This window comes from Syngnathoides biaculeatus, chromosome 18 (assembly GCF_019802595.1).
Source record: "Syngnathoides biaculeatus isolate LvHL_M chromosome 18, ASM1980259v1, whole genome shotgun sequence".
In the NCBI taxonomy this organism is placed as follows: Eukaryota; Metazoa; Chordata; class Actinopteri; order Syngnathiformes; family Syngnathidae; genus Syngnathoides; species Syngnathoides biaculeatus.
The window spans coordinates 12,319,118-12,391,206 of NC_084657.1; the positions used below are offsets into that span (position 1 = coordinate 12,319,118).

The 72,089-nt window shown below is 43.7% G+C and overlaps 1 protein-coding gene across 1 annotated transcript; it reads right to left on the bottom strand.

Moving 5' to 3' along the window:
• Positions 1–242: 242 nt before the first annotated feature.
• Positions 243–46,888, bottom strand: LOC133491916 (polypeptide N-acetylgalactosaminyltransferase 10-like). Its single transcript, XM_061803645.1, has 12 exons — positions 46,123–46,888; positions 26,724–26,826; positions 26,453–26,591; positions 24,560–24,726; positions 12,131–12,316; positions 11,864–12,047; positions 9,993–10,110; positions 8,089–8,196; positions 5,843–6,064; positions 5,408–5,524; positions 3,031–3,180; positions 243–2,834 (listed from the first exon to the last, which is right to left on the bottom strand). Exons 1-12 carry the CDS (start codon positions 46,288–46,290, stop codon positions 2,667–2,669), a joined length of 1,830 nt encoding a protein of 609 aa, XP_061659629.1. The 5' UTR covers positions 46,291–46,888; the 3' UTR covers positions 243–2,666.
• Positions 46,889–72,089: the final 25,201 nt, after the last annotated feature.

Here is a 72,089-nt window from a genome sequence, read left to right on the forward strand (position 1 = left end):
GGTCCTCACAACTGTGAGGCCAACGCTTTACCAGCTGCTCCACCGTGCCTCTTACATTAAGATATTAAAAAAAAAAAAAAAAAAACAGCATTTTTCCCTCCCATTTTTCAAATTAAGACGGGGCTGCGTTTTGTTCATTTCCCCGGGTAAACAATATTTTGTGAATTACGTTTTTGTAAATCTATGATAATGAGACATTTATTTAAAAAAAAAAAATAATCACCATACGACAACAAATATTTTCTTCTGTTTTTCATTCAATATAGAAACCTTTTATTTTTTTTCAACTTCAGCAAAAATATCATTCAACTCCAGCTTCATTGTACAGTTTTGTTAAATATCTAAATAAACTTTTTTTTTTAACCACTTTTCTCAAGATCAGTAGAAAATAATCATCCACATTTCATTATTCACACTGTACAAAAAGTACATTTGGCTACACACAAATTGGTCATGTGACAAACCCACAAAATAACATTCATTCCTTTGCTGAATTGTTTTGATCGCACATTGAAAAAGGTGGAAAAATAAGACCCCCATCCCCGCAAAAAATAGATATGATCACACATTTGCATAATATCAATTCAAGCACAGTTTTTAGACTTTATGCAGTAATGAAAATGATGAAAAAGCACTGGTCTCCCAAAATCTTGCACTCATCAGTTTTTTGATTTCATCACATTTTTCAGGCTCTCAACATGCCAATAAATGAAATAATTTTTAGACGCATGTATATCCTGCTGAAAATATGTACTGTAATAGGTTATGTACTTTAACGGGACCCGATTACCAAGAAACTATCAGAAAGGTTTGAAAAAAAAAATTGGCTTCGGACACAGACCACAGTCAAGAGTTTTGTGAAATAAATTCACAAACACAGACGATGACCCAAAGCACACCTAAAAATATCAATAAAATCAAATGATAATAAAGAGCAATGTTTAGCTTGATTTTAAGTGAAGTTAACCGAAAGCCAACCGCTTACTGCCTCAGATGTACATATTTGTCACGTACATTTTCCGACGGGTTACTGCGGAAGAAGGTCTTCTCCGCTGTTTGGTCAGAATATTAATATTTTTGGTGACTTTGGTGACACTGCCCCCGTGTTCTACTAACGAATGGAATAAGGAGGCTATTGACCGAAACTGCCTTGCATTGAGCACCACTGCTCTCGAACTTCGGTCTCCTCGAGACTGCCACGCTTTCAGTCGGTCTCCACAACGGTATTTTCCCCGTCCTACTGGTTTCAGAGACTGTTCTTGCGAACGTCGATGACATCGTGAAAAAATAAGTCCGCCTCCCAGTCCGTATGAAAGTGATACGTTTTTGTTTTCTTCTTCACGCCGGGCGTCCATACTCGCGTTTGATAAGATTTCTTAAGCGAGGGGTGAACTCTGTGTTTTCGTCGTCGTTTGGACATGCGTGGTGAGCTAAAGGTCGGAAAAATACGGCTGTCTTTTTTTTTTTTTTAACCTGCACGCCGTCGCGATCGACTGGTCGATCGCCATCGACGCATTGAGCACCGTGGTTCTACTCTCTCTCTCTCGGTACGTCACACAACACAATATTCTGTGGGTCTTCAAAATGCTCTCAAATGGCTGCCAATAACTGCTTCCTTAATTTGCACATTATTTTTGTATTCAAATGATTTTAATCACGCGACGCGCATTGAACTACCCCCGCGTATGAAATGAAAACCAATCAATTTGCTTTGAACGAATCGGAACCAGTCGAGCAATGTGCAAAATGCAAACTCCACCCCTTACCTTATGTGAGCTTACTAATGAGTGCAAGTTATAAAACGGGACCCCAATAATGTATTCCCAAAACCTCCCTACACACACACACACACACACACACACAAAAACGTCAAAAGAAATATGCTTTTCTAGAGACAAACTTTGGACCAAGAGACGTGAATGGAACATTCTTATTTCAGTTCAGTCTGTGGATGAGTCTTGCTGTTGTGAACATGTACTCGCAATACACACACACACACACACACACACACACACACACACACACACACACAGACACACACATTTGCATGCCTAAAATGTTCAACAAGGCACTAACATTTCATTCAAGTTTATCACAAGTGCATTAAAGTCGGACCCCCGGAGCCCCACCCGCCACCCCGGTCACCCCCGTCCCACCTGCCAATCACCGGGGAAACTGGGCGGGACGAAGCGACCCCAAGCTCATCCAGCTATGACGGAGGGGGGGAGGGGGGCTTCTCCAGCCAGCGACGACAGCGAGAAAGTCGAGAAACGGGAGGGGGGATGGGGGGAGGAAAAATAGGAAAGCGAGGTCAGGGAGGGAGGGGGGGGTGAAGGGTGAAAGTGGGGTGCATTCATTCGTTCAGCAGGTGATTTTCTGAGCGGTTTTGCCTGGCTTCACCAGAACTTTAGCGATATGGGCCGGGGGGTGGGGTGGGGTGGGGGGCTGGGGCGAGATAAGGAACTCGGCGGTGATGGAAAGGTGGGGAAAAATAAGGCGGCGAAAGGGTTGAAAATCAGGCAGGACGACAAGCTCATCTGTCCGACGCAGCGTCAAAAGCCCGTCAGTCAAAAGGCGGGCCCACGAGGGCGGCGGCCCGCCCGAGCCCCCCCGCGCCGGACGGATAGTGAACAAGCAGCGGCGGGCGGTACCGGGTAAGGTCGGGTTCACTCGGCCGAGTGGCGGTTGAAGCCGTCCAGCACGGTGGCGTTTGTCTTCTCGAAGACCCAACGTTGGCTGGGCGACGAGGGGTCGCAGGTGCTCATGAAGAGGCGGCGCTCGGACGGGTTGCTGTCCACGCAGCTGTTGCTGATCGGGTGGTACAAGCTCTTATCCTGGTGTGGGCGGGCACACAACAGAGAGAGGATTTAGTGCCGTGTTGCGCACATAAACGTTGGACTTTGTAGTTGAGCCCTCATGAGAAAGTGGAGAAATTTCATAGGGCAGATGAAGGACTGCAGTAGATTACCGTGGAAGACGGCAAAATGACAAACGTGCAATTGTCGAGCAGGACCAGGTGCGCGTGTGTACCTTGCGGTAGCGCCACAGCTGGTTCCCCTTCATGCCGTGGCAATCGTACAGCGCGACGGGGCTGCTGTGCGAGACGGCGTCGAAGCAGACCTTCTTGGTGTGCATGGGGTCGCCCACGCGGATGTCCTCGCGCCAGCCCAACGTGAACACCTGCGGAGTCAGCGGCACGGGGAAGGGTGGGGGCTCAACGACTACCTGTGGCGGTGTGCGGATCTGCGAGTATTCATTGCTCAAAAGATGCCTGAAATCGGCCAAAATGAGAACTAACCCCTGGCCATTCCCAGGTGTCAAGTTCAAGGCCCGGGGGCCAGATCTGGCCCGCCACACGATTTTCAGTGGCCCCCGAAGGCGAACCGAGTTTGTCAACTTCCGTGATTCTTGTCAAAATCTGTACCAATATTTTAAATTGTCATGTATCATAAATGGGCGGCACGGTGGCTCAGCTGGTAAAGCGTTGGCCTCACAGTTCTGAGGTCCTGGGTTCAAGACAGGCGTGTCGAGGATCGCAAAATGTCGACCGCTTGAGGGCTCAATTGAGCCAATTGCGGAGCAGACGTACCAAGCACTAACCCGGAAAACTTTGTTCCAAAATAGATCCAAACTAAAATAAATAAGTTCATGTTAAATGTTGTGAATGGGGCCTTGAAACTTTTTCGTGCATCTTGTGATTGACACGCACACCCAATTTTGTGTCAATTGGTGTTAAGCTAATTACCGTAATTTCCGGCCACGGCTTTTTTTACACGCTTTCAACCCTGTGGCTTATGCATTAGTGCTGTGCTAGCGTGTTGCTGTATCTCAGTAATTTTTTACCAGTATGCTTTTTAGACCAGCCCTTTTAGTGCTGCGCTAGCGTTATTCCTGTGCTAGCGTGTTGCTATGTCTCAGTGATTTTTACTGGTATGCCTTTATTTTTTATTAACCGAACCTGCCGCGCTAACATCTTGCTGCTGTGTGACTGCTATGCCGCAGTGATGTTTACTGGTATGGTTTTTTTTAACCAGCCCTTTTAGTGCAGCGCTAGCGTTAGTCCTGTGCTAGCGTGTTGCTGTGTCTCAGTGATTTTTACTGGTATGCCTTTATTTTTTTTTAAACCGGACCTGTTTGCACCACACGAGCGTCTTACTGCTGTGCCTCAGTGTTTTTTTTTTTTATATATAAACTGGCCCTGTTAGCGCCGCGCTAGGGTGTTGTTCCTGTGTTACTGCCGTGTCTCTGTGATTTAGGCATGTTTTTTTTTTTTAAACCAGCCCTGTTAGTGCTGTGCTACCATGTTGCTACTGTGTAGCTGTTTTTTTTTCTTAACCGGTATGTTTGTTTTTTTTCCTACCTGCCCTGTTTGTGCTACCGTGTTGTTCCTATGTTAAGATAAACTAAGGTATTAAAACTCTGAAAACTCTGTGTACCGTCTTTCTTTGTAAATATCTCGCGTTTCAATGTGGGCAATTGCGGCTTTTACGCGGCTGTGGCTTATGTATGTGCCAAATGGTATTTCCTTTACAGATGTACTGGGTGAGTCTTATAATCCAGTGCGCTCTGTCGGCCGGAAATTGCGGTATATCAGCCTTTATCGGGTTGTGTTTGTGACCACTTACTACATAAATGTTCACACGTTTATAAAAACTGGTGACTTTTTATAACGGGGAATAAAAAAAAAAAAAAAAGAGAAAAAGGAGGGCTTCCCGACGTTCCTGCTATGATTTGGGGCGAGCTGCATTCCTCGCTGAACAAAGACGACGGGCGCTTTGACGTAGATGAAACAACAATGCGACGGCGCTTTAAACCAATTAAAGTGTCAGAGAAGCCGCGGCGTGCCGGGAAACAAAAGCGGACGCGCAATCCATTAGGGCAGTTCTATAAACTGAGATTACACATCTGGCAACAAACACACTCCACCGGGAGCGTGTAAAGTTAATAACGTTCAAAGTGTGTGTCGAGACGTAGAAGCACAATTACCTGAGGAACAATTTAGCGCGTCAACGGCGAGGCGACGTATCGGGAATTCCACTGTGCCTTTCCCGGAGCAATATGCGGGTTGTCAAAGTAATTAAACTCGTGCCAGCGCGTCATTTGACCACGTCGATCACAAAACATTTGCCTTTCCTATTTTGATTGAAATTTGGGTTCGATTTGACGTCACGGGTTTGGATTTTGCATTAGCAAATTGCTTACGATTCATAAAATATTCACAGGTAACTTTTCATTTGTAAATTTGGGGCTATGAATTCAACTTTTCGGACAATTCTTCGAGTTGTTATTTCGGAACAACCAATCGCATAGGGAAAAGTCTCGGGTCAACTTTTCCTTACTGTAATTCAGAACTACAACGTTAACTTTTCAGAATTTTTGGTGTTTGTGGTTAATTTGTTGTCCTCACCTGGCCGTGGCTCAAGCTGACCTCGCCCCGCTGCTTGGCGCATGTTTCCAGGACGATGGGACTTCCCGACACCGCGTGCTTTGTTTCCATGCACAAGTTGCTCGCCTCGTTCCGTATCTGTGACGCACGCGCCAAAGCCGTGCGACAGTAAGAAAATAGCATCATATCACATATATTCCGTTCCCATCACACTATAATTTCAGCTAATTTCCTGTTAGCTTGTCCATGGCATTTTAGAGTATAAATTAGCTATAAGACAGCAGACTTTCGTCAGCCTATGTTTTGATTTGTGTGTCATTTATCATATATTTATACAGTCACTAAAAGGCTATTTGAAAAAAAAAGTTTTCTATATTTGCTCTAAATGGTTTCACATTATGCAGCCTGACAAACGGCCAAAAACGGGATAGTCGAGCGGCGCCAAGACCGGCATACCTCGCCCCAGGCGCCGGCGGCGGGCTCCACGGGCGGGTAGTGCTGCGGCAGATCCCAGGCCACTTCGCTCATGAACCACTTGAAGCTCTTACAGCCGAGGCGGCTCCGCACCTCCTTCTGCGCCGTTATGTCGCCCGCAGACAGGTGGCGGTACTCAGGCCGCCGCTGGTAGATGTACTCTGCATACTCGTCCATCCACACCTCGGCTACGCGTTTCAAGTTCTGGAAGAAGATGAACGGAGACTAAGACTTGAAATAATTTTGCAAGCGATCAAAAGAGCTACACAAATTACACATCAATATTTGTTATCTATCTATCTATCTATCTATCTATCTATCTATCTATCTATCTATCTATCTATCTATCTATCTATCTATCTATCTATCTAATCTTAATATTATCATAAAAACAACTTCCTAACAATTGATATTGAATTCTAAATTTAAAGATTGTCACAACAAAAAAAAGTCGAGGTCATTTTTAAAAATGCAAATCTAATTTCAAAACATTTTAAGTGTAAAGCTGTTGTAATCATATCAAAAACCACTTCAAAAATCAATAAAATCTCATTCTAAAACATGTAATAAAATTAAATTGTATGTGTAAAGGGGGTCAAAAATCACAACCATGAAAAATATATCTCAAATTAAAAAAATCTGAATACATTTAATTGTGTTCTAAGTGTAAAATATTAAATGATCCCCCCAACAAAGTAAAAACACATTCACTTCTAAGTGTAAGGGGTATTTAATTACAGCGATTACACAATACAAAAATTCCCAAACTAATTAAAAAAAATCAAAATTGAAATAAATTCAATTTTAATTCCATTTTTTCAAACAAAAACAATGAAATAATCCTATAAAAATCAGAAGCAAATCTAAAAATAAATAAATGAAATCCACCGCATACGCACCAAAAAAAAAATCTGACTACATTTAATTGTAGTGTAAAACATTAAACGAGCCCCCCCAACAAACTAAAACACACATTCAATTAAATTCCAAGAGTAAGGGGTATTTAATTACAGCGATTATGCAATACGAAAATTCCCAAACTGAAATAAATTCAATTTTAATTTTTTTTTTTTTTTTTTTTTTTTTACAAAAACAGAATGAAATAATCCTGTAAAAATCTGAAGCAAATCTAATTAAAAATAAATAAATTAAATCCACCCCACACGCACCAAGCAAACGCGGATGTGCTAATCCACACCTCGGAAAACAAGCCTTTAAGCGCTTCATAATCCAAACAAAACCTTTCAGGTGTTACCTCAACTTCTCAAGTCAAGCAAGGGGATAAAACGCGACGCGGGCTTCTTTCGACAGACTCGCTTTTAAGATCAGACAAGTGCCGGCATTAAAGACTCCAGAGCAACGAAGAGCAAAGCGTTGCATCCCAGGATACTCGGGTACAATAGCACACACGAAAAAAAAAAATAATAATTAAAAAAAAAAAAAAACCCACAAGGAAAGTCGGCCTCGGCTGCATGAGCGGACATACTGATGCCGCGGCAGCCTTGGCGGGATATGAGGGAGAATGAATACAAATCCTCCGGCCTTGGAAGATTTTTGCGTGCGCGCACGTCCACACGGCTCTATAGTATGCTTCATTGCCCCGCGGCTCGACTCCAGGTGAAGCGACCCTTGTCCGCGTCTTCCCGTGTTCGCCGCGGTGATTTGATTCCAGGAGGTGGCAAGGTGGATTCCTTGACCCGCACTAATGTCGGATTATCTGACTGGAGACCGGCATAAAGCGCGGAGAGGGATGCATCTCGCCTTCAGGTGCTCCAACTGGCGTAATGGCCGCTTTAGAGCGCCTCATTGTAAGCCGTGGCATGTGCGCTTCAGATGATTTTGAAGTTTCATTTTATATAATTATTATTCATCTTCTTTTAATCGTTCAAATTTGGCACTTTAGAGTTTAGACTTTAAATGAAAATCATCCAAGATCAAATTGACTTTTTTATACTTGAAAACTATTTTGTGGTTTTTTTCATGCCAAGTCATCAAAAATGTAACATACTGTAATTCGTAATTCATAAAAACAAGGAAATGTACTTCATTCCATTTTAGAATTTGTATATTTTTTAAATGTTGACTTAACGAGTTGAATAAGTACGACCTTTACCGGTTTTGTTACACATGTATCTGTTCCTACTTACTGTAAGTACAGAATATGAGTACTTTTTCCACCTGCACACACTGTTAAGTTAGTCACGCGGATAAAAATTGACGACACTCACCCTCGCCAGGCTGACCCCTCCGGGGACCTTGTAGGGGACGTACTTCCTATAGATGTGTCCCACCCTGGAGCACGGGATGTCTTCCATGCGACCGCCGCACATCCACACCTGGGTGAAGAAACCCTGCATCAGTCGTCAGTCGTCGAGCGGATGGAAAATCCCCCCCCCCCAACTTGAAAACAAGTCGTCTATGGGGCGGGCGATGACGTAAAATTTTCCCATGCCAAATACAGTGATGCCTCGGTTCTCGAAAACGGTTCGAAAAGTGAATTGTTCGAAAACTGAATCGATGTTTCCCGTTACAATGAATGGAAAAAGACATAATGCGTTCTAAGCCTAAAAAATTGGGCTTTTTAAAGCATTTTTCAAGCTTTTCCTGATAATAAACTGCATAGTAGAAATACATGTGTAGTTTAAATACTTTGTATAATAAAATAATTTAAGAAATATATGCATTTCTTGGGCGGCACGGTGGCACAGCTGGAAAGCGTTGTCCTCACAGTTCTGAGGTCCCCTGTTCAATCCCGGACCCGACTATGTGGAGTTTGCATGTCCTTCCCGTGCCTGCGTGGGTTTTCTCCGGGCACTCCGGTTTTGTCCCACATCCCAAAAACATGCAACATTAATTGGACACTCTAAATTGCTCTGAGGTGTGATTGTGAGTATGGCTGTTGTCTGTGTCCACGTGCCCTGCGATTGGCTTGCAACCAGTTCAGGGCGTACCCCGCCTCATGCCTGTTGACAGCTGGGATAGGCTATAGCACTCTCGCGACCCTCATGAGGATAAGCAGCGAAGAAAATGGAGTGCATTGCCTTATCTGTAGTGACTTGGCCCCCACCCTTGTTAAAAAAAAAATTAATAACAAAAGTGCAGAATAACTTTAAACAATAATGATTTTGATAATCATTTTTACATAAAGTAACACACAAAAACATTCATAAAAATAATTGCAGAAATGCTTCAACAAGTGTACGTATCAAATGTCTTCGGGGGTGGTGACTCGCCCCCTTTTTAACAAAAAACGAATCTAATGTCATTTGCTTCTGCGGTCTCCAAAAAAGGGACAGTGGGCCGCATGAGGCCCATCGGCCCAAATTTGAAAACTTAAATATGATAAATGAGTGAATAAATCGAGTTCCAAACTTGGTCACGGAACAAATGAAATTCCTCGTCAAGGTACCACTTGCGGGCGAATGCCCCCCCCCCCTTTTCTCAGCAGGGCTCGGTCGCCATCCCCGCGGACGGTTTCATATAAAGAGACAGTTCCAAATGGAGCAGATTTGACAGTTCAATTCATATTCACAACAAAGCCGCTACGGCGCCGACAAACAACATTTGCTCTCGTGCCGCGGCGTCCGTACTGTCGCACCAGCCTCCCCCGAGGGCAGCGGGTGGGGGCGGCGAGGGGAGAGGAGGCCCTTTGTGCTTGATTAAGTGAGACGACAAAAGCAAGGCGCTCGTTCAAAGCGCAATTCGATTACAGAGCGACACGACGCCGTCAGCTCGCTGGACCGACCGGAAGAGCGGCGGGACGGCTTCTTATCATGCTGACCGAGTCGCCGCCGCTTAAACAGAATAATTCATGTTGAAACGGCAAACAAAAGCTCAATCTAATAATAAGGCGCTGCGAGCGTGACTGATGTGGAGTTGCTTGGCAGTGACTCTAATGAGAAGCGAAACCTGAACGTAGACCACTCGCAGGGATCCTTTTTCTCCTCTCAGCTTTAATATTGTTGCCATTATTACACATTACGGGCGACTTGTTTCCCGCCTAGACGGGCGGCGACACGGAGATTTCACTTGCGATTTTGAGGTGTACGAGTGATTCGGGGACATGCCACTGAGCAGTTTATTTCAGGCCCGAATAGTTTGCTGCCGAGAGGAATCTTTTTCCCCGTTTTACCTTGAAGGAGATCTCGTACTGCTCTCCTCCCCAGATCTCCAGACCAGTGTCGTACCCTCCCAGCTCCCAGAACCACTTCCTGTCCATGGCGAACAGCCCTCCCGCCATGACTGGAGACCTAAACCATCGAAAAAAAAAACAAACAAACAAACAAAAAAAAAAACATTCAGGTTGACATTGACACCGGCACCGATTCCCAGAGTCTGATTCCGCTGTGTTAGCGTCCTGCGCTAGCCGCCCGTTATTTTGATAAACGGTCCCCATCCGGAAAAACAATAGCGTCTGACACATCGAAGAGTCCGTGTCAGTTCCTTCAGCGGGACGCTTCCTCGGTATCAAGTGTCATCACAGTTCAGGGGGGGGAAGGGATTTAACTCAATGGCCCGTGAATATTCAAACCCGGAGTGTAGATTTAATTAGAAACGGCTGACTTGATGCTTTCTATTTCTGGTCATTTGACATTGAGGTGGGGGGGGGCATGATGGATATTTCTTTTCTAGTTTTTTTTTTCCAATCCCCCCCCAAGCTCAGACCGCTATTGCTTCAATGTCAATCACAATGAAAATGAAAATCTCGGCGACTCCAATTGGATTTGCACTGATGAAGGTCATCTCGTCGGGCAAGAAGAGACAACTAATTCCAAGAAATGAGGATTGATTCTATCCGTTATGCAGCTCCATTTTTTTATTATTATTATTATTATCATCATCATCCTGCACCACCTTCGTGTATTTCCCGCTGAATATTCCTCGATAGTACCTTTCACATTGTCCTTCTGAGCCTGATTCCGATGTAGCATCAAAGGCAAAGCGGGCAGAATGGCGCCAGTGGGAAAGGGGCTGCATAGGCATGGTATGATAACCATGAGCAAAAAAAACTGTGATATGACTGGATTGCAATTCCAGCTCTAAAATCAATTATTTTGTCATGTTTGGATAAATAACTTTTTCCATTGAGCAGGCTTTGTTGGTACATTAGCAAATGTAAAAAGAAAAGCAATTGAATTGTTATGAATAAAATCAAAACGAATACAAAAAAATATTTATGTTTATTTGAAAATGAGTCACTGACAGTGTAGTGGTACACCCGCATGACTTTAGTGCGGGCAGAGTGGGATTGATTCCCACTTAGTGACGGTGTTCATATCTGCCCTGCGACTAACTGGCGACCAGTTCAGGGTGTGGTCCGCCTTTCGCCTGAAGCTGGCTGGCTCTCCCGTGACCCTGGTGAGGATAAGCGGCTTGGAAATTGATGTATATTTGAAAATGCGGACCTATTACTCTCCTGTTGGCTTGTTTGTAACGTCAGAGCGGAAACAAGCCAATGTTAACCGTGGTAGTTAGCTAGTTAGCTACCTCGGTCATGCGTCTACTTTTAGCTATTTGCAAATGTTTGTTTCAAGAAAGCGATAAAGGAACATTCACATACGTGACATATTCACATTCCTTCGAATTTGTCAACGACTGATGTGTGAAGCTGTCGGCATTTTTTAAAATGTTTCTTTTGCATGTCGTTTACTACCCGTGAATAAATGCTGGCTTATATCAATAAGCTGGGAAGACAGAGTGGAAGAAATTGGGAGCTGTGACCAGAGTGTAAATTTTAACACTCGAGACCGACTAGCCAAGCTCATTTGTGTCAAAAGCAAGTGTTGTTGTTGTCCAAAAGCGGGAACCCACAACGGCTGTGTAAAAAAAAAAAAAAAAAAAAAAAAAGCCCTGGAGCGAACTTTTGGGGAAACCGTAGACCCTGTGGGTGACTTCGCCATACATCTAAAAATCCTAAAGCGGGAAGCCGCAGCAGTTATATGAACACTATTATCGATGAGTTTTATCTAAAAGTCGAATATTGTTGTAGTGAACGCAACTCACTCAAAGGGCTCGCTGGGGTCGCCCTTCTGCAGCCGGGCGGGGATGGGGATGCGCTTGTAGTACAATTCCCAGTCGAAGGCCCCGCGCATCGCGTCGCCCGCCTGTGTTCCGTAGCCAAAGTCGTCGTGGTCAATCACGTCGATCATCGGGCACACGATGGTCTTGCGGTTCTGGGCGATTCGGTCTGACAAGCGCAAACTGTGTATGTTTATTTGTTTTGAAGTGGAAGACATACCATTTTTTATTTTTTTTTAAAGAGTTCCTCACCGAGTAGCGGAGGCAGCCAGTTGACGTTGGCCTCACAGTGCGAGTCCAGGAAAGTGATGACTTCGCCCTTGGCAGCGGCGGCGCCCAGGAGACGGGTCCGGATCAGGCCCTCCCTTTTCTTGCTCCTCAGGATGCGCACTTTGGGCAGGCGAACCATGTACTCGTCCAGGGCAGCCTTCAGGTGCTCTTCGGGTGGAGAGACATGTTGATGGTTAATGACTAGAACGGCAACAAGTCTGATTTCCCGGCTCTTTTGGGACATTGTTATTGAGGCTTTTTTTGCACATCTACATCATTAGGTACGGCCAAAATGATCATGAATAATCAGTTTCAGATCAAAATGAACATGCCGACCATATGAAAAGAGTATGTGAAAGAAAGCCCCAAAAGAACTGAATTATATGAGCACCACATATTCAAAATAGCGTCATTCGTGTGAACTAAACCGTCAATCGCGCCATACTACTGTTACAAAAGATAAAAGTTAACGGTCATCATTAAATAAGACATCTGGCAGTGCCACCTGGTCCAAACTTAAAATGGCTCCCTTTTGGCCTTCCACATCATAACTTATCCACAAGCTTTTCTTACCCCCCCCCCCTCCTTGCAAACTTTTCTGCAAACTGCTGATTTTTTTTTTTTTACTTTTTACTGCTGTGTTTGGACTACAGGGAGACTGAAATAATCCAAGTGTAAGACATTAAAAAAAAAACATAAGCAAGCATAAACACTGCTGGCAAAGGAGCAAAACCTGAAATGCTCGGCATTCAGGAACAGTCGGCTTAATCACAAATGTATCTGTTACGTGGCTAACGACGGAGCGTTGTAGAAACGACGTTTTGACAGCCCTGAAAGCAATTACATTGCCTTTTTTTTGTCCCCTTTCAAGCAGCAACAATGGAAAACAAATTGGTAAGCATAACAAGGTAGTGCGAAAAGCATCAATCAGGAAGAAAAACAAAACTGTAAAACATTTCTTTGGGGAGGAAAAAACAAATCCTCAAATGGTCCAGCAAGCCAAAAAAGACCATCATCCAATCTGAAATTGTATCCATTGTTGAAAGGTGCATTTAACTTGTTTTTATTGTTTTCGCATTTGAGGTGTCTGAAAAGAAGAAAAAAAATAGCTTCAAAGTCAGTGACTTGCTTGACATGTTTCTTTTCATAAAAAGCAAAAAAAAAAAAAAAAAAAAAAATCTATGGTTTTTGGTCAGAAACTAGTATTTTTGGTGAAAGTGATCCTGCCCTAAAGAACTGGAAAAAAAGACCACAGACAAACATTTTCTCTATCTTAACTTCCGAAATGTACAAAGATTTTGTGTATATTTTCAACGGTTGACAACCCTCGTCATCGCTAGGCGCTGGGTGTGACGTCCCAATTCTTCGCCGTCGTCTAGGAATTCCAGAACTCCGTTAAACACAAAGGCGTTGTTCCATCTTTGCTTGGCTCTCGAAAAGCATCAATCATGGAAAAAAATGGCCTTTGAATGCCAGGCTGTCCTCCTTTGTGCGGCCTTCACACATATCAATCCCCCGCCTCCCCCGGCGCACTGTAAATCTTCACTTTCGGAGGTCGTGATTCATTCTGCGCCGCAACTGTCATTTCGGCGAGGTGAAACAAACAAACTACCGGGTCGCTCTGTCTTTTTTTTTTTAAATGCTAATTTAATAAAGTGGGCATTTACAAGGGCTCTGGAAGAAAAGCTCGCTCTTGGTCCATCTCGTCTCATAAAAGCACTTTGAGAAGCGAAAGTGAGTCACAACGGGGTGGGTTGCCAGGTCTGGTGTGAGCCTTCCCTTGCGCCTCTTAATCGTCACTTCATTGATCATTAAGAATTATTGATTCACTAGTATGTCTTTGTAGACATATGCCAATGGGATTTAGTCGCTTGGTGTGGGGCCACTCTAATTATTCTTATCTTCCTGGAGTGTGCTCTTATTTGCACTCAAATTCTTTGTAGGGGTTTTGGGCACTGCACAGCTGTTGCCTGCCTACCTCTTTCCATGTTTTCCTTCCCTTTCTCAAATGATAGAGCACTGTCTGGCTCACCCCCCCTCTCCTGTGCTGGCCTGTGCTGTCCTGTCCTGTCCTGTCCTGTCCTACCCTACCCTACCCTGTCTTACAGTTGCCTCCCTTACTCACAGGGTCTGGAACTGCCTGGCTATTATCCTTGTTCTGTTCTACTTGCTAGCTGTTGCATTCCCTTCAGAGCTTGTAGCACTGGAAGGGACTATCTCTCTCAGATCTCAGACGTCGCCAAACCTCCCAAGATTAATGAGTCTTGGTGACCCCGGGACCCGGAAGACCCAAACATTTCTTGCTCTCTCACCAGACAGATGTCCGGGAGATGTCGCCAGACAAGATGACAACCAATCCATCCAGAAGATGTTGCAACGAGCCGGCATTTTAGCTAACACGAAGGAACAACAAGCTACCTTCCCGGTAAAACTAATAGAAACAAGAGTCCACTTGAGGGCGGTCCTGCCATGTATGTCACTTCCTGCTTCTTCTCGAAAACAAATCCCTCGAGAGGATTTTTCATGGCGGGAGTTACAAAAAGCTGTATACGTCAAAATCATGTTTTGTGGTGAAAAAAACGCATGGGCCCATGTCGGCTGCAGTTTTTTCATAAATAATATACTAAAAATTATGCATTGCTGGGCAATTAATCTGATCTAAAGTTGGGCTTCTTACGATTATAAAAAAATTCTAGTCAAAGAATGTAGAGTAAGGTCGGGCAGGCAGAGTGCTCGTTGTGTGCAGGTGCAGCTGCTGCGTGTCGCTTATTTGAGAGTTTGACAGAAAAAAAAATAAGAATATTATGTCACAAGCAATTTATAAGTGAGAACCTTATTCGTTTCTTTTGTCGTGAAACTATCAATTGCACCGGGTTACGTGTCCTGAGCACAGACAACAAGACAATCCTCTATAATGAGGAAAATGTTTTAACGTTCATAAAGTCCCAAATATTCTGGCAATCATTCTGATAATTTCAATTTCAATTTTGTGATATTAAGGTACTTTAATTTTTTTTCTCCATAATAAGCATTTTGAGGAGTCTCCAGAAGGTCTCCAGTGAAATCGATTTCACTGTGTCTCCCTGGCCCCATGGTTGGATGTTGTTGAGTCGCCATCGGGTCCCCAATTAGTCTCCAGGCCATTTGAGAACAGGGTCTAACTGACTCATTACCACTGCATTGTCCTGTTCTGTCCTGTGCGCCACCCATTGAGGCCCTTACTCGCTCACTAGCCCTGTACTGTGCCGTCATACTTGCTACCGATCACGTTTCTCCCTCACAGGTTGTAGCACTGCTTCTGCGGTCCAGCGATAAAAATTCAAACCCCATCGTGTTATTGTTGTGTTATACAGCAGTATACGCTGCTATTGTGTGTATAAGCATTGACAATTGACTAAACCTTGAGGGCGTTAGGAGTGCAGGAGTTTCTATTAACAACTTCCAAAAGTTATCTGCAAACTTCCCCTCAATTTTTTTTTCCTCTGAAGCCTAAAAACAGCGGTTGTTATTTGCAGAATACGAACCTTCATTAATAAAATATTACCCCAGTCAGTGTTCCTCCTTGATAGCAGTTCTTACAAATGGTCCGCCGTCACTCCGGCACCCCCCCCCCCTTTTTTTTATTTCCCCTCCCGCCCTGTACCCTCGCAACACATCTACTAATTGGATTCTGAATATCAGAGGACAGGGTGGAGGACAGGCAGTGGTCCATTCAAACCATTAAAGGATAAACTACCGCTGCTAGAATGACACACGGGCTCGTTTTATCTGGGCACTGGCTCTAATGTTGCCGTGCCTCTTTTGGTTCTCTGCTTCTGCTCGTCTCTTTTGATGTCACTTGGCAGCGCGCATCTCTCGGGAAGGCGTCGCTGATCCCAGCGGACAGCAGGACCAGCCAAAACCAACAAAACCTCCAGCGACGTTTTCCGAGCCTTCTCTGACTTGACCCATCTTTTAGTCTCTCTTCAGTTGTTTATATATATATATATATATATATTTGGTTTATTGCGGCACATTTTACAAGGCTCCATAAAATCTGAAAAAATAAATAAAATGACCGTCAGACGACACATCGCCCAATCAGATAATTACATGGATGACGTAATTGCCGTCTCAATTTATCCATTGTAAAAAGTGCATAAAATGTGACCCCAAGTGTCTCACTTTTCAGCGATCCTGACAAATTGGAGCAGCTGAGCTCTAACAGAACTTTTCTACGCCTTTTAGAGAGCACCCGGCAAAGACGAGATAGCGTCAAAACTGTGTCCACGTAGCCAACACGCCATCCCATAATCAGATAGCTGGATGGTTTTACTATACATTTGCAAATTCTATACATTTGCAAAATTGGAACATTTCCATGCAATTATACAATCTTCTTCAGAGAAGTTTGTCTAAGAAATATATCTGGATATTTAAAAAAAATGACCCTAAAATCTTTCAAGCCTTTTTTTTTGTGGATCTTCCCATGATAGACGTGCCAGTTAAATTTCATCTTAAGTAAAACTGTCTTTGAGCGCTGAATTTAAACAACAACAACAACTCAATAAACAAAAGTTGTGACTGATGGGGTCATATTGTTTTTGAGTCAGGACAAAACGCCGCTGAGTTTCTTGGTTCAGGTCGGTTTGATCCGCATCAAGAGTTCACAAAGAACTCGCAGCACAAAGGGGGGAAAATGTACAAAAGGTGGATTAAAACAAACAGTTAGGTCTGTGAAAACAAAGCAGTCGTAAATGGAAGTTAATAGAATTTCGCGTTTGTGTTTATAGCAAGTCATCAAACTTCGCTGCCGTGCTCTGACCCCACACAACGGTGAGAACTAAAAATCCTGGCAATTCAGTGCCACCTTCCTGTCTAATATCCAATCTACTATTCAATCGGATAAAACCTCTCAGAAATGTTTGCTTGAAAGGACCACTGGAAATGAAACAAATGCGCTTCAAATGTCTGATTCAAATCAATCTGGCAGCCTTTCTGTCTCCGTTTGGTTCTGGCTTCTTGAGATTTTTTGTGAGTCTGCTTCATGATAAACATGCCGAACAAAATTCATGTACCGAAAGTGAATTTGGGAACTGAATTCTCTGGCTTGCAGATTTCTCGAGTTTTGAGAATATGAAACTGTAAAAACAAAGTTTATTTGGCCTATGAATTACACCACAAAGTAGGAACAAACGCAATCCTCTGCTACTTAATCCTAAAGGCCCTATTTGGGATTTTCTACCTGACATTAAGCCCCCAAAAACACCTGAAAGTTATGCCCTCAATATCATTGCATAATGGTGCCATTTGTTATGCCGTGTTCGGAACAAACGAGTCTGCCAGGGGAAAAACGATGACCGCAAAGAGCTGACGCCACCCCGAGGTAGAAAAAAGCCGGCCGTCACCTTCATAACACGGCCATAGGTCAGGCCATTAGCGACAAGCCATTAGGAGATCGATTTGGGCTAAACCTCAGGTGTGCACGGGCTGAGTCTCGCGTAACCTTCTCCCTGACAGGCGGAGTCGAAGGAAGCGGCGAGCTTTTCATTACATGCTCGCACGTCGGAGGACAATGGGAGGGAAAGGTTACGGCGTCGAATTATTTATGGTTAATTTGCCCGGAATAAATTGGGAGACGGGCTTCACTGGTTTACGGACAAATGGTAAAGCTGTAAATCATGCTAATTGAGAGCGGGACCATGTCACCAAACACATTAGTCTTTATTAAGGGTATGGTGTTTGGGGGCATGGGTAGGTTTCGGACACGATCGCCATCTGGGTCATGGATGTAGACTTTTGAAAAGCTAATTTTCAGATGCTCTGTGTTATTTTTTCCTTTTTTTGACTGTCACCCAGAAGCTACGGATATGGACTGAATTTAGAAGTATCACTGAGAAATTCTTCACAATTCGTCACCAATCTGCCTTTTTTTTGGGGTGGGGGGGGTGTGCTGTTTGGCTGTCATATCAAGCAGAATGGAGAATCTGCATCCCCTTTAGGCTGGAACAGTTTTACTGTGACACAGTGGAGTTTTTGAGCTTCCTCTGCGATTTCTTCATATTTCAATTGAATTTTTATTTCGGATCATAGTCGATCAGGCAAAAAGAGCAGAATTTCTAGTGGGGTGAGAGAAGGAGGGGGGGGGAGAACCAGACATCACACAAATACTCAAAAAGTCAGTCTTTGAAGGAAATCTGACAAAATGATCACAAGAAGTTTGCATCACGCTAAAGTGGCTGACTTCCGTTGTCTTTTCAGATATGGGCTCTTTGGAGGATTTTGTAGATCTTCTTCTTTTCCTTTCAGCTTGTCCCTTTTAGGGGTCGCCACAGCGTGTCATCCCTCACAACATCCATCAACATTTTCTTTGGTCTTCCTTTCGCTCTTTTGCCTGGCAGCTCCATCCTCAGCACCCTTCTACCAATATACTCACTCTCTCGCCTCTGTCCGGACTGCTCACTGACTGCGTGGACTGCTCACTCCGAGCGAGAAACTCGACATCTTCATTTCTGCCACCTCCAGTTCTGCTTCCCGTTGTTTCTTCAGTGCCACCGTCTTTAACCCTCATGGCCGGCCTCACCACATGTTTTATAAACTTTGCCCTTCATCCTAGCAGAGACTCTTCTGTTACATAACATACCAGAGACCTTCCGCCAGCAGTTCCAACCTGCTTGGACCCGTTTCTTCACTTCTTTACCACACTCACCGTTGTTCTGGATTGTTGATCTCAAGTGTTTGAAGTCGTCCAACCTCGCTATCTTTTCTTCCTGGAGCCTCACTCTTCCCCCTCCAGCCCTCTTTTACTTCGGCTAATCTTCATTCCTCTCCTTTTCAGTGCATGCCACCATCTCTCTAATTCAGTGGTTCCCAAAGTGGGGTCCACGGACCCCCAGGGGGTGAAAAACGTCTTTCCAGCGGGTCCGTGATGTGAAGACGAAAAAAAGAAATCGTCTGGAAGCTAATCATGACGTGAGAATTGGCCTTTCCAGTGTTGAACCACGTTTTGATTTATTGTGCAAAAATGAAAAGCAAGAGCACGTGAAAATTGAGTATTTCTTTGTACCAGAATGGCATAGTTGTGTCCAGCACTACATTATTGGCTAAAGTTGAGGTTGGGGTGCGGGAGCTTTTTGAACGACTCACTGGGGGTCCGGGCCCAGGTTGACTTTAGGAACCACTTTAATTGTTCCTCCGCCTGCTCCCTGCTTTCACTGCATATCACAATATTATCTGTTTGCTGTTTACAGATCTACCCAGGATAAACATGCCCATTCAGAACTCGCCAGTAGGAGTTTGGCAAAATACGAGCTTGGTAAATCGCACCAAAATGGGCATGGGTCCTTGAAATTCTTTTCATGCGTCCCGTTATGATAGACGTTTATCAAATTTCATGTCAGTTGGCGTAACTGGAGGTGGGCGCTAATTTCAATCAATCCAAGTATGAGTAAGAATACCGAAAGTGTGTACGACTAGGCGCTCCAGAAACACTCCATCTGTTGCTAACGCATAATCTGCGATGATCCCCGAACCATCTTTTCATTGGACTAACAACAGAGGCGCCGCTTCATTTCAGTGGGCGATTCAATTAGCCTCCATTTACAGAGGAATTCGCAAAGCAGCGTCGCACTTCTGCTCGTCGACCCGCTGGATTACTTCCTGCAAAGGCCTACTGGCGCACCACCAAAGAACCGAGCTTCTAATTTATTCCTCCAAAATATGCTGCACATTCTGCACTTTGTTTCGCAGCCCGCCAATCGGGGAGCATTTTGAAGCTGCTTTTCTGCGAGCATAAAAAAAAAAAAAAAGGACGCAGAGGGAGAGTCTGTGATGATATAAGACAGTCTGAAGGGAATTTTAGGATCTTACCCTCTCTTTTTCACGATACTTTTTGCCCTTTCACACGGAATGCACACAGCTTTAAGAGCTTCTGAGAGTAGATATTGTGCACGTGCACGACGCAGTCACTGCCTGACGTGATGAAAGCAGCGTTCTCATCAAAGGCGAGGACAATTTTAGGGTATTACCCGTGACTTTGGCTGCAGCAAAAATCAAGACGTTTATCTCATCTTTGACATGTAGGGCGTGAAGGGCCACCAAATTGGGAGAATGGACTGATGTGCAAGAGTTGGGGAAAAGGAGAAACTCAAAATGACTTCACAGAGGCAGAGCACAGTCACTGTTAGTCACTGTTTACAGGGCACTGCTGACGTTGCTGTTGTCGCTAAATCACAGCCCCCACCGCACCCCCACCCCCCCATGTCGTGCGGCTGACAAACACTGCAAAAATATACTAACCCTCCGTGGGTCACATTAGTCCTTGAGGAAGTCATTGCCGAGAGAGTTAGTGTGTCTCAAAATGACGAAGGCTTGAAAAAAAAAAAAAAAAAAAACGTTTGCTCCTGTATGTTAAAACGGCAAAATTAATTCACTTCTACTTCATTTGAATTAAATGTTTGGGGTTGAGGAGGGGAGAATACCTCTAAAATCAAGTCAGATAAAATAAATAATATATTACTTAAGCAAACTATTGACTTTAGGTAAAGTGCAGAAGCTTCAGTAAAAAAAAAAATATATATATATATATATGTATAAAATCATTCACATGCAAATTTTTTAAATTTGAATACCTTTCAGTGAGAATCAAAGGACTAACCTATTAATGCACCTCACAGGGCAGTAGCTTGGATGAAAATTAAAACAAAAAAATCTATTTTGAGCAAACAATGGGCAAAATTGAGTATCTTCATATATATTATCAAAATCTTAATAAAGCTCAGTAAATCTATACACAATGTTGTATTTATAGCTGACCTATTCCTTCGCCACGCAAGAATTAGACCCAGACTTTCAAACTCGAGGCAACAAAAATGCCGCACTGCTCCCGAGGGAGGGAGAGGCGAAGTTTTACGATACTTCTCGGTTCAAGTGTCCAAGAGAGTTAAAAGATTTATTCTCAAGATCTTTTCAAGACTTTAAACTGGTTAATTATCATTAACGGAATGTCTTTACGTCTCTGTCAATTGACTGTCTGTTGTTGCACACAACATGTACTGTACGTCGTACTAGAACGGCTCCAAATACCACAGACAAATTCCTTGTACGTTTTTGACATATTTGGCAAAATAAAGATGATTCTGATTCTGTTTGATGCACTTACTGCCATCAGTTCATCAGTTATCGTTTTTTTTAAACTTGCTGATTGGTTATCGGCCCCAAAAATCCTGATCATGCAAAGCCCGATTCAAACCAACAAAATGATTATTGATGTTTTTTTTTAGTGCAGTAAGTGCCTGCGTTGCGTTAGAGTTGTATCATTTTATGTTCAACAATTAGATAAAAAAAAATCTAGGGTACACAAAGTAAACAACACCAGAGACGCACAAAAAGGAAGCTTGGGAGTAAAAAATCTTCTTTTTCATTGTTGTAACGGCTGTAAGGTAGCAGCCAGCGCTTATGCAGATATGAACGAGCGAGGCGTGAGTGCGTAGTATTAAAATCTCACTCGTAATCTTTCTCTTGCTTGAGAAAAGTGTGCCCTTCACTCACCGGGAAACGTCATTAAAACTAAATAAAACGACGCTCGGTTGAACGTCTGTCATCTCGTTGCTCAGCGGCGTCCATTTTTTTCCTCATCTCCCACTGCGTCACATTTAAAACATGTTTGTAATTGTTTTTTTTTTCTTCTGGTATTACGGTGGCGAATATTAAAGTGAAAGAGTGCCAGTTCCACGCACAATTAAGAGTGCTAATGTCTCAATTTAAATAGAAAGAATAACAATAAAGCAGAGCAAATTCCCTAGCGGGAGTTTGTTAAAGTGTGTGCCCTAGAATTTGCACAAAATCAGCTTCAAATCAAAATGGACAACTTCCTGTTCAATTTTTGGCATGGGTTCTTGAGACTTTTTTGCACATCCTCTCGTGATTGAAATGTCCAACTAATTTCTTTGTCGATCAGTGGAAGTGCTGTGAGGGGCTGAATTTTTTGTTAAACTTTCCAGGGGGCGCCACTGCGTACATTTTTAATTATTATGTTCAGGACCTTAACATTTCGTAAAAGGATCAACTCGATGCATGTGCATGAAGTGATGTCGAGGCCCTCCTTACATTGCTTTGGTGCCAAGAAAAAGAAGGTTGAAGTGAGGTGAAGAGCTTCAGTTGGATGAAAGTAATGTTTTGCCACCATGTTGTGGCATCCATTGGCAATTACAGAGCTCTTTTTCAGAACAGGGGATGTCTCTCAAACAGGGATTTTCCCAGGTCCTATGAGAAGACTAATGAACAGCAATTCCAAGAAGGCCTTCTCACCACTTATGCTAAGTTTCTTCGTGACAAGCGAGCGTTTATTAAAGACGAAACACTCCTTCCCATCCTCGTCTCTCCTTTAACGAGCTTGGACACTTAACAGGTACTAATCAAGTGTCCCCGGAGAGCAGCTCTCATTTCCAAAATACACACCAATTATAGGCAAGAGGGAAGGGAATGAAAAAATAAATACTCAAAATACCTTTTGAGCGAGAAAGAAAGGAACAACACAAAAAAAAAGCATCTTTCAGGGTATTGGAAAGGCACTTTTGAATCGGCAGAAGAAATTAGCTCATGAACTGTTATATAATCTGTTTTTGTGCACAGTTTCATCTATATTTAGGTAAAATTCAATTGTATTCATATCAAATGAGAATGTTATATACGTAAAAACTGACTTTGATATTGGTCCCTCAGTTCTCAAAAAGTGAGCCCGTTTTTCATGTTAATGAAATGACATTATCCACTCAGTATTAGAGATTAACTCACCAAGACTTTGTTTTGATTAAAAAAAAAAACACTTTTTCTCTCAGAATAGAAAAATGATTCTCATAAATGAATACATTTATTGTCATATAATCATAACTTTATTCATGTAAGCTTATGGCCTTTTCTCCTAAATTCACAATTTAATTTACATCAATTCATAACATATATATTTTTAAACTTAAAAATCAAAATGTTTATCCCTCACAATACCATATATATATATATATATATTTTTTTTTTTTTTGTCCAGGACATTCTAAAAGTTCTTTTCCTTTTAAAATGTTTAAATCATAAAATTTCACGACAATAGTTCATCACCACTATACCGGTACGAATACAATATTATCCCTATCAAAGTATGCCTTAATCATAAAATTGTGACTTTATTCACATAAAATACAAGCTCCACCTAACAGCTGCAAAAGTCTCGACTGTCCACGGAATTTGTTTTCGCAGTCTGTCAAGCTTCCGCCCGAGTCAGAATTCATGAACTCCAGTCCGGGACGGCGAGTCTCCATCTCTGAGCAGCACAGATGGCGATCCGAGGAATCCGCGGAGAGACGAGCCCATTAGCTCAGCTCACCTTGAAAGGAGGCCGGCGTAGGCCAACGTGGGCCCCGACCGCCTGCGGGGAGAGCGAGGCTCCAACAGGCTTGGTGCACGAGCCGACGAAATTCAATTACAGGCTAATGGAGAGTGAGCCGACCTCGTCGTCTCCCGGGCTGGAGCTCGTCATAGACCCCGAAAGGCGGATTAGCAGGTCGGGCTGTTTTCGACGCCCGATTCCGCTCCCGCTACTCGATTTCTGTCTGTAACCAAGTAGTTTTTTTTTCCGTGTGGCTTTCACTGACCATCCCGCCTTGAGGTCAATTCACACACACCTCCTCCTTTTTGGTAAGCCGCCAAATTGGACATAACTGTAGGTCTTAATTCCAGAATTTGGATGTGATTAGCACATCTTAATTAAATACAATTAGGGCTTGAAACACAAAATAAAATAAAAAAAAGTCAACCATATTACAATACAGTGGTAGTCTCCATTATTAAAGACACGTAACATAAAAAGGCAAGTTTTTCTTTTTGGGGGGCCAGAAAGGATTAAAGGCATTTCAATTCATATCTATGGGGAAAAATGATTTTGATATACTGATGTAAGTAAACTGAGTCCCAGTATAATTTGACTTGTTCTCCGTTCCAACCTTGTGGTCTCACATTTTCCAACGCGCTGACGATATCGGGTGCATTACAATCCAAAATGAGGTTTCTCATTAGCCCTTCGCTTGACAAAACGGGCGGCGACAGAGCCGAGCGAGTTTTGTCTGAAATGCTTCCAGGTGACAGGAGGCGACTTCCAGTGTTTGCCCGCCTTCGGGTGAGTCACAGACGAGCGTAGGCGAGCAAGCTAGCGGGAGGGAGGCCAGGCGAGTGAAGAGGGCAAGAGGACAGCGATTGAAAACATTCATATTGCGGTAGAAACATCGCAAGTTACGATTCCTCGCTGACGTGGGTGGAAAAATTTGTCGCTGCACAAGCAAATTTAATTGCATTCGCTTCCCTGACCACATTACTGTGTTGCAGTGACGGGCTGTGGATTTGGAACTCCCCATTTCAAGAAAATACAAAATGCGTTTGCAGTACCTTTGTCGCTGAAGTCGTCCACCAGGATGATCTCGGCGATGAGCTGCGGTGGCGAGCGGTTCAGGATGCTGTGGACGGTCCTCAGGAGCGACGACCAGCCCTCGTTGTGGAACGGGATGATGATGCTGGTGTTGGGCAGCTTCTCGGCGTACAGCTTCTGTTGACAGCTGCGCAAAAACATCAACGGTCGTTTGCAATCTGTTCTCACGAGAAACGTGTCGAAAAAGTTGGGCCCTGTTGAATCGGTACAAAACATGGCATTGATTTTAGTTGAGCAATAATTATCATGGAAAACTTTGTAAGTTGATTGATAAAGCAACTAGTTACATAATTACGGCAAGGAATTGTATACATGTACAAAACTAATTCAAAAGATGAACAGCTCGTGCGAAAGCGCCATTATTAGTTGGTTTGTTGGCGAGAAACACAGAATGAAAGTTAGATAACTACCGTAATTTCCAGCCTATAAGACGCAACTTTTTTTCCACACGCTTTCAACCCTGCGGTTTATGCGGTGAAGCGGCCAATTTATGCATTTTTTCAGCTGCGAGGGGGCACTCGAGCTGAAGTGGTAATAGTGAGACCGATGGAATATATGTGTCGAGGAAGTGACTTTTGCCGGTATGTTTTTTTTTAACCGGCCCTATTAGTGCTGCGGTAGCTGTTAGCGCCGCGCTAGTGGTTACTGCTCTCTTACTGCCGTGTCTCAATGATTTTTTTTAACCAGCCCTGTTAGTACTGTGCTACCGTGTTGCTACTGTGTAGCTGCTGCGGCTGTTTTTTTTTTTTTTTTTTTTACCAGTTCGTGCTACCATGTTGTTGCTATATTAAGCTAAGCTAAGCTAAGCTATTAAAACTTTGAAAATGCTTTCTGTTTACTGTCTTTCTTTGTAAATATCTCGTGTTTCAATGTGGGCACTTGCAGCTTTTACACAGGTGGTCCTTATGTATGTACCAAATGGTATTTCCTTTCCAAATGTACTGGGCGCGGCTTATAATCAAGTGCGCTCTGTAGGCCGGAAATTACGGTAATTACCGAGATAGTTCATTAACAACGGGGCGGACGGACAAATGGACAGAGAGAGACGAGATAACCAGATAACTAGTTAGTCGATCCACGAGTTACCTTCAAAGTACAAATAATTAACTTTTACTTTTCCAAAGCTAGCCAGAAAGCTACAAGATATTTCCATAATCAGTGAGTAAGTTAGTGAGATATAAATATAGACAGCTAGTGAAAAAGTTAACTGATTAGTAAGATTATTTATTCATTAGTTGGACAGAAAAATGGACAGACAAATTTGTTCATAAATCAGTTGATCACATCGTTCGTTAAACTAGTTGGGCGGAGTAGTACAGTATGATATTCAGTAAATTAGGAATAATATCATTAACCCTAATTCCTCAAACTGGAAATTATTGATGTAAATGAATCCTAAAGGAAAAAGGTGGTCGATTTTGCGGTGTAGATGCTGAGCTGCAAGAGCTATGTGGGCTCAACACCGGTCACATGAGCACAAATCTTCCTGAACAGCATCTCTGCGATGGTACACTGATTTTCAACCCTGCTCATGAGATTCACTTCACCCCCCCCCCACCACCACCCTCCCCTTACCCCCCTTTGGAGTTGATGGAGTGCCAATCTTTGAGAAAACTTGCTACTGCAGTCTTGGCTGCCATTGAAAATCCTGCAGTCCTTTCACCCCTCTCTGCCCCCCCTCACCTCTACATATTTAGTATACTTACCTGGTTAGTAAGTTATTTAGTTAAGTTATATAGCCAGTTAGATACCTAAAAATCTAGTTAAATGGATACTTACAAACATAGAAATCTAGTTAAATCGGTAAGCCAGTGACTCCATTTCGATCTCATAAATTAACGGCCGCGACTCACTTGGGATGTCGGATGTCGGGGATGGAACGATTGAGGGAGATCCTGTCACTGACATAAATGTTGAAGCCGTTCTCCCTGTAGGCCTGGTCCACCCGGTCTGCGTCCGTCAGGGGGAACGGCTTCCCCTGCTCGCCGTTACCTGAAACAATCAAAGAAGTTTTTTTGCCGATTAGAAGGCGGAAAAGCGGCGATCCAGGATCGCTCGGAGTCAATGTTTAAATGACATTATGGGAGCAAACACGGTAATAGTAAATTTTGTTAGTGGACCCACCGGATCTGGAGGTATCCCTTCTGATTGCTTCGTAATCGTGCCAGTCTTTCCTCTTAAGCCCATTTTGGACCACTTGATTGTCCTTCCGCTGTCTATGAACACCCTAGAAAAGGAAAAACACATGAAAAAAAATACATTCTTCTTTTCGTTTCACCTTGTCCCGTTAGAGGTCGCCACAGCACGCCATCTTTTTCCACCTTAGCCTATCTCGTGGATCTTCCTCTCTAACACCCCCTGTCCTCACGTCCTAACTCACAACATCCATCAACCTTTTCTTTGGTTTTCCTCTCACTCTCTTCCCTGGTAGCTCCATTCTTACCATCCTCCTACCAATTTCCTCACTGTCTCGCCTCTGGACATGTCCAAACCATCGAAGTCTGCTCTCTCGGATCTTGTCTCCAAAACATCCAGCTTTGGCTGTCCCTCGAATGAGCTCATTTCTAATCCCATCCAACCTGCTCACTCCAAGCGACAACCTCAAAATTTTCATTTTTTGCGTTCTGTTGTTTCTTCAGTGTCACCGTCTCTAATCCCGTACATCATGGCCGGCCTCACCACTGTTTTATAAACTTTGCCCTTCATCCTGGCGGATACTCTTCCGTCACATAGAACACCAGACACCTTCCGCCAACTGTTCCACCCCGCTTGGACCCGTTTCTTCACTTCCTCAACAAAGCCAAAATTAAGTCCCTTTAAGGATATCGTGAATAAATGCAACCTTCACTATTCCAAATGTTTTTTGACGTGGTTTTTATTTCAACACTTATTCTTGCTCTTGTTGCTAATTTAGCATACGACTACTGCAAGTAAATCCAAACGCATGATGTTTATGACACGTTTAATAAAGCACAAAATCACTTCAACTAGTTGAGCTATATCAAATTCACAACTCCAACACTAGCCTTCTTATTGTGAATACAGACGTGCCTGCAATAAACTACATTTTTTTCTTTTTCTACAGATACAGCAATGAAAACTTTTAGTTACACAACAGACTTTTCTTGCCTGTCGGTATCCGTGGAAGATTTTTTTTTTCTTCTCTCCGAGCAGCAGCAGCCAGCTCACTGCTCCACTGAGAGTTTACCCGCAGAAAAGTGTACTCTTCTATTTCACGCTCAGCGAAGCTCGCGAGGTGAATACCAATGCAGCGACTCGGGGGCCACAAAAGTACACAGCACCGCAGCCGCTCGACATGCAAAAAGGGTGTCCCCTTCGTCACCCTGACAGACTAAATGACTCGCACGTACATAACGCCGTTTTGCACAGTGACACACAGGATCACAGCATCAGTGGAGGAATAATTAGTTCAACGGGAAGTGGCAATTAGCCCCACCCTTTAAATACAAATGGTGCGACCGGAAGGCGTGAATTAGCATGAATTATTAACCCGACTGGCGGTTCACGGCAATGTGACACCGACTAACAAACTAACGCGTCACATCTGCTCTAATATTCTTTCCTGGTTATTGCATGTCGGAATAGGACGTCGTCATGCATCTTGAGGCGGATTACGCACGGTTACAATTTTATATGCACGTTTGTCATTGGATATGAATTTGTTAAACTGACTTAATTTGAATGATTGAGTAGAAATATTTGAACTGGTACAATTGTCATGAAAATCTGATTTCAATAGATTTTTTCCACAAACTCAATGTAAAAAAAACGGTGCCACGTACTTATGTGTACCAGCTGAGAATACAAATTTATCTCATAGGGTGACCCCCCCCCAAAAAAAATAATAATAATGATAATGACGGTCACTGAATGGTCTCTAAGACAAGCAGAGATAGTGAAGGGCAGGGACATTTCATCAGATTGTCCGTGTGCGTATGTGTGCACTTTTGAAACATGCACCAAGCTAAGTGAGCTGGTGAACCGGTACTTGCACAGTCACAGAAAATTGAGTGGCATAAATGGAATTAGTTCCAAATGCCACCACGATGATGTAGGAATAAGATAAGTTAAACGACGACTCTCGGCTGGCCTGGGCACGCCTCGAAATCCCCCCCAGTAAGAGCTGGATGAAGTGGATGGGGAGAGGGAAGTCTGGGCATCCCTGGATGGATGGACGAAGTTGGAATACCCAAAGAAAACCCATGTGAGCTGGAGTTGAGATTCCAATCACGAACCTGAGCACCGAGGCAAAAACCTGCAAACCACTCAACCGCAGTACTGTGCACAGGAAAACTCAAAATATTATTTTTGTGGGAAAAGAATCCAATGCACGATTTCAAATCATTTTACTGACCTACAAATCGGCCCAAAATGTCTTTCAATGAAAGACTATTTTCCGCTTCCGCCTTTCATGCTGTGACAGCTATCTCTGTGTCGCCACGACACACAGTGCGTTAATGTCAGTAGCCATTATTCGGCATCCCCTCGCTCGTCTCTCGATGTGACCAAGAAGCCGGGGAAGGAAAAAAATAAAATAAAAATAAAACCGAGAAAACACATTCAGTTCATTTCAGTTTGGCTTGCCTCCGCTCTTGTCAGAGGTGGACACATTGGGTGAGTCACACAAAAGGACCGGGCGAGCAAAGTGGGACCATCTGAGCAAATGTACTGGATCCTGAAGAGAAAAAAAAAAAAAAAAGAAAAAAAAAAGGAGAAAGGATTTGTGCGCTGGCCCCATTTTTTTGCTCTTGATTAAAATTTCAACACACGTCGACCCCGTCGTATTCCTCTGGGGCCTTTTGTAGCTCGCGTGGTAAGAACCTTGAGGAAAGCAAGGCAAGGAGAACTGAAGAGGGAGGTGGGGGGGAGAAAAAACAGTTTTTAGCTAATGCGCACACGCGTTTGGCAGATAACGTGGGCGGCGGATCGTAATGGAGACGGACAGTAAGCGAGGACCAAACTGGGAAAAAAGTTGAAATCATCCGCAGGAGCAGAAGATTGAGAGAAAATGGGGAAAAAAAACATTTGAATCACAGCATGCGCTTCTTCAATAACAAGTGGGAGGAAGTTGTCTATTTTAAACTCGGTACACTTTGAAAGCGACCGTTCCTTGGTGGGTTAACCGTTTAACTACCCGCTCGGCCAATTCAGTTGAGCACACTGAGAACCATCTTCACTGTTTGGTAGAATGAAAAAAACATGTATGACATGCATAACTTTTTTTTTTTCCTGTTATTCCCAACACAATAATAATAAAGTCTGATCAAGTCCAGAACTAAAAAAAAACAAAACAAATCATCTCTCCTCACTGTCAATTTTGGTTCCAACCTATCAAAAATAAGATTATATATCTGTGTAGTTTTTTTTCAATTAAAAAAATAGCACCCTAAGATATTTTGCATTTTATCAAAACATACAGTCATGACATAATAGGTCGATAAAATGGAAATAACAAACGCTATGAACCTTGTAGAATCTTGGCATCCGGGACTGTATTCAATTTAGTACCATTAACAAAGACAAAAGTTGACATATTAATGGTATAAATATATATCTATATATATATATAGATATATATTTCTGTTCTTTCCATTTGGATGCAGCTGCTGTGGTGTGTAATTCTTGCGCAAACACTGATTGACACTTGGCCTTTTGTCATCGGTTAAATGGCTCGCTAAAAGGCAGCATTAAATTTAATGAGACAGGGTTGAGGGGATGTCAGGAAATGGGAGGGTGGGGGGTGGGGGGGGGTGTCACAATTCGCCAGGTGCCCTCAGCTCACTTCTTCCTCGTTGGTTAAAAAAAAAAAAAAAACAATTGTCAGTCTTGGAATTTGTGGCACGGATTTTGCACGTTGCAGCCCAACTGCGTCGCCACTTGCTGAGCTGTTTCTTGAATATTACACGGGTGTCAAAGTCCCAGTTGAATGGAGAGTTTGCGGTGGTGCAGAGATTTTCCCTGATGACGGCAATTACAATTGTCGAGGAACTGCAATTTAATACTAATGTGATAAAAACGTCTGCTCTCACAGGATTTAGTTCAAAATTTTTTAAATTGAAAAAAGCAGAAAACTGAGAATAAGTCAGTCCGTGACAATTGCAAAATAGAGTAAACCAAGCCGTACCCAAATAGCAAAAATCCACGAGTAACTGACAACTAAGCCATCTAATACAGGCCGATAAAGGTGACAAACTTCATAATTTCAAAGCTTCACCACGAATGTATTTGTTTTTGATCATTTCAAGATCGTCTTTGAATTGTTGGCAAAACTGTCAAGAGTCTTTGTGCTTCCCTTCGCCAGTAAGCAGTTACAAATTTATTACTCGCCAAACATTTGTTGACTGTAAAGGGGGCAGTATTACAACAGCACCAGAACAATCCAAGTCGAATCGTCGGAGCGGCCGTCGAGTTTCCTCTATCTGACCTGTGCGGAGGGATTTTCAGATTAGGACAAGCCTTCCGAAACGATGGCTGCCTAACCTCATTTCCATCCTGCTGTGGTCGGCTGCTAATCCGCCTGACAGCAGATTATGTTTGCAATTCCGTCGCGCAGGACGGGATTGGTGCCACCGCCGGCGGTTCAGACCATCAGCAGATGTTGCGGGACATTATACAGCGATGCATGCCAAAGATACAAGCCGCCTTTTTGATCTTACTTCGCAAATACCTTCAGGGTAATGTATTAGCAGGAATATAAATACGTCTACGATATATATTCCCTCATTTCGAATTCTGCGTTATTCCCCCCCCACCAGACATGATTAGACTCCTGGAAAGTTTCTAGAGTGGTCCTTTATATTTCAAGGTTGGATGCACTGGTAATACTGCTGTCATCCATGAATGATCACCTAATGCGCCAGAGAGAGGAGAAATACAATACATTTGTTTCTTCCCGCACTAAAAATTCATTTTATTGCCAGCAGCCTGACACCCTCATACATTCATTATGAGAAATGTTTGCCCCAGGCCTACAGCCTTGTAAATTACTCAAATTAAACAATCACATTTGGGTTGGCGAGACAGCAGTTAAACAGCGAAATGTGTAATACTGCAAAATTTGTCAAAATTAGCTCGTCGGGAAAAGTTCCACTTTTAGTAAAAAGTCATTTGATGGAGGACTCTCTGCGACCCATCTTCGTTGAGGTCATTACCTCACCTTTCACTTTTTCCTTGACCTCCTGCCGAGCACAGACAGACGCTCGAGGTGAGCAGGGGGAGACCTCCGGTTCTGCCTAAACCCGCAGAGACGCAATTATCCGCCTTTCACGTTCCAGCTCGGCCTGTTCCTCGTCATCCGGCTTTTAAACGCTCCGCGGACATGTCCATTTGCTCTTCCTGTCCTGGCTCATCGCACAGAAACAAAAGCCACCAACCTGCTTGGTCTAAAAATAGGCCGAGGTAGCCGGCTTTCACCTCCAAAAGCTCGGGTTTTGGCTAGAAGCAAGGAGCACCGACTTTCAGCAAATGGAATTTAAAGACATTGATCTTCTTTGACCACAAAGTTTCATGAACTTTAGCCAGGTTGGTTAACAATTGGAAGCATTTATACACGTGTCATTCAACTTGAGTTCCAACTAGAAGAGGACAGACGGGCTTTCACTAAATCTAGTCAGGGGTTTGATCTCATTTAACCACACATTCATGCGCTTCTGGAGGGAAGGTTGAAAAGTGGCCAAACATCCGTTCAGATCAGGCATTTAATTGCCAGCTCACTTCGCTCAAGTTCTGACGAGAAGTAACCTCCAATATTTCAATTGAAGCCATTGACGTTCTTTGACAATTAAGTTTCATGAACTTCACCCCAGCAGGTTCCAGATAGATAAACCATCCTTCCTTGATGTCAGAATCCTCTTCTGAGCCAAACTGCTGATGCCAAACTGGCATTCAATGTGTCATACATTCCCTAACGTGCTATAATTTCAACTTCCAACAACTGAAATTTCATGAACATCCGTTGCGTAGGTTAGAGATAAACTTCAGTTTTGGATGTCAGACGCTGTTACAGTCTTGTACACGCATTTTTTTGAAAAATTGCCACATCAGAGCCAACAGTCGACCCAGCATTCAGTCACAACTCAACAAAGCGGGATATTGCCGTAACTATGTGCAGCTCACATCAATGAGCTGGAAAGTTTGAAGTTGGAATTGTTTGAATGTGAAGGCGGAGAGGAAAATTCATCTTTAGGGCCGACTGCCTTGAGTTTATTTCATTGCAATACTTTGGTGCTATTGTCTGGTAAAATAATAACCACTGGCAAAAAGACAAATATTGAGGATTTGTGATCGCCGAGACTGAGTGGGGGCAGAAAGCAAACCAACAACCGTATACGATCTGAGGTGAAGGCCGAAGGGAAAGAAACCGTCATGAATAAAACATCGGAAAGACCATTGACTAGTGTTGAGTGCTTTGCTAGTGTCGTTTTTACGAAAGAAAGACTTTGAAAAAAGCCAGCCATGGATTTTGTCAGTGTATCTAATCCAAAATTTTGAACTGTCCGCCCCCCCCAGCCCCCGGGATCCACATCCACAGTCTCTTTGCTGTCCACGTCAAGATTGACCAAGCAGAGACTGAGGCCTCGGGACCTCCCTGGAAGCGCATCTCCGCAGGGCCGCCTCGGAGACTCTCATCTCCCGACACAAGTCATTATCCACAACTCTGCAGTTACTACGGATACTGGACAAAGGCCATGACAGATGGCTGCCTCCCAGCTTTCAGCCTACAGAAAATTGTCCCAAGTGCTACCATAAGATCTACTTTGGAGACTTTTATGTTACTCCTCATGTAGCGTGTCTATTTTGCCAAATAACGTGGAGTCAGTGTTTACTCTAGCGGCCATCAATGCCAAGAAGAAAGCAGTTCTTATATAATAGAAGCTTTATTCAAATCTGGAAGTGGTTACAAAAAGTGTCTGAAAGTCACGTACTTACCTGAAATGTGCTTAAAGAATAGAGGAAGGGATAGATCTACCTAAGAAAAATGTTTTATACTCATATGGTCCCTTTATGTTGGAGATTTCCGCGACTTTAGATGGGTCTGGAATGTAATCGCACGCAATAAAGGTGATTCACTTGGGCGACACCTTTTCTTGTGCCGATTGGGTCTATCAAAATCCACCAAATCGGTTCAGTAGGCTGCGGCTTTGTGAACTGACAATCCGCAGTTGAAACTACTTTGACTGGTCACCTGCTCTGCTTTCATACGATAAACCCGACGTCATCCTCTCAGTGTCCCCTGATTTTCTTGTCTGAAAGGAGGACATTATCTCTTTCAATTGCCGCCGGCTTTGCGTGGGCCGATCGGGCGCTACAGAGGGAGGGGCGGTGGTGTTCGGTGGGAGAGCGGGACGGGGATGGGGGCAGAGGACAGATGCGGCTTGCGTAATGCTCCGCAAATCGGTTGTCTCCATGGTCCTAATCCTGCAAGCATCATTTTGCGCAGCTTCCCAAGCAAGGATATCCTCCCAAGCCGGGACATCCATCCTCCCAGGCTACAGTGTTTCTTCCAACTACAGAAAACAAATCAATGGCGCTGGCAGAAAAAAGTGGTTTAGCAGCTACGTTGGATGCTTGTTAACAATAATCGGGCCACCAGATAACGTGGAGTTGAACAAATGAGAGAAACAAAAAGAGGTCCACACAAGGATGATCAAATATAACGCGTGTTCCCTGGGTTGCTCCCATGTTGTAAATTTACACATCTGCTCGAAGCCGTGTGACGAATCGACAAGACCCGTTCACCTGTGAAGAACGCCGCAGCAAACGTGACTAATCAGGTTGAAGATGAAAAATAAGAAGCCTCAGACGCCGATTTGGAAATTTCTCCAGTTCCTTTTCTCTTCAGGGCTATATGAATATTCCTTTTAAAAGGGGAAGTTTACAATTTAATAAAAGCTTTTTGTCATTATTGTTAAAACAGTCAGGACGAGCTGACATTAGTAAAATAATCTCTTGGAGGGAGTGAGGGAGGGCTGGGGGGCGGGGGGCAACCCGAACTGCTTTAGGCTACATTATTGTACTCCCGTGTAGTCGAGTGTTTGAGCTCTAAATTGCGACGCCACAATTTGGCAAACTACGAATGACTCGCTTGCGAATACATTTTCAGATCACAAGATTTACGTGATTGTTTACGTAAAGTGATGGCTTTCCAAACACCCACATATTTGTATACAAGCACTTACATTTTTTGTTTTTTCAAAATTCTTCTCTTAACATTCAACATTTCTGATTATTTCCATTTGGGCTCTGAGGATGGAATGAAGATAATGAAAACCAAGAACAACACTATTGAACCGGATGCCTGGCACATTGTTCCCACCGTTTCCGCAGCTGCGCTAGCATTCAGGCTGAGCTTGATTTCATTCACCTTCGCCCACACAGCTTGTGTTTTCCTGCATCGTTTTACATCACCAATGAACGGTACCGAAAATGTGGCGGTAAGGAAAAAAAAAAAAAAACCTGTGCATGTGTGTGTTGACGTGTAATGATCAAAGCCTGTTAAGTACCCACGGTGACATACGCTGCTGTTTTTTCTGTTTTTTTTTTTCGTTTTTGTGAGCAGCTCAGCTAGTGAAGGAAAGCCACAGTCTAGCAGAGCAAGAAACGGTCCAACTTCTGCCAAGTCAATCTTCAAAAAACAGCCGTAACCACAAAAACCAGACCAACGGCCTTGGTTGAAACTTGCTCGTAAATCTTCAACACAGCTTTAACCACAAGAACCAAACACACACACCCCGTCCCTCCCCAAACAACAACCGTAGGATAACACAAATGGCCAAATTTCCTTTTAAGGATACACTAAACAGGATGGATGATAAATGGAAAACCTTTGGCTAGCTATTGAGCGGCTTTTCCGCTGTGTCCTCCAGGTAACATTTTTTTTTATCAGAAAATTTCTAGCATCAAGATAATGAGTTCAATGTTCAGCGCTGCGGCTGACAAAGAAGCTTAGCAACTATCGCCACACCTTTCTGATGATGCAACCAGGCCCGTCGAATTCACATCCATTCCTAATGGATTACTGAGTTCCGTTTTTTTTTTTTTTTTGTGCTGTCAAATAGTCTGACGGGTCACCTTTATCTCCGTCACAGCCTGTCAAGGACTCAACTTTATTTATAGAGCACTTTTAAAACAACGGCAGCTAAAACAAAGTGCTGTGCGTGGGGAAAAGTTTGAAATGGAACAACACACAGTTGAACATGACTTAAAAATCAACAAAACAGCAATAAACTTTACGAATAAAAACGGGAATAAAAATAATGACTCGAGTGGGGGGTGAAGTCTTACGCTGAGGTGACCTCCAAAGATTAAAAATGTGTTTTAAGGAGAGTTTTAACAATGGACAGGTTGTCTGGAGGTCATTTCATTGTTTGGAACTAGTGACAGAAAAAGATCTTAACCCTCTGAACTTCCGCTTCCAGTTCGGTACCTCCAAACGCAGCTTGGTCACCTGGCAGGAATGTAGCGATAGAGCACCTCAAAAGAGCTAAGGTGGAGAAAAACAGGTTTGAGGTTTGAAAACAAAAAGCAAATCTTAAAGGTCATGGTAAAGTGTGCAGGCAGCCACTGGAGGAAGGCACGAATCCAAGTTACATGATCCTTCTTACATGTTCTAGTTGCATAATCTAAAAACAAAAATACCCCCCAAAAAAACTCGGCTCTGAAAATTATCCACACTAAGTATATATATTTCCTCGAAAATCACTTTTTCAGTTATATAAAATACTGTTAGTATGTGGATGATAAGCACACTGAGTCAAAGCTTTTCAGTTTTCTTCAGTTGATGCCTCAAGAGATGCAAGGTGAGACGCAGCTGCTACAGTCATTTAAGCTTTTGACTTGTACCAAAAGTTGACACCTGACTAGCACCAGTAAGGCTGGCAATGAATCTTGAAACCTTAGCCCAGGGGTGCCCAGAATTTTTTTTTTTTTTTTTTTTACACCAAGATCTACTTTTCAAGATGGATGATCGTCTGATGTCTTTTTTTGGCACGCCGTCACGCTATCGACCATTGAGCACCCCTGTTTTAGCCAATGTGGCAATGCAGTATAAAAACTTCCTACCCACGTGTATAATTAGCAACAACATCACAAGTTTATGTGGCTGTACCTTAAATATTGATGAAGGATCTAGAAGGATCGTAGTGATGTAAATTAGCTCAGGAAATGAAATAATTTTCTCGAACTCAAACATTTTAGTTGATTAAAAAAAACAATATTCCAAACCTCTGGTGGTGAGTAATTATGCTCAGATAATTGGAACCGATTTCAAAAGCAGGACATAGTGACCAGCGCCACTTCAGAGAAACATCGGGACATTGTTCTTCTATCCGCATCCCAAACGGCATGGCCACTTGGCCGGACGGCGGCCACTAAACCACGAACATCAAACACGCTCACTTACTTTACAACTTTCAGGGTTTCAGGGCTTTGGAGGCTGGCGATTCGGATTCGCCAAGCGTGGCTAAAGTGGGCAGTATTTGCATCTCCACACCCTTCCCGTTCACCATTTGCGAGGTGCCGAGAGGGCAACGCCAACACTGCGCCGGCCATTCTTCGAGGAGCTAGGCGCTGCGAGCAGGCCTCAAATTAAGTGTCGGGGATTATCTTTATCATCTGAATTTTCAAAGTTTAAAAATGAATAAGTCAACGGCATCTTGCGCTGTAATGAAAAAGGCTGCCTTGCTTCGCTGCACCTGTCCCTCGTTTTGGCTGGTCCGGGCCAAAGCGCAAACGCAACAGGCCTGACCGGCATACTGAGCAGTTTCTGCATGCGCTCAATCCGCCGCTGGCGAGTCGTCGTCCACCTTGCTGGGCGCCAGGACCTCGGGGAAGGAAATGCTCTCCAACAAGGTCAGCCTGTGAACAAACACCTCTTTTACCGGCTCGCGCTTGCTTGCCTTTCCCTCGTGAGGTGTTTTATCAGGACCACCACCACCAGCAGCAGCAACCTGACACTTTCATGCTGATACAAGTCCCCAGCAAGCAGCGACGGTTGTCTTTGCAAATGACTTTCAAGCCCGCTCTCTGTCTCCTGGGTTTGTAGAGGCTTAACACATTCAAGATGTGATCGACACACCTAGGCTGGCAGCCGAGCAAGCGCGCGGATGCCCAATATCCATTTGTGGGATGGGATTAAGTGCAAATACAGTTCCACCTCGATTCACGAGTGTCCAGACGTACAGTTTTCTTTAGTTTACAGATGTATTTTTTTAATAAGAACAATAGGAATAACTAAAGTCGTGAATTCCCCCATATTTGCAGCTCAAAATTCGCATGTTTGCCAATTCCGAATGAAAGTATCCTTTTTGTTGGTTTAATTTATTTCAGGCAATGACATTTAACGAAGAGGTCTAGGAAAATTCGCAATTGCATGACTTGTTTCAAATACGTTCATATGCCGACAAAAGAGACCAGCACGCAAGAGGAAGAAGAAAATATGTTTCAATTCATGCATGGAAGGGAGCGGGAAGACGATAACGTATTAAATCCCACCCATTTTCTCATTTACAGTATATAAACAATAATGGATCGAACCAGAAACTCAGGACTTAACGTTGCTTGAGCAGGAATATATTAATTTACGAAGTGCTATTCCGCACATTAGTATTGAACAAATCACTAGCTGAAATGACAAAATGTATCTTATGGTGGCATTACCATAAACAAAAGAAAGAGAGTACCAGCAACAGATAGGAAAAGGAGCAACTGTATAACAACAATGGTAAAATATAAGTGGTACAAAACGTGACGGTAATAACTGCTGTACTATTTTTTTCTTGTGGCGCATCTAATAATTGCCTTGGTGGTTTACATTGTGAACATTAATATTGTGTGTTAATGCCAAATTTATTGACATACACCATTTGTGTAAAGTCCAAATGTGCATATTTGTGTGAAGTCATGTCAGTTTGTGCAAGTGTGTAATGTAGACTAGCATGCTAGCTAAATCTGCTGGTGAACCTCATGTGAAGGTGGTTTGTGTTAACTAAACTACCGAATACACGACATGCCTAATTAACATCATCAGGTGTCCGGCAATGTGACTGGATCATGCTTTCGACACAAATGGTCGCAGAGAGCGAGTTGTCAGGTGTTAAAATTCATACTCCAACTTGCATCGATACCCTACACGCAGCCGGGGAAAAAGACAGCTTAGATGGCCAGTGCTAAAGATGCTTTAAAGCCCCACAAGCATATTTGATTAATTCTGTCACTTCAATTAATTTTTGCGTTTTAATTAGAATCGGGTGATGCCTGTCAGCTTGTGAGACTGATAAAAAAAAAAAAGAAAAAATTTGGAAAAGGTCACCTCGCGACAACGGTGAATTATTTTTGTTTGTGCCGTTCACAAAGAGACGCCGCAATCTGCAAATAGATGGCGCGGAGTATTTATAGTCTAAACGTGGTTTTTGATTACCAGCAGGAATTTAATTAGCTTTCTTTATCTCAAACACGAACACTGCAGACAGAGTGCACACAAAGCAAGCAGTAGCGTTGAAACCACAGGCTTTAAAAAGTGTGATTTGTAATTACTACAAAAAACAAAATAAAAAAAAAAAGTGCAGGGATTTCCCAAACTTAACCCCCAAGGCTCTTTCTTGGCCATTTGTGTACACATCACTTCTGTTTTGAAAAATATTTCAGTTGAGTTAATGGAAGGTTTCCAAGGGTGGTGATTTTTGTCTTTTTGTTATTATTTCCAAGCCCAGCTCAATGCAATATACCAATTATATACTATTGACATCAAATGACCCCTTTTGGCGCTAAAAAGGCCTCGCTCTTTTAAATTATGGATGAAAAAATATATATATAATATGCCTCCCTTAAAGACGGAGGTCAAAATGGCTCATGCGCCCATTTTTTATTGTGCTGGCGAGTGTGACAGGATAAAATGCTCTTGGCCTTTACTTTAATTATTATTGATAATCTGTCATTTCTGCTCCATTTTCAACTTTATTCACTTGTGACATTCGCAGTTTAAACTCTGTGGCGTGAAAAACCAACACTCACCTCCCCTATCATAATCCGCGCTTAATAGTTTAAATCCTTCCCTGAGACTTTTCTCTAATTGCTCTTCACCTCACAGGATTAAAAAATGGGAAGCTGGTGTGATTCCTTCAATTTCCACTGCTTTCGCCACGCCCTGTCGGGAAAATTCACTCCGGTTGTGTCGTCATTTGTTTTTACGTGGCGAACCTCGCTTCATTGCAGTTCGGCTTTTGTTCTCGCGTGCAGGGAATCTTCTTATTTTCATGTCTTCAAATTATGTTCTATGAGCCTTGCATTTTCAGAATTTGAACAGTTACAAATGAATACCATAATTCCCGGCCTACAGAGCCCACCTGGTTATAAGCCTCACCCAGTAAATTTGTAAAGGAAATATCATTTGGTACGTATATACGCCGCAGCTGTGTAAAAGCCACAAGTGCCCACATTGAAACATGAGATATTTACAAAGACGGTACACAGAGAGTTTAACGCTAGTTCCGCCGCACGAATGCTAGCACCGCTGCGCTAACAGGGCCGGATCGGTAAAAGTCATTTCATCGGGACATATATTCCGGTTTCTCTCTTTACCTTTTCCGCTCGAGCGCCCCATTGCGGCCGTTAGAAAAAAAAAATGCACAAATTAGCCACATCACCGCATAAACCGCAGGGTTTGAAAACATGTGGAAAAAAGTCGTGGTTTATAGGCCGGAAATTACGGTACTTTGCAAAGTTTTTTTGAAGTAAAAGTTGAAGCACGAGGGAGCGGTTTTGCTATCTGGTCTTTGTTTGTGGATTTTCACCAATCTGTGGTGTTTCCGGAGCGTACGCCTCGCAATTGACAAGGATTCACCGCAATATTTATTTGTCATGGTTTTAGCAGGGTAAACTATTGCACACTGACAACAATAATTTCACAGGAAGTTGGAACCACGAGTTCCTCTAAAATTCGCTCTTATTGAAATGCCAAGAGGGGAGCGAAAAACAAGGCTGCTCGCAGGTCAAACGTTCCGACTGCTGTTGGAGAGCCAAGGAAAAAAAAAGAAGTGTGGAGCGCCCGCGCCCTGACAGACGAGCGCACAAAGGGCATCGCAGTCTGACACATTCGGTTCAGACTTGTTTTTCGATAGAGATCGCCCACTCACACTGTCAGGAGGCCGAACACATCCCCCGCTGTAAATCATGAGAAGGGCAAAATCTGGGTGCGATATGATGCGTTTTGCGTTGCAAGTGTCGCAGAAATATGAAATCAAATAAAAGTTTGAGATGATACAGTGCAGAGTGGGCCCGTGTCTGGAAAATCCAACTTTGACTTAAGAGATTAGTTTGTTCTATGACCACACCCCATGCTCAAAACAATTCACCCGTATCTCACAACAATACAGTACTCCCCAGTGAAATCGATGGAAATGCCATTAATCAATTCCAACTTCGCAAACATCAACACTTTTTGTAAGGTTGTGTTTTTTTAAAATAAAAATAGCGCAAGGTGAAATTTTGATTGTTTAAAGGTTTTTGGACAGCACGGCGCTTCAGCTGGTAAAGCATTGCCCTCACAGTTCTGAGGTCGCAGGTTCAATCCCGGACCCGCCAGTGTGGAGTTTACATGTTCTCCCCGTACCTGCGTGGGTTTCCTCCCACATCCCAAAAACATGCAACATTAACTGGACACTCTAAATTGCTCCTAGGTGTGATTGTGAATGCAGCTGTTTGTCTCTATGTGCCTTGCAATTGGCTGGCGACCAGTTCAGGGTGTACCCCGCCTCCTGCCCGGTGACAGCTGGGATAGGCTCTGGCACTGCCCATGACCCTTGTGAGGATAAGCGGCTAAGAAAATAGATCGATGGATAAAGATTTTTGACCACCCTGATGGCGAGGCTAGCTGTTAGCCCATCTATGGCGTTTTGCATTGTGTTACGTTTTGCATTATGTCAGCATTAAATTAGCAGACGTAGCCTGTTTAAATATACAGCGAAATTCCATTTGTTTTGTATGTTTAACTTTACAATAAAGGTCAACTAAGAATAAGACATTTTTGCTCACAACACAAAGCAACAAAAATATCTTCAGTGATGTCACTTGAAAAAAATGGTAAATTGGTGCACTCATAAGGCAAGGTACCAAAAAAATGCGGCGGGTGTACTGTCTTTCGGGAGATACTGTAAATAGAAATAAACTAACAGCGCTGTGTCTTGCTCAGAAGGACAAGCGTCTCCCCGCTGCACGCACGATCTAAGAGCCCGAGGGAGCCCCCAGAGGACAGACGAGTCAAACACATCCTATCTGCGTTGGGCCTGAGGGGGAGGAAATCCATCACAGCGCAAGCACACACAGACACGAGCGACTCGGGCGACGCCGAAGGGCTTCACCTTGCTCTCCAGCTGACCGGAGCAAGGGACAAAATTTTTTAAACGCTTGGCCTGGATTTGAGGTCTCCTCCCAAACAAATGGTCCATTACTGAGCACCCTCCTTTCTCCGTAAACAGTACATCTATCGAAAAGTGTCATGTTGTTTTGTCATAAAATACTACGTTATCATTGTTGATTAGCAAGTAATAAAAGACATTAAACACGGGCGAATTGTATAATATTCCACAGTACATCTATCTCTGGAGTGTGGCTGAAACGCACAAGGTCCCCGCAGTGATGAATGTGCAGCAATGCGGCCAACAGCGTGCGGCTCGTAAACGCAGCCTCCAGTGTACAGGCAGCCGGCCCGCATGATTCTCATTTGCCCGTGACGGGGCCGTGAATCTTTGCCAACTTCCCTTTCAAGAGCACACTTTATCTTCCCTCGACTGGGCGACGACCCGCTCGAGTGCGGGTACGGAAAAGCCACGGGTGGGCTTGCAACCACCCCGCAAAAAAAAAAGGGAAGAAAATGGAAGCTGACTGAATTGCAAAGGGGTGGAACGTTTCCAATTAATTTCCGCTAAGTGATTTTCCATTTTGGACATCATCCAAACTGGAAAGTTTCCAAGGGAATTTATGGAAATTAACAAAGAATTGAGGAAGATTTACTGTAAAAGCTTTAACAATGAAGCACGAACGAGAAATATTTCGTTTTGTCATAAGCGGACATCCATGCAAAATAGATGACTCTCCTTGCCCGCGTATGTGAGCATCACAGTACCTCAACTCAATCCCTGTCACCTGTTTCCAAAGCAAAGTCACCCCCCCCCCAACCCCCACCCCATATTACCAGCCATTTTCACAGCAGTGGTCCCCAACCACCGGTACAGTTCTGTGCCCCATTCGGTACCGGCCCACGCATCAAACGCTCCGTTTACCCTTCTCTGCTCCCGAGAACAGCCGCCCTTAGACTGACCAGTGGCTGATGATCTTCCAATTGGGAACGTCCGTCAGCACCCTCCTCCATAAATTCCCGATTTATTCCCACAGATCAGGGCTGTCAAACTCATTTTTGTCGCCGGCTACATTGTAGTTACGATTTCCCTCAAGAGGGCCCGTCATGACTCTGATTCCGTGAAAATCTTTCACCTCACGATATTTACAGATGAAATTTATGTACTAGTTTAGAATCAGAAATCAAGCTTAATGGGTTTTTTAACCATTAGTCATGTTTGGTAACAAAAAAACACCTGCAATATCACAACTTCATCATTTATTATATGACAATTTGAGATTATCGCAAAAATCATGGAAGTTCATATACATGATTTGCCTTCGCGGGCCACGTAAAATCATGTGGCGGGCTGGATCTACCCCGTGGGCCTTGAGTTTGACACCTGTGAAAGAAACCTACACCTGTCCAGATAATCTACATGAGAAATTTGTGAGATTTCAGTCCGTTTTTGCACAACCTGGTGTTCTTTAAAAAGGAGCTCAATGGCAAAATTCACAAGAGGTGTCGTTCCAAGGATGTCCACTTGCCTTTCTGTAACCCTTCCAGTCTCCCCGTTGCAACATGCCTACAACATTCTGTGACACTCTGTACTCGGTGGCCACATTCCTCTGAGAAAGCAAAAAGGAAAGGCAATTGCCAACCACCATTGCATACATAAGCAACGCTAGAGTTACTCTTTTACATTATTTATCGAATGACTCAATCGGATTGACAAATAGCGAGTGGGGTTGAGAGCGTCTCATCGCTAATAATAAGAAGTCTTCGTAAACGCGCTGTATCTTCCCAACCACTGACTTATTAAATGACTCCGGAGCACAACAGCTGTTCTCGTGCTGTTTGCTAATACGCAACTGGCACTCTGCGACGTTAATCCCATTCATTACGTCGCTTGTCAGGCGAGATATCAAATCCAGACGAGTCAACTCCGGAGGGCAACAGGCGCCGAATTAAGTGATGACGACTCACAAACTCACCAAATTAGCTTCAAGCCCCGTTAAAAGGTGAGAGATTCCGCACTGGAATAACAGTTCATCAACGTTTTCGTATAAAGAACTCGCTCAAGAAGCTAACAATCATTCTAGTCAGGCCAGTTTGCTGCTACACAAATGCCCATTCCAACACACACACACATTCCATGAAAGCCTCTATTCAGAAGATTTTGGCCGATTTGAATAAGAGGATCTGTTATTGTCTGCTGGCCAAGGTTTGTTTTGGTTCCTGGAGGTGGTGGTGGTGGTGGGGGAGGGGGTATATATATCAAACTGACATATTTTGTTGTTTAAATATTCACTTAATGAATAATGAACCCGTTTATCTGGATTACGTCCCAGACAGACCCGCTATAAAGCCGCGGTACCTTGTAGCGAGGCAATATAAAAACCAAAAACCCTTAGCAAAACTTACCAGCTACAGTCGGGAAGTTGTACTAGCAATGTCAACACAGTCTCTCCATTCTCACTTGCTTTGGGATACTTTCGGGACTACGGGTCGACTACTGCCATTGCCGATTAGCATTTGTAGTGAGAAACGGTCTGGCTGAGCCGGGGTTCCTATGACAATGAGCCCTAAGTTAGGGGTTGTGATCAGAGCTGCCAAAACAAGGCCGATAACCGAAGCAATTGCCTCGGGGCCCCGAGAGACAGCTGACGTTGGCCCCTGTACAAGACAAACAAATGCAATGCAACGACAATGTGTCAAGAAAACCCCTCATGGGGGGTTGGGGGGGGGGGATTCCGAGCTGTTGCTGGCTGGTGGCTAGTCGACCCCAAGAGACGGCTGATATTGCTCCATATCAACCACAACTGGAATTCCCTGTAGACGGTACTGCAACGACATCTCGTATTTGGTATTCTCCCTTATGCCCCCCCCAACCCCTCCACCCCACCCCCCACACCACCCACTACTAGTAGGCTTGTTGTGAAAAAATGAAGCCAAGTTATCGCTCAGGGCACATGAAAACAAGTTACTTATTTGTCATTCAGAAACTGTTATAAAATCTAAACTTCATTTTATATTGTAGGTTTTGTCTAGCATAATAGTAAAATGTAAAAAACAAAATAACGTTATTGTATAATATTCCATTACACATTATTTCACAGACTGTGAAAATATGAATAATAACTACCGACGTTCTTGCTAAAAATTGTTTTGCTTTATGACTATGATTTGATGTCATGCGGGGCAACGTAATCCGTTGTTGTTGCTGTCCAAAAACAAACGAAAATGACTTGAGCAATAATGTCAATAGCGGCAATGCTAGTTCGAAAAATCTATCCAAGCGAAAAATGCTCTCATTGAGAAAGCAGAAAATTGACCGTCAACTTGATTTCCGTTTATTTTGTGGAAGAGTGCAAATATTAAACCTTAATAAAGTATAATGTCATTTTGACAACATAACATTACACCAAATTTTTAATTATTATGCTATTTTTTTTAGTCAAAGTGCAAAACACCATTATAGTGCAAGCTGATAATTGACTTCAATGAGTGATTTATGGAATGAAATGAATGTTTAATTAAAAATGAGGATTTTGTGTCATTAGGGGAAAAATGCAGTACTTGTGATTAGGAGTTCACATATTTTCATTTTAATAGCCAGTGATTCGTCAATGATGGATATATTTGCTTACCCGTTGTCCTGTATTTTATTGTTTTTTTGGGGGGGGGGGGGGGGCAGGAATTTAGAGGGTAATGTAAAAAAACAAATAAACAACGAATGAGGGGGGAAACGTGGTCTTCCCCCTCCCCAACAACAAAAAAGTTTCATGCCAACAGTGCACTGTCGACCTCTGAACGCACCACAAGCAACTTCCGGAAGTCCGTTTCAACTTTACTTCCCCGGGGTTTTCTGCTACGTGGACCCCGGACACATCCTGGTCACCGGGGCCGCTCACAGGCCACGCTAACACGGCTTTATTTATTTCAAAAACACACACCCCCCCCCCCCCCAAAAAAAAAAAAAAAAAAGAAAAAAAAGAGGCCCACGTCCCCGCACCCAACTCGCTCAGACACAAACCGCCCGCGGGTGTAAATGTCAGCGAAAAAGAGTAGCTCCGAGCACAACTCAAAACACTGGAAGTCCTCCCGAGTCTCGTCTATTTACATCCGCGTTACGGCGACGCCACGCTATGCGCTCTGCCTTCGCCTCACCTGGAGCTGCGGTCCGACGCCCGGACCGTCCACCGCTAACGCTGCGTCCGGCGGGTTGTCGAACAGCCGGTCCCGGTACAACGACCACAAGCCGACGTTGGGTAGGAAGAGGAAAGCCGCTACGAGAAGCCCGGCGAACTGCAGCAGTCTTTTCTCCCTCCGCCTCATCTCTCCGCGAGGGAGGAACGGAAAGAAGTGTAGGGAGGACGCGGCTGTGGGGAGGGGGGGGGGGGCGAACCAAAGAAAGCCTGCTGCCCCCGGGTCTCCGGGCTCGTTTTTGGTGGGTCTTCGACTGGAGGGAAGTACCAAGCTGACAGCGGGACGGAAGGAGCCCGTCAGCCCGGAGCTGCTACGCCGAATTGGCGCCGTCAGTCTGCCGCTAGAGGGCGAGAAGCCAAGCCCGTGAAGAAGCTGGAGGTGGGGGTGGAGGATGAGGCAAAAACCAAAACAAAATAAAACGACTTTCTCGAAGAAAAGAAGAGAACAATTATGCCCTGATGCGATCGAACCAAGAAATAAAGATTGCAAGCCGGGGATGTGCAACCTACTGCCCGCGGGCCTTCACGTAAGGAACCAAATGGCAGATCAGATGAACATTTGGTTCTGTTAAAAGAAATCTTGATATACTTGCTTTTTTTTAAAATCTGCTGTTAGCTGCCAGACCGCAGAGCAAATCAGAATCTGTTCTTTAGCTGGATAAATGCATGTTCACATGAAAATAAATACTCATCGTCACATATAAATATCCATCCATCCATTTTCTTAGCCGCTTATCCTCACAAAGGTTGCGGGCCAACGCTTTCCAACTGAGCCAACGTGCCGCCAAATAGAATATTTAAATTACTTAATCATTTTATTATTATTTAAATCAGCATAACTTTTATAATGCACTGAAAATTGTCTACAGTTCATTTCCATTTTGAATGTGAAAAAAGTAAATATAATGAAATACAGCAATGATCACAACATAAAAATTATGACACTATTTAAAAAAAAGTCCATCCATCCATCTTCTTCACCACTTATCATCACAACGCTCGCAGGGAGTGGTGGAGCCTATCCAAGCTGTCAACGGACAGGAGAGGGGGTACACCCTCAACTGGTCGCCAGCCAATCGCAGGGCACATAGAAACAGCCACGCTCACAATCACACCTACGGGCAATTTAGAGTGTCCACTTATCCATCCATCCATTTTCCTTGCTGCTTATCCTCACGAGGGTCGCAGGGAGTGCTGGAGCCTAACCCAGCTGTCAACGGACAGGAGAGGGGGTACACCGTCAACTGGTCGCCAGCCAATCGCAGGGCACATAGAAACAGCCGCACTCACAATCACACCTAGGGGCAATTTAGAGTGTCCACTTATCCATCCATCCATTTTCCTTGCTGCTTATCCTCACGAGGGTCGCAGGGAGTGCTGGAGCCTAACCCAGCTGTCAACGGACAGGAGAGGGGGTACACCGTCAACTGGTCGCCAGCCAATCGCAGGGCACATAGAAACAGCCGCACTCACAATCACACCTAGGGGCAATTTAGAGTGTCCACTTATCCATCCATCCATCCATTTTTCTTGCCGCTTATCTTCATGAGGGTCGCGGGGAGTGGTGGAGTTGAGTTGTATGACTTCAAGGTCCATGTAAATGTGTCACGATTAATGAAGAAAAAAAAATGTAAATTGCACTTAGTGGACAAATACCTTGAATGCGACTGGTTGGCTGCTGGACAAGTGAGGAAGAAAACCCCACTGAACCCCAAATAAACCCAAATCAATGCAAGTCACATGGCAACAAACTACAGGGGAGGTAAAAGCGTGAAGAGCGACAGCACAGTCGGAGGCCGAAAGATTGTGGCGGCCGGCAGCGGAGAGCAACACGCTGCCCCTGTTCAAAATGGAAGCAACGGCAAATCAATGGCAAACACTTTCCGTGCTGCGTCTCCGGCAACCGAGCAACTGGGATCTGCTTCATTCATATTCTCCGCACGCGCGTCTCTACTCTTAGGAGTTTTCATTCCGCTCGCTCGCCGTTGTCATTTTTCTCCCCGTGTCTTGTTTCCCCGGCCTGCTGTACGAGGACGAAATGAGTCGTGAAGCGCCGAACAAGGAGGGGAGATTACAATCTTCCCCGTGTAAAGTCTTTTGGGGTCTTAGAGCGGAAACGTCCACATCCGTCTGAAAGCCCCAGCTGCTAATGCGGCACTTCAAAACGAGACGTAACGTGGAAAAGTGACTTTTAAAAACACGTTGAAATACCTGCCAGTACTACAAGATGGTACTCTGATTTATATCGCAATTTTAGCGTGAGAACTAAACAGAATAAGTATTCAACATGAGGGGGGCGGGGGGAATATTGGGTAAAATCATGAGCGGATGCGGACTGGAAGTGACATAAAACACAAAATGTCAAAGCTCCTGCCGAAACGCTGTTGTTAAACTCAACCTAGAACTTCACTCTGCAGAGCCGTACAGCACCACTGTCCCCTCAAGATCGACGATCTATGTTTTTTAGAAGATCGTCTTTCCCTTTCGGCTTGTCCCATTAGGGTTCGCCGCAGCGTGTCATCTCAGATGAGCTCATATTTGTATGGCGCAGTTTTACGCCGGACGCCCTTCCTGACGCGATCCCTCTGCATTTTAGCCGGGGACAGAAGCTCACAGCACCTGGTATTCCCAGGCGGTCTCCCGTCCGAGTACTAACCAGGGCCAAACCCGCTTCGATTCTGAGAGCTGATGAGATCGGACGTTCTCTGGGGAGCATTGCCGTAAGCTGTTTTTTTTTTTGAGAAAATAGTTACATACATTGTAGCTGGTCTGTAGAATTTAAAAGTAGAATTTCCTGTGTAGTCTTGCTAACAGTAAAAATCGTCTTTGTAGTCCCTCGTGAAATTACACGCACCGTGTACTTTATATCACAGGGCCTTGTGGTAAAAACATTTTAGTTGTTGCTGTTGTTTCGATTCGCCATTAATGACATGAGGTTCTGGAAACGTTTCCTGGATGCAGTCCGTCAGATTATTCATGAAGGCGCCTTTTCCGCCAATCAATAGGCTTTTATTTACCTGACATTGTGTGTCGGAGTGGACTGATGCTCGCTAATTGTTGATCACGAGGCGGCTCGTGGAAGCAGCTAATGGCTTCCCCCCACTTAGCCGCCATTCGCGAGTAGGTCCGCCGGGGGAGTTGCAGAACGGTTGCCACATTGCGATTCCGACCCAAATTCTACCTGTCGTAGGTTGCTAGGAAGTTCTTGGCTATTTGCCATTTTTATGTCCGCATGTCAAAGCTTGTCTGCATTACCCATTGCCATTAATACTTCTTCTTTTGCTTTCGCCTTGTCCCGTTAGGGGTCGCAACAGCGTGTCATTTATTTCCATCTAAACCTATCACGTGCATCTTCCTCTATAACAACCACAGTCCTCATGTCCTCCGTCACAACATCCATCAACCTTTTCTTTGGTCTTCCTCTCTCTCTCGTTCTTTTGCCTGGCAGCTCCACCCTCAGCACCGTTCTACCAATAAAATGACTCTCTCGGCTCTGAACATGTCCAAACCATCGAAGTCTGCTCTCTCTCACCTTGTCTCCAAAACATCCAACATTGGCCGTCCTTCTATTGAGCTCATTTCTAATCCTATCCAACCTGTTCACACCAAGCGAGAACCTATTCTGCTACCTCCAGTTCTGCTTCCTGTTGTTTCTTCAGGGACACCGTCTGTAATCCGTACGTCACGGCCGGCCTCACCACGATTCTCTAAACTTTGCCCTTCATCCTAGCGGAGACTCTTCTGTCACATAGAACACCAGACACCTTCCGCCAACTGTTCCACCCGTTTCTTCACTTCCTTACCGCACTCTCCACTGCTGTGTATTGTTGACCCCAAGTATTTGAAGTCGTCCACCCTCGCCATCACTTTTCCCCAGAGCTTCACTCTTCCTCCTCCGCCCCTCATTCACGCACAAATATTCTGTTTTACTTCGGCCAATCTTCGCCCCTCTCCTTTCCAGAGCGTGCCTCCATCGTCCTAATTGTTCCTCCACCTGCTCCCTGCTTTCACCACAGATCACAATATCATGTGCGAACATCACAGTCCAAGTCCCGTTACCGTGAATGCTAATTCATGGTAAAATATTGCCCGCTAGTGGTGGACTATTGTTTCACTCAATTACAGTACCAGTCACATCGGTAATTGACTGTCGATTACACAGCGCAGCTCTTAAGCTTCCCGTGCTAAGCCGTCAATCACAAGCTGGCTCGTCAGGTGACTCGCCCACTAGCAATACACCTTTTTGTTTTTTTTCTTTTTTTTATTTTAATCATCGCAATTCCACGCCTCAAGCCCGGTGACACAGGTTATAAAGTGGAGGGCTGCTCGATCAACGTAAATCCCCCAACTCATTCTCAGGTTTTCGTGGGATATGAGGAGGGGGAGGTGGGGTTCATCTATAATTCATGGCGGAAGACGTGGAACAGATTGAATTGTCACAACCCAGCCTGGTCGACGGCAGGTCGGGGCGACGGAGCGTGAGCCATCCTAATCAGGAACAGATTAGCGCCGTGAATCGCAAATAAATAACTTTGCCCAACGCAAAGGGCTCGAAACGATAGATGTCGCGTGTTGCCTTGATCGACGACGAGGGGAAATTGATGATGAACTCGGGACTTCTAATTTCGCGAGGGGGGAAAAAAAGCCGTAACGATAAAACACTTGCCGTTGCGAGGAAAACGAAAAACTCGCAACGCTGCGAGAAGTCATCAGGAGAAGAAAACCAACATAGCAACTTGCGAGGGCAGTTGCGATGTGACAAAAAAAAAAAAAAAGACAAAATGTGCTGGGAAAAGAAACAGTTGTGATAAAAAAAAAATCCATCTCTCCCTCCATTGTCCCATAAAAAGACATTTATGATTAACAGTATGTAAGGGTTCAAGTTTTATGATGGCGACGATTTGCCTGAACGATGATGAAGGTTACGTCAATTTCCTGTCCTCCAGCCAATCCCACGCCACATAACAGCGCGCGCCCAATAACGACCCACAGTCGTTTTTGTCCGGGATACACTCATAAAATATCATTGGATTACATTGTTGACCTAGATGGGGCGTCTCGGGCGACGTTTAGTCCTCGACATCTGCGCGCCATCTCATCTCGTTCCTCAGCAGCCCGCCCCTGAAGGCTTGTTCTTGGTAGGATGTTGCAATCCTGTGTGTGTGGGTCTGTGTGTACCTTCATTACCCAGCCTCGCAGATGCTCAACCCGGTGTTCACCCGTCCATTAAAGCCAGCGTGATCCTATAAACGCAGATGCACGGCAAACGCCAATCTGGCTAATGGGAGGAGGGCTCGGCACGGAAACGACTCGAAAACATGTGTTGCGCTTCGATCCCCGACGGCGGAATGAGCAACCGTTCTGCGTTTGACCCTTGCAACTGTGATGGATTGGTGAGTTGGTGGAGTTTGGTTGAGGGTGGTAGATCCGTCATTAAGTAGGTAGAGAACGTTCGGCGCCTGCGTTACGTGGGAATTTATGCTAACGTCCCCTTTGTTCAAACCAGGAAAATGCGACAGTTGCATTTCTGACAATTTAATCTCACACAGATCAACACAACACAAACACGATAGAATAGTTAACACAGAATATGCGTTCAAGAACAGAGTGTTTGAATAGTCACCAATGTTGAACAAGTGTCCCCAAACAAGCAAATATTTGTCCCAGCGGGTATTCCAAGTTAGCGAAAGTTCTAGCCGGTCCAAAAACGAAAGGCGGCAGGCGTCCGTGTAGTTAGCGTTCCGAGCAGCGTAGTTTACAAGAGCAGATGTCATAAGAAGTCTCGTTGTCCGTCTTTCTCGTCCTTATATAGGTAATCCTTGAAACATTTCAGATTTCCGCATCACAAAGGACACAAAGAGTTCGCGTCACACAGACCCAAGAGCATGAGAGGAAACCGCGTCGCATCGTAAGGATTTAAAAGCATGAAACAGTGTCACAAAGATACGCACAGATGACAACTTAATAAGCATAATAGGAAAATAAAGAGAACAGAGAATAAAAATACACACATAACACCTGTCAGGTTGTTCGGTGAAGATTTATCTCTATGTTTTAAGTTAAGTCGGTCGGTTGGTAGGTGGAGCAGTCGGGGGAAGTACAATTGGGCTAGCTAGGTCGTGATATCAGTCTACGGGTGATCAGTCGGTAGGGTCTGCATTTTTCACAATTCCCAAAGGTTCAAATGCTAAAATTTCCAAATGAAGACGTATTTGACACATTCACCTCATTTCACATTGGCTCTCCAACGTTCACACGCAGTTTTTGACAGAAAGGCGGACATTCTGCGCTCCTGTTTAGCGCAACGATTAGTTGCATTATTAATTGAACCGTTGTGAGCCCGGATGCGACCGCCGGCGTCCTTTATCGCGTGTGAGCGAACACCTCAAACCGAAGAGTGCGCCGAGGTGGCAGGTGAAGTGGGGAGACGGCAGAGTGATGGCTCCTTATCTCCCCGTCACCCGGTGTTGCCATGGCGATCGATAGATTGCCGCCAGGGTCGATTAGCGCCACCGTGACTCTCACCTTCCTCGTCCATCCTCATTTCACTTCATAGATTTTTATCCCCCCGCCCCAAGTGAGAGGTGCCATAAAGAAAGTACGCCACAGTAACCGTGTGCCGGTATTAGCAGCGAGCTGTGTCATTGCTGTTTTTACTGCGGGTGATGGTTATGGATGAGCTGCAGATTTGCACGGTTTCACTTGGCGCCGGGAAATTCAACAGCAATGCCCATCGTGAGTAGCGCCGCGAACAAAGTCTCAAGAACTAAAGCCTGGAAAAACACAGGAAGTCTGGAGTTTTTGTTGGAAGTTTGCCAGGTTGGTAGCGACGCCTGCGATTTCTTTGAAAACGCGGCCCCTGAAACTGACTGAAATTTGGTATGCTGGTCTGTCATGAGTAGAGTAAATGTCAGAAAGCCAAAAAAGACTTGAAAAATTGACATTTTTGTTTGAGGGGGCGATTTTAGGATTATTTTAGATATTTTCACATTGGTTTGTTCAAGTGTGTTTCTGAAAATCCAGCACTTTCACGTATGAACATGTAATTTGGTAGATATGTCCATCCATCCATCCATCCATTCATCCATATTCTTCACCGCTTATCCTCATGAGGGTTCCGGGGAGTGCTGGAGCCTATCCCAACTGTCAACGGGAAGGAGGCAGGGTACACCCCGACCTGGTTGCCAGCCAATCGCAGGGCACATCGACACAAACAACCATTCACACTCACAATCACACCTAGGGGCAATTTAGAGTGTCCAATTAATGCAGCATGTTTTTGGAATCTGGGAGGTAACCGGAGTGCCTGGAGAAAACCCACGCAGGCACGGGGAGAACATGCAAACTCCACACAGGCGGGTCCGGGATTGGACCCGGCAACTCAGAACTGTGAGCCCAACGCTTTACCAGCTGAGCCAATTTGGTAGATATGTACATAAGAAAAACATACTCACAAAAAGTCCCAGAAAACCCAGGCCTGGGAAGACACAGGAAGTCTAGCACTTTGTTTCAAAACAGCAATTTTAGGGTCAGTTTGGTTATTTTCAGGTCTGTAGCTTCTCCGAGGCTGGTTTGAAAACTCAGTTCCAGAAGCCAGTTTTATGTAGTAACATTAAATTTGCTCGGTGCAAGTATAACTTGAAGAATCACCTCCCCACCCAAAAAAAAAAAAAAAGTCTCAAGGATGCCATGACCTAAAACAGCGAGGATCTCAGCCATTTTGGTTTGAAACACCTTTATACAAATCACTCTTTTGAGATCTACACGGAAGTTGCCGGAAAATCATGTAGTCAAAAGTCAAACTGGCAAGTTAGCTTTCAATCTGATTCATATTTATCCTCTTCAAAGCATGAAAAATGTCTCGAAACCATTCCTGTACTGACAGAATACTCTTGTTTCAAAAGTCCCGCTAACAAGATGATGTACAGTCACGATAAGCGCTACCGATATTGGATTGATCTTTTTCCTTCCTTTTCAGCAGCATATTTGAAGGCCGGGAGAAGACGCGGAGGGAGCGTAAACATATAAACACTCACATATTAATGCGACGCTTCACATTGAAGAAAGAGGGGAAGTGCATGAAAGGGGATCATGCATTAATCATCGACCGCCTCCCTGAGCCAACGCACACACAACGAGATCAAAAAGCGGCGTTTAAATCATCTTAAGTTTTGCAACTGTTTTCCCGACGGTCTTAAGAGAAGGGGGACAAACAAGTGTGTTTGTTATTATTTCGAACAAAAACGATATGTACATGTACAAGTCAGCGGTAATTGTTTGGTCAATGGAAAATTAAACGGCGTTGACACTTTTAGGATGGGGGTTTCAGTGGCGGCTCAATTGGGTGAAGTTCTTGAATGGCCGCTTCAACCCCAAATTGCCAAATCCCCGTCAAATTTCAGTCCTTGGGACATTTTCATGGGTCCTCTTACGTCCAACCAATTTGGTGCCAAATGGGGGCTGATATTTTCTAACTTTGAGACTCGCTTTACCAGTCAAACTACGTTCCTACCCCCACCCATGGGCACAAGCTGTGGGTTGTGACCGAAAGAACAAGATCCCGAATACAAGCGGCCGGAATGAGTTTCCTCCGCAGGGTGTCCGGCTTAGAAGCCGCATTGAAGCGACTGGGGGCATCTGATTCGGATACCTCCCGGACGCCTCCCTGGTGATGTGCCACCGGAAAGAGACCCCTGGGTACGACCAAAGACACGCTGGAGAGACCAGGCCTCTCGGCTGGCTTGGGAACGCCTCGGGATCCCTCCGGAAGAGCGGGAAGAAGTGACTGGGGAAAGGGAAGTCTGGGGCATCCCTGCTGAAGCTACTTCACCCGCAAGCCTACCCGGAGAAGCGTTAGAAAATGGATGGATGGATGGATGGATGGATGGATGGATGGATGGATGGATGGATGGATGAGCCTTGGCATTCTCCAACAATTGCTGCTTACATACTGCCGTTTTGCGTGGTTGCCTTTGGGACTCTTATGATGAAAATTTTCCAGGATACACGTGTGTTCAAAGATAGGTGAGAGTTCGTGACGTATACCCATCCAAAAAACTGTTTCACAACATATTTGATACCTGGTGAGGACTTCAAAATGACTGTCTTTGTCGCCAGTGCTAATGCTAACAGTGAAATCTCAAGCGACGTTATTTAACCCAAGTGAGTTATTCTTTGGGATCCAGCTGCCATGCTAGTCAGAGTACCTTGTACACAAAGTATCAAGCTAATCACAAAGATACAAGTAAGTTACTGCACTTGACAGTCGCCCGCATCGTAGCGCTATTTTCTGCGTTCTCGTTGCCAGGTGGCGGAACCTCATCTCTGTTAGCGGCAAATCTTAATTCCATTGCCATTTGTTTTCTCTTTGTGCAGCAAACTATGTCCCGTAACAACTACATTTCCCTGAACACACACTGTGGCTCTATCACACACACACCCCGTTTGCAATCCCATCTCGTCGAGCCATTGTGTTTGATTCCCATTGTCCGTGTCGAAGGCAGATTAAACGGGCGAACGCCGGCAACAATAAACGCTGCTGGCGTGAGATGATAATGAGGGATAATGGACCTCCACATTTAGCCTGCCGGGTTAATGCCGGAGGAAAAGGCATGATGGGAAACAATGAATCCTTAATAATGCCTAATGAGAGCATCCCCTCTTCTGGACTAAATAAAATCCCGTGCGGCGCGGGGTCGAGTGTTTAACGAAGAAAAGGTGCGAGCGTGCTGAATAATGCAACCTGTTGAATTTTTACAGATGACAACATGTCACGATAAGCATAACAACACGCTCACGTCGAGACCGAAGACGGATATGTAAACGGGATTGAGGGCTCAACCTGTGACTAATTTGGACTCCGTGGTCATATTTTTGGTAGCGTTCTGGGAAGAAATGTGAAAAATTGTACTGAATTAAAAAAAAAATGGATAAAATACAGTATGAGTTCTTCAAAGAAGAAAATAACCTTGTCTAATGAGCCACATCCTGGATCGCCGCATCGAAAAACAATGATTTTTAATCATATCGTCTTGCAAGAGGAGGGTGGTGGGGGTAGGGGGGGTGGTACTGATCAAACTGACCCATTTGCCCCTGTTGTGGAATACATCCGAGTCATTAAAAAAATGGCAAATGTCTTTGGTAACTGCGGCGTTAGATTGCAATCTGCTTCATTCGGGCGACTTCCCGAAATGGCCGCTTCAGATCAAAATGGCCGACTTCACGTCACATTTCAAGCCAACCCGTCGGACCTCGAGACGTCCGCGTGACACATCCACGTGATCTGGTGTCGACTGGCGAAACTGGCGCACGGGGCAAAATGTTTTCAAAACTTTTGTCTGTCTGACCATCACGGCAGCTATGGCGTTTGCACGTCTAGGTCAGCCAGATGGCCGATTTTGCTTCGAACTTCAACGAACCGATAAATGCCTCCTCCTCCTCCTCCCCTAAGATGGCCTCCATGCACTTCACACTTGAACCTGACTGATCGACACGAACGTACAATTTGGCTGACGGACGCATCGAAACCGAGAATGTCTGATGGCAATTCACTTCTGAGCTTGAAAGCACTTTTAACTCCTCCGAGGCTGAAATTGGTTGGTTTTTTTTTTTTTTCCGTGGCGCCAGAAAGCAAGCTTTTATTCATCACAAAGCACAAGACGACGTCTCTTATTTTTGTGTTGTTTCGCGCCGATTTAATTATGTCGCGTTTTGTTTACCGCTGCGTTTTCTTGGGCTCACGCGTCACCGTTTTAATGAGACTCTATGGGAATGCTGTACAGTTTTTTTTTTTTTTGCCATTGTCTTTCCCAGATTCCCAGTCATGCAGGTCCTGGTAATTCGCAAAGGTTGAATCGAGGCAATCAGATTTTTCTCATTTGTTGAGATTATTTTACGTTATTTACTAAAAAAAAAAGACAGGCAATTATGCTATTAGGGTAAACGTGTCATCGAGTTTAGCGTCCATTGTTAACTGCGCCGCTTTTCTCGGCTTTGTGTGGCTCAAGCGATTCTTTTATCTCATGTTATTCATTTCCCAGACGCGGGACCTTAATTCTTTCAGGTTAGAGGGTGCAGCCTCCTTTAATAAAAGGCTATGAAATGCATTTTTCTCGCGATAAAAAACAGGGCAGCGCTTTTGAACGCGTGCAAAGCGACAAGATGTCGTCTAGAAAGTGTTTGGCACCGTGTTGAACAAAAAAAAAAAAAAAGAACAGAAAAGCAACCCAATTACAATCGGATCCAAGAGTATATCCATCCATCCATTTTCTTGTGCCGCTTATCCTCACAAGGGTCGCGGGGAGTGCTGGAGCCTATCCCAGCTGTCAACGGGCAGGAGGCGGGTGGGGTACACCCTGAACTGGTCGCCAGCCGATTGCACTGCACATCGAGACAAACAGACACACTCACAATCACACCTAAGGGCAATTTAGAGTGTCCAATTAATGTTGCATGTTTTTGGGATGTGGGAGGAAACTGGAGTGCCAGGAGAAAACCCACGTTGGCACGGGGAGAACATGCAAACTCCACACAGGCGGGGCCGGGATCGAACTCGGGTCCTTAGAAGTGTGAGGCCAACACTTTACCTTCTGATCCACCGTGTCGCCCTACGAGTATTAGTAGTTGGTAAAAATATTCCATTATTACTTATTGGCTGGTGTCCCCCACCTCCTGCCCGTTCACAGCTGGGATAGGCTCCAGCACGACCCTTGTGAGGATAAGCGGCCAAGAAAACGGATAGATGGATTCCATTATGATCATTAAAATCACAATAAGTGGCTTATCGCGGCAGCAGCGTACTCAACAAGTGTTGATATGCGGTGTTGTCCACTATGGATATGGACTAGAAATGTCACAACAACAATAACAACAACAACAAAAAAGCAAATAATATTCAGTAAATACTGAATTAATTAATTGGGAGACGCAAGGAGCAGGGCTAACGAGAACAGGTGGAGATGAAAAGACAAGAAAAACATGGAACATCACATGGAAAAAAATAAATAAATATGATGTCATGATACTGAATGAGTGAAAGTCCTCGACCCAAATTTGTGAAATCATTTTTGCGTGTCATATTCAGTATTTCTGTTTTTGGGTTGCAATTTCTTCTTTTTCAAGCTGCTTTCACGGCTAATGATGGAAACACGCGATTTCAAATCCTTCGTTTCACATTAAGCGACGGAATCAGCGGGAGTGACATCCAACATTGTTTTTTTTTTTTTTTTTAACCAACAGCTGCACGCGAGATGGCCCCCGGCCGTTTCCGGGCTCCGCCGAGGAAGCGCTCGTTATCGGCTCATTTGCGCGACTCGTCGGGTCTGCAATCTGCCCGGTCGCTCGTCTTTGATTAGCTTCTACGTCTCCTCGCCGCCGGGGGATGAATGCTAATGAGGACGGCGCCGGCCATTTGCACATAGCCAGGGTCCGGCGTCCATTAGCTAAACCCCCCCATTCCACCGCAACCGACCCCGACCCCCGCTTCCGCCGAGCCGCTTTCTACGGGTTTTCATATGCAACGATTAACTCTGGTTTATGATTGATGTTCTCGGCTAATAGATCCGAGCGAGGAAACAAACAACATAAATAAATAAAGCTAGCATCAAATTGTCCAATAAATTGAAGTCTCAAATGGAAAAAAAAACATGTATACAATAAATACATGTTTAATAAGGAGTTACTGATGGTGTAGTGGTACACGCACCTGACTTTGGTGGGGGGAGCGTGGGATCGATTCCCGCTCAGCGATGGTGTCGATATCGGCCCACAGACTGACCGGCGACCAGTTCTGGGTGTAGTCTGCCTTTTGCCCAAAGCTGGCTGGGATAGGTCCTGGGTCTCCGGTGACCCTTGTGAGGATAAGCGGTTTGAATAATGGATGGATGGATGTAACAAATACCAGCTTCAACCTTTTCAGGAAAGTGCAATGTCCATTATTTTTATTATTTTTAAGAAATGCGCTGACTCACAGTCATTTGTCATTTTTGTTTTTTGGAAACTGAAGCATTAATAATGTGTCATCTTTTTCTGAAATTAAAGCATTTTGGCATCTTTTTAAGGAAAGTGCAACATCAATCATTTGTTTTCTTTTTAGTGAAGTATAGCAGTAGTCTGTCTTCTTTTTAGGAAACGAAAGCCTCAATGCTTTGCCACCTTCTTTGTGGAAAGGGCTGCATTAGTCCTTTTTTCCGTTTTTTTATTTATTCAAGTTTGCCTTTTTTTGTGAAAGTGCAAGAGGAAAAAATTGCATTAATCTATTGAAATTGCAACAAAAATGTCTTCTTTTCAGGATACTCGAGCATTAATAGTCTTCTGAGGAAAGTGCAACATCAATCATTTGTTTTCTTTTTAGTGAAGTATAGCTGCAATCTGTCTTCTTTTAGGGAAGCTAAAGCCTTAATGGTTCGCCACCTTCTTTGTGGAAAGGGCTGCATCACTCATTTTTGATTTTTTTTATTATTCAACTTTGCCTTCTTTTTATGAAAGTGCAAGAGGAAAAATTTCCATTAATCTCATGAAATTACAACAAAAATCTCTTCTTTTCAGGATACTCAAGCATTAATAGTCTTCTGAGAAAAGACTTGTCGTTTGTCTTCTTTTTTGGAAAGTACAGCTGCAGTCAATTGTTCTTTTTTTTTGTTTTCCTTCAGCGTGCAACATCAATAGTTTCTCACGTTAGTATTAAAACTGTCATTTTCCAAGAGAGTAAAACATCAATAATTTGTTCGTTTTAGGAAAGTGCAACACCAAAAGTTGGTCTTTGGTTTGGACTGCGCAGCATTGAAAGTGGATTGTTTATTTATCTCTTTTAATTAGGATGGAAATATATATATATATGTATTTTTTTTAAAGGAACATGCAACATCAAGCGTTTCTAATCGTGCAACTTTGTCATCTCTTTAGGAAAGAGCAACAAAAATTGTTTTTTCTTTCAAGAAGACAAACACTGCAGTGCTTTATGAACAGTTTTTGAACACCGAGTCATTTCATTTCCATAATTTAAAACAAATTTGGCTTTTGTAATGGATGACTTCCACTGAACTGCAACTACTCAAGCGTGGCCGGCTAATGGCCCTCACTTTTATCATTACGCTCGGAAAAGAGCAGGACAGAGTAGTAAAAAGGACGGGTTGCGGCGGAAGAGGATGCGTTATGAATCCGTGTACCGCCATCACTACGACGAAGTAGAGGACGAGGTGGGCGTATGGTGGGGCTGGGGGGGGTGGGGGGGCGGAGCCTTAGCGGCAGAGGTGAATGCAAATGAGCCAGCCTGCCAGCTACATCTGATTAAAAGTAATCGCCTGGCAGTATCAGCCAAAACACACAGAAACTAAAAGACACGATATGAAAAAGAGATTAGCTCGGGAGGATTTTTTTTTTTTTTTTTTTTGGCAGGCTCCAGATAAAAGATCTAATTATTGATAAGCGCTTCAAGTTCGAGGAAGAAGAAGCACAAAAGAAAAAAAAAAAAACACTTTTAGGATATCTGGTGTCGAACTTGCCGCACTTGTCTATCATAATCAAACACTAAAATAATCTTAGATGTTGGTCACTATTTCCCTCATTTTCCTAGTTACAAATTGACTTTTACCCATTTTTTTCCCACAAGTTGTAAGTTTTGAGAAAAGAGTTATATAGTTTTAGGATGTAATATTATTTTTTTTAAATGATTTTTTTTCACTAAAAAAAGTTGCACATTATCATGATGAATATATATTTCAAAGATCATAATATTGTGAAAAGGGGTGAAATTTTGAAATAAAATTTAAATATATTGAAGACAAAGTCTCGGCTATCTTAATTATCTGAATATTAACAAGATGAAAAATTTTGTAGATTTGAGATTTCAAATAATAATAACAATGATAATCTTAACAACAATAACATTAATTATATTGTATGTATTTGACCTATGAAAATGTATATATTCAAAATGCAATGTCATCATACTAGTGGAGGGTTTTTTTTAATTAAATATTCTGTTTTCAAGAAAATATTTTAAGCTAAAAATTGGTTCTTTTTTGGGACAAAAATTGTATGCGCGTATCTCTTTTCACATTTTCAACCTTCAACCTTCTGTTACAAAAAAAAGATAAAAATAGATTAATAAAAAGCCAGGAAAAGCCTACTAGAAAAGATGAGCTTTTGGGGGCATTCAATGGTGGCAGGTGTGTACGGACTCCAATTGAACACGAGCCACAACCTCAGTGAGAAGCGATTATAGCAGTTGTAAGCGTGTCCACTTGTTTATCTTTACCCCCCCCCCTCGCCCCCTTTGAGCCGCACAGGTTAGATGTGACATTGACGGTGGAAAAAGTTTCCAAATGATTTATCTTCTTCATATTACCTGACATCACAATCAGCTGGTATGAGGACAGGGGGTGTGTAGACTTATTCTAGCCACTTTGGCTGTCCTCTAAACGGGCGACAGGAAGCGCCGCGGCGACCCGAGCGGATGAGGCGACCGAGAAAGCAGATGACTTATTGCTTTGTCTGCAGGACGGTTACGGACGGTCACAAAGCGCCGGCACGCTTTCCTGATGGATGACGGCGGCGAGGCGGGCGACGTCCCCGCTCGCCGCCCGCCGCCGCCATTGTGCTCGCTAATTAAATGACATATAGCGTGACCCTGGAAATGGCTGGCGGCAGCGCCAAACTTTTTCCTCATCGGACCCCCGCCGCCGGAACTCGCGCCATCCATTCTTATTAGAGTCGCCATTTAACCTCCTGCTTTCATGCATTTGTTCGTCCAAGGAAATCATTCAAAAATCCATTTTTTTTCAACTGCCATTTTTTATGTTTTTGTGTGGCCTGAAAATGCCTCAAGCTATTCTTTATTCATTCTTTATATTCAAAAAAATATTCTTGTAAAAAACTTTTTTAGAATGTACAACTATTTGTATCGTTATGACTTGTGTAAATTTAGTCATTTTCATCAAATAAGTTTTGAAGTTTTCTGGACATTCTGACTTTAATTTGTGAAAAATTATTTTTTTTTCTCCTCAAAGAGCTTTTTTTTTAACATTTTATTCTGCATGAAAATTCTCATCAAATGATGACTAATCATAATGTTCTGAATTGATTGTGCTTGCTTTGTAAAAATTACAACCAATGTAAAATTATTAATTTATTCTTGCAAAATTGGAGATAATGTACATTCTCAGAAATAGAATAATATTGGAGGACTATCGCTTCAAAAATAACTAATAAATGACAATTATTGTAAAGAGATATTTTTTGTAAAAAAAATATTGTAAAAATAAAAATAATTCATCATAAATGTGTATTTTTTCTGCTGTAATGACGTTCTTATAAAAAAAAGTATTCTTATCAGGTCATAACATTTTGCTGCTACTAAAACTACCCTAACGATGGCTTGAAATTCTATTTTTTCAACTTAACATTTACATTTTGAAACAAGTTAAATATTGAACAAATACCAAACCGCATAACGTCACTAACTTAATGCTAAAACTCCATAAAGAGGGAAATGAAACTAGCATCAATTTTGCAGTCCTTGTCATGGATATTTGAACACAAATAGCAAAGCAAAACACGTAGACAGACAGTATAAGAAACCTCATGGGCATGAATTCTTTATCCTCTGTGAAAAGCGATGAAAAAACTGCAGCGCAAAGAGGTTTTGTGACCATTTTTTCATATATTTCCTTCGCACAGTCGCACTCCTCGGGTGACAATATTTTTAAGCTGGTTGTCAATTATATATATTTCTATTGCAAAAATCCTTCACACTATCCTGGCATCTAGCAAATAGAAATTATTTTGATAATCTGCATTGACCGAAAACAGGAAGACTTTAGTCTGATTTCAAGTCAGAAAGTCTGAAAAAAAAGCAGAATGTTCCCCAAAAATATTTTTGAAAATGAGCGCCCCCTGGTGGCCAAAGCACAATGAATATGTGAAATTTAAATTAATTCCTTTCAACTTGTTTTGCCTGAATAGTCTCATAAGCATTCTAAGTGAATATTTTCAAAATTTAACAAGCACATTAATGGACTTTGCATTGATTCCAATGGGAGGGGCGGTTGTTTTGAGTTACGAGCGCGGCCACGCGACCAGTTCAACTCGACGTCAACGTCGAGGCAATCGAACCTTCGATTTGAAAATTCCCCAGCGGGGCAATTGTCAAAACAAATCAATCGCGGAGCACTTTTATTTGGATTTGTTTTCCATCCGCGGTCATATCATAACCCCGGACGGCGATTTGTTGTCCGCGATGCGACCGGAACCGGAGTCGTATCGATCGGCCGAGTCAGCTAAAATCCATCACTCGCTTTTATAGACATGCGCGGGACAATCAATGATGCATTTAACCAAAGAGATTTTCTTTTCTTTGTTTTGTTTTGTATTTTTTCCCCCCCGTTGTTGCCGCCACGATGAGTCCGTCCGATGTTGTGGGCCGCGACCGATGAGGATCTTAGCGAGCATCGATTAAAAATGGATCATTGACTCCTCTCATCCTCCCGTAATAACCGTCGGCCGTCTTTTTTATTTTTTATTTTTTTATTTTAGCACTGACGAGTTCAATTTAAGCGGCAGTGAGGCCAAAGCAGGAAAATTTGAGGAGACTCTCAAAAACCAGTTCAACAGTACTTTGGTTCCACGGGGCTGCATTTCATATGTTCGTATGTTTTTTTTTTTTTCCTTTTCGTGATTTATTTTCGGCTGCACGGTGGCTCAGCTGGAAAATGCTGGCTTCACAGTTCCGTGGGGCCAGGGTTTGATCCCGGACCCGCCTGTGTGGAGTTTGCACGTTCTCCCCCCGTGCCTGCGTGGGTTTTCTCCGAGCACTCCGGTTTCCACGCACATCCCCAAAACAATTGGACACTCTAAATTGCCCCTAGGTGTGATTGTGAATACGACTGTTGTCCGTCCACCACTCCCATGACCCTTGTGAGGATAAGTGGCTCAGAAAGTGCATGGGTGGCTCACTTTTGGTTGTTTCTCAGTACTCATTATTACAGTATTTTTGAATATTTATTGCCCAAATCATATCATTTACGTTACAAAACCGAGCTGCCAAAATGACAGCAATGCACATGATGACAGCTGGGATTGGCTCCAGCGCTCCCAGTGACTCTTGTGAGGATAAGCGGCTAAGAAAATGGATGGATGGATGATCTATTTTCTTCATTTTGGTGTGACAGACCATGTTGCATTTTGTGGTACAATATTAGCAGTTTAGTGACAAAATATATTATTTTGCTTAAAAAATTACTTTTTTTGTGGGGGGTAACGGAATATTACTTTGTTTGTTTAAAAATGTTACTTACTGACAAAATATTAAATTTTTTTGTCATGAAATATTGTTATTATGGGTGAAAACGTTCAATGTGTGCGACAAAATGTTGCATTTTGAGGCAAAACACATTTTCGGCAGACACAAAATAGTGACTTTCAAATATTGTCGCTGCCTGCTGAGTTCCCTTCCCTCCCATCCTATTTTCTTAGCAGCAAATGCAAAGTGCCATAGATGGGCTAACAGCTAGCATCGCTATCAGGGTGGTCAAAAATCTTTATCATCAATTATTTTCTTAGCTGCTTATCCTCACGAGGGTCACGGAGAGTGCTGGAGCCTATCCCAGCTGTCAAAGGTCAGGAGGCAGGGTACACCCTGAACTGGTTACCAGCCAATCGCAGGGCACAGAGAGACAAACGGCCGCACTCACACCTTGGGTCAATTTAGAGTGTCGAATTAATGTTGCATGTTTTTGGGATCTGGGAGGAAACCGGAGTGCCCACCCGCAGGAAAACATGCAAATGCCACACAGGCTGGTCAGGGATCGAACCAGGGACCTCAGAACTGTGAGGCCAATGCTTTGCAGCTGATCCACTGTTCCACCTACATTCCCTCCCACCAAAAAAAAAAAAAAAAAAAAAAAAAAAAAAAAAAAAAAAAAGTACAAAAAAGATTTTTTTGGGGTAATTTTTCAGATAAAAATGAATTAAGAAATTTTACAGAGGCATGTTTTTTTGTTGTTGTTGGACAATGATGATATACAGTTCAGTAAGCGTAGCATACATGTAATTGTTATATTAATAATAATAATGATATAATTGTTATTATAATGTTCCTGTACATGATGTTGTAGTCCAAGTTGTTGTCACAGTTAGAATTTTCTGTTCAACTGCAGAGCGGGTCCACTATTACTCTGTGAAGTGTCCACAAGGATTTTAACTCTCCAGCCCAAATTAGTAAATGAACATGTCACGTCATTAAAAAGACACTTTTTATGCCCAGCTTTGACGGCTTGAAGTGTTTTAATGGCTCCAATTGGCGGTGGCGCGCGGTCCGAACACATCTACGCTTGTCTTTGACGGCCGTTTTCGCTCTTTACGCGCATTAATTGGTCGGATCTTATTAAAGGAAAACTAATGGATGCCGCCGTCTGGCTCCGTGCCAGCCGTCTTCTGGGAAAAAGCACCTCCGCCGCCTCGCCCTGAACGACAGCCAAATGTTGCATTTCTCCGACAAAACAGTGAATTTTTCTGCAAAATTTATATATTTTTTTTGTGGACAATTATTACATTTCTATCAGACAAAATACAGCATTTTTTGTGACGAGAACATTTTCATTTTTGGCTAAATATTGCAGTTCTGTCAGAAAACATTTTTGTAGCAGAAAAACTGAATTTACTAGTTTAATATTGGATTGTGGAGTTAAATTTGCAATTTTGTGAAGGGAAAAGTATGATGCATATTGTAACAAAATATCACATTTTGGCTCCAAAATATTAACATTTTGAGTAAAATACTGCAATTAGTGGATGAATATTGCCTTTTTTGTGAATGCAAAAATATTTTTGTGACAAAACTGCAATTTGTAGCGAAATAATTGCAATCAGGCAGCATGGCCGAACAGCCGGTAAAGCTTGGACCTCCCAGTTCTGAGGACCCGGGTTCGATCCCGGCCCCGCCTGTGTGGAGTTTGCATGTTCTCCCCTTGCCTGCGTGGGTTGTCTCCGGGTGGGCACTCTGGTTTCCTCCCACATCCCAAAAAACATGCAACATGAATCGGACACTCTAAATTGCCCGTAGGTGTGATTGTGAGGGCGGCTGTTCGTCTCCATGTGCCCTGTGATTGGCTGGCGACCAGTTCTGGGTGTACCTTGCCTCCTGCCCGTTGACAGCCGGGATAAGCTCCACCACTCCCCACGACCCTTGTGAGGATAAGCGACTAAGAAAATGGCAGGATGGTTGGATAATTGCAAATCTGTGTTGCATTTCTTGGGGTAAATTGTTGGTCACAAAATATTTCACTGTGACATTCTGCGGCAAAATGTGATATTTTAATGGAGGCAAAATGAAGCTTTGTGACAAAATACAAAGATTTTGTGGCAAAATATTACATGTAATATTTTGTGAAAATGTATTTTTGTCACCAAATCAACTTTGTGGGAAAATATTGTATTCTTTTGTGAACTATTTCACATTATGAACACTATGGCAAAATATTTGCCAATCCCCCGTCAACTCAAATATCTCATTTTCTTGCATTCTTTGTTTTAATATACAGCATTTTGTGGCAAATACTGCACCTGTGCCTGGTTGCAGTCCAGTACTACACTCCGCAAACCCTTCTTTAAGCCAACTGATCAGATTGCAGAGTGTCCATTTTATCCCGCTTCATCCCGTGCCGTCTAATGTCACACATTTCGCGGTACCGCCATTTTTTTCCCCATTTGTTGAGCGAACGTCATATTGTTCTGGAATGGTGTCCCCCCCACCCCTCCCCCTCCGCCGAATGACAATCCGTTGGATACGTTCCAAAGCGGGAGCGTTTCACAATATGTCGCGGCCCTCCAGGGAAATTTCCCTTTCGCTCGCCACCAATTTGCCACGACTCTTCTCCCCCCTCACTGTGAAATGGGTTGCGGGAGAAGAAAATTGCTCGCTGCGCCGTTGACAGACACTTGCTGTGAATGCTGTCATCGACTTGATAGGACCCCTGTGATTATCGTGAAGTGGAATTTTTTCCCCTCGTTTTAACCTGTAGCGCAGAGACCTCCGTCGTGAGGTGTGACAGCAGTTTCCCTCGAGCCCGGCCGAGACGGCCGGCTGATTAGCGACGAACGGTCGCCTTCCAATTTTCGCGAGCCGGCGAGACGGAATGGCCGCGCTGATGTCGAATTAGCGGCTTACTTCCCTTCGTGGCCGCTCCGGATTGATCTCGAGTGTATAAGTCGAGACGTCTTGAAATGAGGTTTATAAAGAACGTGTTCATTAAAGTAATTGCACTTACTTAATGCTATAACATACGGAGAACCTCCCTTATGTCATTTTTGGTGCAAGAGACTGATTCAAGATATCCTTAAACCAGACCAGAGAAGGGTCGCAGGTCCAATAAAACAAAACATAATTATTGTCATAGTCCTGCCGGTCCAGCCATGGCTGGGCGGGTCCCGGCACACCGGCACTGATTCGGAGGCGGACACCTGTGCCTCATCCTCGCTGATTCACCCCGGTATTTATAGGATCCAGCGGACGACTGGTCTTCGTCAGATCGTTGCAACTCATGCCCCGTTCCTGCACTCCCGTATTCTTGATCGTGAACTCTGGTGTACTGACCTCCGCCTGTCCTCCGACAAACTTGACGTCTTTGATACTCCTGCCTTCTCTGATCGATCTCCCGTGTCCCGACCCCTGCCTTCCCGCGGACCTGCTCTCTACGCCTGACGTCCTAACTACCGCTGCTCCACTTGACTGTCTGCCTGATCCCCGACCTTGGAATGAATTAACACTTTTCCCAAACTGCCTCTGCGTCTCTGGAGTCCTGCATTTGATTCCTCCTCCGTACTGATGGGTCATGACAATTATGGTAGTTGGCCAGCGTTCAATACCTGGAGAGATTTGAGGTCTTGGAAACCAGGGGCCCAGGATGGAAGATCCAATCTCAGGGGAGGCTGAGATGGCAGGCACCAGGGGTCTTTCAAGGCCGAGGCAGAGACCTGGTCTCAAGGTCCTCGTCTGGGTTTTCAGGCTCAACGGAGTTTTCTGGGGTCCTCTGGGGGATGCCAGGCTCAAGGGGCTCGGCAAAGGATGTAAGACGAAAGGTTTGGGGCAATCGGGTAGGCCAGACCAGAGATCAGCCAAGACTATTCTGGGGGATAGTGAGGGACGAGGTGATCAGAATACTGACACCATGGGTTAAACATGGCCATTTTGTAGGGCAGCCAGGTAAGGGTCCTTGCTTGGGTTGTCAAGTCCCACAGAGTCATCTGGGCCCTTCAAGAAGAGCGCAACCACAAAAATATTATTTTTTAATTAATGTTAGGTACCAGGAAGTCATTGATTTCCAGGGGATGTTCGTTCCCCAAAGGACATGGTAGCTATCCACTACTCTATTTGGCAGACAACCAGAATACCGAGCGCGAGGTGTTCGCCAAGGTCATTCTGGGGCATTGCCAGGGACAAGGTCCTTGTCTGGATCTTAGGGAGTCATCTGTGACCCCTCTGGGAGACCTCAAGCTTAAGGTTCCAAATAGGTTCTTGTCATGCCGAGCCCTAGAACTTTGTCAAATTCTAGCGTTTAGGTGAGGTCCCAAAGAAAAGGTACTCGTTTCGGTTCCCTGGCCCAGGACTGAAGCATCTAAATCCTATTTAACAGCAAATAATAATTTATTACTCACAGAAGAGACTGACACGACATATATTTAGTACGTAGATATACACAAATGTACAAAGTACAGAGCATCACAACAACTTTCCTTACTTCTAGCAAAAAGTGCAAATCTAACTTAGTTGTCACTTTCAACATTCCTTTCAGCTCCTTCTGTGCCGGTGACGGACACCAACGCTTACCCGAGGGCGTTTGTTTGTCTTTGCATCCATTTTTTTTTTCTTTCCTTCCCCAACTCGAGAAAAATGGCATCCATGAATCTCCGGGTGACAGAACGCTGATAATCCGTGGCAGCCATTCATCCTGCCTCCGCGGCCTCTCACACTCCCGTCCTCGTCTATTGACTCGGCCGTGTTGACTCCAACCTGCTAATGCTCGGAATAATAATCCGCCGCGTCTGATATTTACTCGCAAGATCAACAACCCGGCGCGTTGTCTCGTTCCCGCGTCCTTTTGGCAAATTCATTAGCAAAGCGCAAACAAAAACAAAGCGACGCCGCAGATGCTTGCTGACATTTTCTGAAGGGACAGTTTGAGGACTACTCATTTTTAAAAATTATTCTGTTCTATTCTTCTGTCGGAGATTTTAAAATATACTTCTCTTTGTGATGTCTGATAAAATGCGCAAGAAAGAAATCTGAACTCAGGAAGGGCAACAAATAATTTTTGACAAAACCGCCCGCGTGACGCAATTTGGCAAAAGTGACTCGATAAGGTCGGCTTGTCTTGCTGATGTTGCTAACATTACCCATAAATTATTTATTTGTCCACTTTTCTTCCCCCCCCCATCATAATGTGAAGGCGGTGGAACCTCGCACGCACGCTCACACTTCATTAATGTCATTTTATTATTCATGGCAAGATGAGGAGGGGGTGAAGTTCCAGCAGGAAGTCAAGCTGTTCTGACCTTCACACAAAATGGTCGGCAGGAAATTATTACCCGCGGCCAAAAGCTGTTGGGAGATTATGGATGAGATTTTGCTTCCAGGAAAAAAGTAGCTTAGCATACAACATTTATCAATTTAAATGAAGTGTCAAAAAGTGGCTTGACATGGTGAACACCTGCATGCATTTGTGGATTAATATCAAGCAATGTCAGCGCTACGCGAGGAACCATTGCGCCGTTAAAAATGTGTGAGTCGTAGACGCCACCCTGGAAATATTTATAAATGCCTTTGTTGATCATTTCAAAGCTAAATTTAGCCTCAAAACACTTTGTCATAATTTCAAATGAATCTTGCAACATTAACATTAAAAAGAAATGGTTTTGATACGATGTCAGTCATACTGGTATGCGCGACGTGTGAGGCCACACAGGGACCGCCGCTGACCTCGAGTGCAAGGATGTTACATGACTACAATTACTTTTTAAGTACATATACAGTACACCGATGCCTCCAGATGACAGGATTATATATTTTTTCCTTTTTTTTTTACAGCTTGGCTAATTTACTGTTCCCTCAAAACAATTGTAACTGTCAGAAGCTTGTGGAAGGTTCCCCAAAACGTTTGTTGTGCAGTTCAAACGAAATTCCATCTATCTATCTATCTATCTATCTATCTATCTATCTATCTATCTATCTATCTATCTATCTATCTATCTATCTATCTATCTATCTATCTCTCTCTATCTCTCTATCTATCTATCTATCTATCTATCTATCTATCTATCTATCTATCTATCTATCTATCTATCTATCTATCTATCTATCTATCTATCTATCTATCTATCTATGTGCTTGTGTGCTTAATCATAACTCGCCACAGAGCTCGAGTCCAAATAGCAGATTGCAAATATGGACAGTCAGTAATCCTTTCTTACAGCGCTCACGCATCGTCTGCAGTTTCGTTTCCATGGAAACTACATCAATAAACATCTACAGTATGTGGATGAGTTATAAATAGGAATGCGGCATGTGTCACTTGAGCTGATTTTCCTTAATGTTTGCACGGCTCCGTTTCGATTATTGGACGATCGCGGTTGATAAAAACGCGTCAGCCGGGTCCAGACGTGCTGGGTCCAGACGTGAGCGCGAGCTGACAAATTGAAGGCATTTGGATGGATGTAAAACTTTCCATTTTTTAATTTGTTTGCAACTTGAGACGAGATCTTTAAAGACAGCGATTCATGATCGTAATAGACGCGCGTAAAAAGACAACGCAAATATTTGAGCGCTAAAATGCGCTATGCAGCAATCCATTATCCTCACAAGGGTCGTGGGAGTGCTGGAGCCTATCTCAGCTGTCAACGGGCAGGAGGCGGGGTACACCCTGAACTGGTCGCCAACCAATCGGAGGGCACATAGAGACAAACAGTCACGCTCACAATCACACCCAGAAACAATTTAGAGTGTCCAATTAATGTTGCAATGTTCTCCAGCCACGGGGAGAACATGCTAACTCCACACAGTCGGGGCCGGGATCGAACGCTGGACCTCAGAACTGTGAGGCCAACACTTTACAGCTGATCCACCGTGCCCCCAGATTGCAATTATGTTGCTCCAAAATGCGGTTTTGTCTCAAAAATAGTTTTGCGGCAATATTCATCCACTAATTACAATATTTTACTCAAAATGTTTATATTTTGTAACCAAAATGTATTATGTAAATGTAAAATGCTCCAACCAACTGTAATTGGCGAACGTAATGCGAACAAAATATTTATAAAATGCCACGGATGGGTGAATGGAAATTAGGATACCATTGGATCCCCGGGAGGTATAGGGAACAAAATATTCCAAGTACAGCAAATGCCAAAAAAAGTAATTCCCGCCACCATCAAAAAGGTTTACAATTGCCTCGTGATCGCAAAGCACTACTTTTGTCTAAATGAGGCTCCTCAATCCCAACATTGGCCCTCGGTGGCAAAATTCTACAGCGTGGCAGCAAAGCGCTACTTGTGTCTGTTGTGAATCATAACTGTAAGGGAAAGCAGCGTATGATTAGTAATCTGAGAAGGACTGGCTTTCAGTCCGGTACTTGGAAAGTAACGACTGTTGATTTGACCTCCGCCATCTTTTGATAGCGGGCCAGGGGAGCTGGAAAAAAAAAAAATCTTCAAGAAATCAATGGCGCCCTCGCATATAAAGAGGAAAAATAATCCTTGACTGCTTGAAGAAGAGTTGACACAAATCCGGTATCAAGCGTGGCCCCAAAAAAATAAATTTACGCGTCTTTTTCTTGAAAGCCAGCTCACCAAATACTTTATTTTGCTTTAATACTATTTTTACTCAGCCATCGCATATTTACTTCCAGAATCCCATTTAAAAAGTTTGTTTGTTGTGTCCGT

What these genes read in the sequence shown, in the direction of transcription:
- LOC133491916 (XM_061803645.1), bottom strand. Translation starts at nt 46,290, where the DNA reads ATGAGGCGGAGGGAGAAAAGACTGCTGCAGTTCGCCGGGCTTCTCGTA. An exon ending in GCGTCGGACCGCAGCTCCAG is followed by an intron (nt 26,827 to 46,122) that starts GTGAGGCGAAGG and finishes TTCCTTTTCTAG; the next exon opens with GGTGTTCATAGACAGCGGAA. An exon ending in GGACGACTTCAGCGACAAAG is followed by an intron (nt 12,317 to 24,559) that starts GTACTGCAAACG and finishes CTCCACCCGAAG; the next exon opens with AGCACCTGAAGGCTGCCCTG.